The sequence below is a fragment of the Rattus norvegicus genome, chromosome 1, assembly GCF_036323735.1.
Source record: "Rattus norvegicus strain BN/NHsdMcwi chromosome 1, GRCr8, whole genome shotgun sequence".
NCBI classification, from domain to species: Eukaryota; Metazoa; Chordata; class Mammalia; order Rodentia; family Muridae; genus Rattus; species Rattus norvegicus.
This window is the reverse complement of record NC_086019.1, coordinates 68,761,587-68,833,675: the sequence shown is the minus strand read 5'-3', so window position 1 is coordinate 68,833,675 and position 72,089 is coordinate 68,761,587. Positions and strand designations below refer to the sequence as shown.

At 39.2% G+C, this 72,089-nt stretch overlaps 1 protein-coding gene and 2 pseudogenes across 1 annotated transcript; 2 read left to right on the top strand and 1 right to left on the bottom strand.

Annotated features, from left to right (window-relative positions):
• Vom1r-ps11 (vomeronasal 1 receptor pseudogene 11) lies at nt 1,755–2,678 on the bottom strand (annotated as a pseudogene).
• On the top strand, nt 43,513–44,554 carry Vom1r11 (vomeronasal 1 receptor 11). Its single transcript, XM_017590547.2, has one exon. It carries the CDS (start codon nt 43,540–43,542, stop codon nt 44,458–44,460), a length of 921 nt encoding a protein of 306 aa, XP_017446036.1. The 5' UTR covers nt 43,513–43,539; the 3' UTR covers nt 44,461–44,554.
• On the top strand, nt 55,960–56,677 carry Vom1r-ps10 (vomeronasal 1 receptor pseudogene 10; annotated as a pseudogene).

Sequence of the window (72,089 nt, the reverse complement as noted above, 5' to 3'; positions counted from 1 at the left end):
TTGGATAATTTAAATTAACTTCCTAGAATCTTCTTACCACAATGAAATTTTAAGAACTCATGAGTAGGAATACTAAAATTCAGTTAATATTATAAATGTATCCAAACTCCATTCTGATGCAGAATGTTGAATAGCTGAAGGCAAAAGTCTTTCAATGTAAAATGATGGAATGATACTAGGAATTGAGAAAGTGATTCAAGATGAAGAAGAAATCATGAACATTTTTTCTCTTCTTCACAAAAAGCTCACTTTATTGCACTGGATAAGGATTGAGATCATTATGCTCAATATTTTTGTAAGCTAGTAAGTTTATTGAACTGACTTACAAGATTATGAGTAAGTAGATTCTTACAGGAGCATGAGTATATCAATTGTGCTCCCTTTGCGACGATGAAACATCATGAACAAAATCAACTTATAGAAGGAAGAGTTTATTTGGTTTAAAGGTTCCAGGACGATGTGATCAGTAGGTCAAGAAGATAGGATTATAAGTAATAGGAAATATAGAATTCTTGGAACACACATCCTTAAATTCATCATCTGACAGAGAGGACAAACTAAAAAATACATAACATTTTAACTTCAAACTCAACCTTTTGTGATGTACTTCCTCCCACAATACCATGTAAACCTCATATAATAACCTTAAGTACAGACCAAGTGCTACAAGACATTTTGGATGTGCTGGGGGACATTTCTCATCCCTACTACTACAATTAATAACTCTTAGAGAAGCTACACAATTCTGAAACCCCAAACTACAGTCTGTGAAAATCTCTTATGGATAATTCACCATAGACCCAAGCCTTCATGGAATCATCGACTACTCACATATTGTAGCACCTCTCATGAGCAGTGTATAGATGGGAGGCAAAGATTGGTGATGATGAAATGTCATCATATTCAATCACCTCCAATTCTTTCAGAACTCCCCTATCTCGAACTTTCAAATGTATTTTTAATCTCGTTAAGTTAAATTTGTGTTGCCCAAGTACCCTTGGGGATATTGCTGACCATGAATGTGTTCAGCCTATCTGTGCCTACACTGGTAAAGCAAACTAACTCTCTCTCTCTTTCTCTCTCTCTCTCTCTCTCTCTCTCTCTCTCTCTCTCTCTCTCTCTCTCAGCTGCTATCTAATGCCAACAATATTTCATTTAGAGCTGGGACTTCATGTCTTTCTCCTCCTTATTTCCTATGCTAGAATATTTGATTTCAGCTTGCACAATTTATTGTACATTGAGTCAAATATAACTGTGAGAATGTATATGTAACTGCAAAACCACTGAGTCATAAAATATGAAGAAATCAAACAGGTACTGAATTATAAGTTATACCCATAGTGGTTGTCTTTCTTTGTGCTGGAAGGTAACATGCTCTCTATTGAAGAAAAAGTGAATAGATATCATCCAGCAATAAACTCTATGAACTGAAAGCTCATTGGCCTGACAAGACATTCCCATTTATGCAACAGTGACACAAATATGTCAAAAGTAACAAACCTCATTATGATATGCTTAAACAAAGACACAATGAAATGGAATCTATAAATAGCAGAGTGAGTGTGGCTGAGAACCTGTGACTAAATAGACCATAGTCTATAAAGAAGGATATACTATTATTAAGTTATGAAATGATCATAGTATTAAAATAATCTGCCTTTAATTATTACACTGATATTTTGAAGAAATGTTTTGACTAAATTCTTAGACACTCTGAATTATTAAAAAATGTCATTTATATTCTTATTAAAAGATTATAGTAATTTTATATTCCTCATCCAGGATGAAGATAATCTGGAAATAGTGACATCATGGCTCATGATAAAGGGGCCAAAAGAAGGAAAACACATAGAAATGATAGCTGTGATATTAACTAGCCACCAACTAGAATCATGAGAAAAGGCAATGCAGCCTTGTAAGATGGAAGAGAGGGTATAAAAAGTGAGAAATGTGCACACAAGTGCTAGAATATTCTGGGTGGCTCTGGACTCAGGAGAGTTTCTGGGGGGAGCATGACAACTGTGGATATGTTGAACCCGCTTCTTGTGTCCATACAGTATGAAAATCATGGAGCTGCTGGAAATGACCAAGACAACCGAAAGCAAGACTTCTGGAAACACCCAAAATGCTATGTATAGGGATTCTACTATGTTTTAATTTCCTGTAAAAGAGGAACACAGTTCAACATTTCTTTTATGTGTAATGTTTTTGGTCTTCTTCCTGATGGATGGATACATAAGGAAAATCATATTCATCATCATGTGTACAACCCAGCAGAGTGAAATGAAGAAGCCCATGAGCTGTTGAATTTTGACTATGTGATTCTTCCAACAGGAATTCCAGGGACTGATGGTGATAGCTTGGAAGACACTCATGAGACAGGTGGTATTGGTGGACATACTTGTGCCAAGTCTAAGAATATATAAAATAAGTTTGCATCCAATATCACTAAAGAACTTATTCCATTCAAAAGCTCTAGTTATCTATAACATTCCTTTGGAGAAAATGATCAAAGAGTTAGTTGTGAACACATGTGTAAGAATTAAGTCTACAGTCTTTAATGTGCCTTCATTGTAGTAAAGGAGTATATAGTGGAAAAGAAGATAAAAGTTTCCCACAATTCCAAGTGCACTTTGAAGTGAGAGCACTACTCCTATTGCCAAGTTCCTGGACTCCATTTTTTATGCCTCACATTTCTGTTAAAATCATTAAAGAAGCAAACAAACAACAAAACCAAAAAAAAAAATGTTTCAGTTAAATCTTTCACTAAACATTTCTAATTTTGAATATGTGTCTGTGTGTGTGAGAATCACTTGAATTCAAGATTGCAAAGATATAGTCTGCAGCCTAGCAAGGTGGTTTCAGAACAAGTAATTTTATTGTTAATAATTTTCAGTGAGTTCTTTATATATTTTGGATATTAACTGTCTGTCAGATGTAGTATGATTGAAGATATTTTCCCAGTCTGTAGACAGTTTTTCATTTTGTCTAGCAGAAGCTTTTCAGTTTCCAAACAAAAAAAAAATAAAAATGGGACACAAAAATAAACAGAGAATTCTCAACAGAGGAATCTTGAGTGATCAAGAAGCACTTAAAGGAATGTTCAACATCCTTAGTCATCAGGGAAGTGCAAATCAAAATGACCCAGAGATTCTGCCTAATATCAATCAGAATGGTGAAGGTCAGTAACACAAGGGACAACACATGGTGGTGAGAATGTGGAGAAAGTGGAAAAAGTCTTCAGTTCTGGTGGGATTACAATATGCACAACCACTGTGCAAATCAATATTCTGTTTCCATTGAAAATTGGAAATACTCCAACCAGAAGACATAGCTCTTCTACTCCTGGGATATACCCAATAGATGCTCCACCATACCACAAGTGCACATGATCTTCTATGTTCATAGAGGCTTTTTTGTAATAGCCAGAAACTAGAAATAACCTAAATGTCTTTCAACCAAAGAATGGATGCAGAAAACGTGGTTTGTCTACAGAATGAAATACTATTTAGCTATTTAAATCAAAGACATTATGAGTTTTGCAGGCAAATGGATGAAACTAGAAAATATCATCCTGAGTGAGGTAACACAGTCACCTCACAAAAGTCACAGTCACAAAAGAACATGAATAGTATGTACTCACTGATAAGTAGTTATTATCCATAAAGTACAGGATAACCATGATACACTCCAGAAACCCAAAGAGGTGGAAACAGAAGGAGGGCCCAAGAGAGGATGCTTAAATTTCATTTAGAAGAGGGAATAAAATAGTCATAGGAGGCAGAAGGGATTTGGCTAACAAAGAGGATGAGGAGGGGATTGTAGGGATCAAGAACAAGTATGAGGTGGAGACAGGAGAGAGGGCCAGAGAGAATGGGAGAATGAATTGAAATTTGCAAGTGCCTGGAGTAGGGAGTTTGAGAAAATCTCTAGAAAGCCCCAGAAACCTGGGATGGGGCAGGATACCAGGAGTCAATGCAAGTGACTTTAGCTCAGATGCCTAACAGTAGGAAAATGAATCCAGAATAGTCCACCACCTTGGTTGGTGATCCAGGCTCTGTGAGCTCCAAAGGTCCAGGGTAGTTGACTCTGTTAGTTTGTGGAGTTCCTATCCACTTCAGGGGCATGCATTCCTTCTCCCTACTCTACCATAAGAACCCCACAAGATCTATCCACTCTTTGGCTGTGGGTGTCTGCATTTTCTAAGTCACCAGCTGGGTATAGCCTCTCAGAAAACAGTTGTGCTACTCTTCTGTCTGAAAGTATATCAAAGTGTCATGAATAGTGTGCTTGATCATGGTCTCAAGTTGGTCCTACTATTGTTTGGCCATTTTCTTTAGTCTCTGCCTCATCTTCTCCCCTGCATTTCTTATAGACAGGATAAATTTTGGGTTGAATATTTTTGTGGGTTGTTTTATGTCCCTTTCTTTCCTCGGGTTATAGCCTGGCTACAAAAGGTGGCCTCCTCAGGTTCCATATTCCCAAAACTTTTGGTTTCCATAAGTGTCATCACCATTTATTCTTGGGTGCTTCCCTTTTCACTGGAGACACTTATATGCTGGAGATGCAATATCTCCTGTCCTTCCCTACACCTTATCCTGAACCCATCAGCAATTCCCTCCCCATGCCCTCTCCAATCAAGTCCCCTACTTCTATCTGCCCTTTTATGACTATTTTATTCCTTTTTCTAAGTGAAATCCAAATATCCTTGCTGTGCCTTCCTGTTTATTTAGTTTCTTTAGACAACTGGAGGTTGGCATGGTTATATGTTATGTGATGGCTAATATCCATTTATAAGCATGTCCTTTTGGAACTGGGTCACAACACTCAGGATGATTTTTTTAGGGCTTCTCTCCTGCCCCCAGTATTTGATCATTTCCTCTTTTTCCTTCCCCTTCCATCTCCCATTCAAGTCCCTTCCTTCCTTTGCCCCCTGTGATTGCTTTCTTCTCCCTCCGAATTTGGATTGAAACATCCTGACTTAGGCCCTTAGGATTGCTAACCTTCCTGTGTTCTGTGGATTATATCCTAGATATTGTCTAATTTTTTACTCATATCCACTTATTAGTGAGTACATAGCATGCATATCTTTTTGGGTTTGAGTTACCTCATTCAGGATGATATTTTCTAGTTCCATCCATTTGGCTGCAAAGTTCATGATGATATTCTCAAGTTACCTGAAATTCATGATGTTTTTGTTTTTAATTGCTAAATAATATTCATTGTGTATTTGGACCATATTATCTTTATCCATTCTTCAGTGAAGGAACATCTAGGTTATTTGCAGTTTCTGGCTATTATGGATAAAGCTGCTATGGATATAGTAGAGAAAGTGTTACATGTAGAATTTTCAAAAAAAAAAAAAAAGACCTCCATACATGTGTATTGGAAGTGTAGTACCCCAGGTAATACAAAACAATGACTTTAAATCAATGTAAGTTAAAGAGTAAAGTAGTCAGAAAAATCAAAAGCATCAGAAAAACCACTCAGAAACATATGAGTACTTATATTAGAATTGCATTTATGCAAAGTACAACATATGAAGGCATTGATCAAATTTCTTAAAGGTCAACAGGCATGAAACTATATCTCCATCTTCAAACCTCTACTGATAATACCACAAAGCTAAATTATTTACTTAATATTATAAAATTATAACAAATGTAATTGTCAATGTTTTATTTCTATTTTGTGACGAAGAGGGTCAGATGGGATCTCACTTTAAAATAAGCTGGAGTTAGACTGCACTTTCTACAATCCTACAATCTCAGCCTATGTATATTTAGAATTGTCACCCACAAGAAATCTTCAAGTTTATAATACATGTACAGTATGCAAAGAGTTTCATTTATGAATTCTAGTAATCTATGGTATAATCTATCAAAAAGGCCCCAAAACAAAAACAACCAGAACCGAGTTTCTGGAAGTATTGCTTACAAATCATGGTAAGTATGGTTTCTCTATAGGATGAACAGTAAGAGCTATAGAGCCAGATCACAAACTTTCAAAAGTTTCATAAATATTAATGATATGTATATTTGATCAGGGTTGTGAATCTTTGTTACACTTTATGATATTGAGTCTTTCTTCAGATAATTAAATCATACAAAAAGGACATTTTCAGGATATACAGCATCTTACAGAAAGAAACTTAAAGTTTATGAGTGAGAACTTCTTAAAATTTACCTACCTGTAATTCCTGGCTTGTTGAGTTTGTTGAACACAAGATCAGGAGCATGCTGCAGAATAATCTGCCATGGGATATCTGTGGTAATAGAAATACCAATTATAGTCACTAAAAAACACTCTGACCTAAGAACTTCCAAGCATTGGAGATAGTTTGAAATTAGGAAGTAGAATACAACCAATGCTTAAGAATTGAGCACAAGACATTTAACTTTCTTTCAATGAACAGAAGGACAAAATGATGGAGAGAAGAATATTTTACACTTCTTATATAACCCAGTATCTATTTCACTCTGTCAGTCTCCAGTGATTGCCATTTGTTTTCAGAGCAACACAAATTTTAACTGAAACACACAGTGTGGCCATATTATAACAATCAAGTATTTTCAAAAACAAGTATTTGTTTAAGGATTCATTATGTGAAGAGGGTACCTAAAGTTTAATTGAAAACTATAAAGAGAAGTGTCCATTATTACTGTATAGCCAAGCTCATTTGCTATCTTCTATGTTTTCTGTAAATGTTTGGTGTAAACAATGATGTTCCTTTTGCAACCAGAACAAGGATGGAGAGAAGAGTTTGTAAATGTTTGCCTTAATTTAAAAGGTATTGTTGGGTCCAAAGTTCTGTGGGTAAGTTGGATTCTTTATCTGTCCACTGGGAGTCCTGCTCGACTTCAGGAGATATCCTCAAGATGTTCCATAGCCACACTGTTATGCACCTTATCCAATGTCACCTGAATTGACTCCTAGAAATTTTCCCCCAATCCAGGTATCTGAGAATTCATAAAGCCCCTATTCTGTCTGAAAGCAAAGCATGGCCTAAGGGAATGAAAGGAATGGCCATCCAATAATCAGTCAAAGATAAGAGCCATCCTATGGGAAAGCAACAATCCCTGACACTATTAATGATACTCTTTCGTAGTTATGGGTTAGAGGTCTACCATTCCTGTTCTCTGAGAGAATCTACCCAGGAGCTGGCTGAAACAGATATGGAAACTCTCACACAAACATTGAAAAGTGGTTGAGGATACTTATGGAAGAATTGGGGTAAGGATTGAAGGCTCTGAAAGGGATAATAACTCCATAGGAAGATCAATAGTGTCAACTAACTTGGACCGTTGGGAGCTCTCAGAGACCCAGCCACCAATCAAAGGGGATACACAGGCTGAATCAAGGCCCCCAGAACATATAAAGCAGATGTGAAGCTTGGTCATGTGGGTCACAGACAACTAGAGCTATAGCTGTTCCTAAATCTGTTGCCTGCCTGTGGAATCTACTTGACAAAAGGACTGCCTTGTCTTGCCTCAGTTAGAAAGTATGCTCCTAACTTGGAAGACTTTTTATGGACCATAGTGGTGGGATGATACAGGGGTGAGCCCTTCCACTTAGAGGAGAAGAGGGGGAGAAATGTAGGAAGGGACTGTATGAAGGGGAATCAGGATGGTAGGGGCAACAATTGGGATGAGAAAACAAAGAAAGAGGAAAGAAAAAGGAAGACCTGCACTGATCATGTGACTAAACATGGCACTGGCCCCTTCTTACAAAATAAAACTTGGCCTGCACCTGGACCTGAAATGAACCAGTCACACAGCTCCCTGCACACAAATCCAGTGAGGGAGAGAGCTGGCCCTCAGAAGTGTGGACCCTCCTGAGAACTCAGAGGAGACTACTCTCTGCCAACATTACTGATTCAAGAGGAAATCACCTAATGCCACCTGTGACCCCTCTTAGAAAGGTAACACAAAAATCCATTAAAAATTATAGGAAAACACAACCAAGTACATGAAGAAATTGAACAAATCCATCAAGGATTTAGAAATAGAAATAGATACAATAAAAAATCCCAAGGGGAGACATCCCTGGAGAAAAAAAAAACCAGGAAAGAAATCTGGAGTCATTGATGTGAATATCATCAACAGAATACAAGAGATAAAAGAAAGAATCTCAGGGACAGAAGATACCATAGAAAACATTGACACAACTATCCAAGGTAATGTAAAATGCATAAAAACTCCTGATCTATAACATGCAGGGAATCCAGGACAGAATGAAAAGTTAAAATCAAGGATAGTAGGTATGTTCAACAAAATTATAGAAGAAAATTTCCCCAACCTAAAGTAGAGATGCCCATAAACATACAAGCCGAGTAGACACCTCCAAATACAGTGGACAAGAAAAGAAATTCCTCCTGTCACATAATAGTCAAAACACCAAATGCACAAAACAAAGGAAGAATATTAAAAGCAGAAATGGGAAAATGTCAAATAACATATAAAGGCAGATCTATCAGAATTATACCAGACTTCTCACCAGAGACTATGAAAGCCAGAAGATCCTAGGTAGATGTCATACAGACCCTAAGATAGCACAAATGCAAGCCCAGGATACTGTATCAAGCAAAGCTCTCAATTAAACTAGATGAATGAACCAAGATATTTCATGAAAAACCAAATGTACGAAAAAGCTTTTTACAAATCCAACCCCACAAAGGATAAGAGATAGAAGTCTCCAACACAAGTAGGGTAACTACAACCTAGAAAAAGGAAGAAAGTAATCTCCTTAAAAACAACAACAACAACAACAACAACAACAAAAACAAAAAAACAAGAGAGACACAAACATATTTCCACTTCTAATCACAAAAATAAAAGAAAACAACAATCACTATTCTTTAATATCTCTCAGTATCAATTGACTCAATTCCCCAATAAAAAGAAAGCCTAGCAGACTGGAAATGTAAAGAGGACAAAGCATTTTGCTGCATGTAGGAAACACACCTCACAAACACTTCATCAGGGTAAAAGTCTAGAAAACAACTTTCCAAGTGAAAGACCCACCCCATGAGTCTTAACTCAGAGCTGCAACAGGCTTGAATGAGCCCAGGCATGCCCAGATACCTAGGGCCAAGTCACCATTAAAACCAACAGACCATAAAAGGAAAGGAATACAGAACAGACTAGGAGTACCTGATCTGACTCACAGGCCACCTGGCAGGAAGGGATAAGCCCCTAGCCCCCGACATTCAGGACGTCCCAGCCCGCACATACTCTCTTACCACGTTACAACCTCATTCGAATATAATTCAAACCTGCCAATGTGTGTAGCTATACCTTATTACCTCATCATGTGAGATAACCAATCATATGTGAACATGTCTATATGCCTCGTTTAAACCCACCAATCCCCATAACTATGCATCTGCTTCTGTATGCCCGCTTCTGCTTCCCCAAACCCTATAAAAGCCCCATGCTGGAGCTGCTGGGAGAGCAAGTCCTCCGAAGAGACTGTGTGCCTGCAGGTACCTGTGTTTTCCAATAAACCCTCTTGCTGATTGCATCCGAGTGGCCTCGGCTCGGTCATTGGGCGCTTGGGTCTCCTCCTGAGGGAAAGGTCCTCTCCGGAGGTCTTTCATTTTGGGGGCTCGTCCGGGATCTGGAGATCTTCCGCCCAGAGATCACCGACCACCCACCGGGAGGTAAGCTGGCCAGCATCTGTCTTGTCTTGCCCTGTCTTGTCTTGTCTTGTCCTGTGTGCGTGTTCAGTTCATCTCAGTTTTGGACTCAGATCTGGGTTTTGGTCGGAGGAGAAGGCCCAGTGCCTTCAGTGTCTCAGGGTTCAGGACCCTCAGCGCCTCCGTTTGGGCGGGCCAGAGAAGGAGCTGACGAGCTCAGACTTCTCCCCCCGCAAACCTGGAAGACGTTCCAAGGGTGTCTGGAGCCTGGTTCTTTGAGGCTCAGCCCGTATCGGAGGGATACGTGGTTTTGGTTGGAGGAGAGGGTCCAGGACCCTCGGCACCTCCATCTGACTCTTTGTTTTGGGTTTTACGTCGAAGCCGCGTGGCACGTCTGTTGTTTGTCTGATCGTTGGATTTGTCTGTCTAATTTGTGCCCTAATTTTCCTTGAAGGTACCATGGGACAATCGCTAACAACCCCCTTGAGTCTCACTCTAGACCATTGGAAGGACGTCCGTAACCGAGCACGTGATCAGTCGGTCGAGATCAAGAAATGAAAATGGCAGACCCTCTGCACATCTGAGTGGCCCACTTACGATGTGGGATGGCTGGTGAATGGCACTTTTAACAAGGCCACTATTTTGCAGGTTAAGGACCTGATTTTCCACCAGAAGCCGTACAGACACCCTAACCATTTGCCCTACATTGTCACCTGGGAGAGCTTGGCATTTAGCCCTCCTCCTTGAACAGAACCCTTTGTGGACCCGAATTGGCCTCCTGTTGCCCCTAAACCTGCTTCCCCGAGTCCACTTGACCCTTTGGTTGCTTCTTCCTCTCTCTATCCTGCTCTAACTAAGGAAGAACCTCCCAAAGTCCCTCCCCCGAAATCTGTCCTCCCAGTGGACCCAAATTCCCCCCTTATAGGTCTCCTGTCGGAAGAACCTCCTCCGTACCCTGTACCTATAGCCCCACCCAAAGAAGAGGAAGTGGAGCCGCCTGCTAGACCGTGACACAAGGCGGCCCCTTCCCCTGAGGCTGGAAGACTGCAGGGACGACGCGAGGTGGCACCAGACTCCACCTCCCAGGCCTTTCCTCTTAGACAAGGGGCCGGCGGCCAGACGCAATACTGGCCATTCTCAGCGGCTGACATATATAACTGGAAACAACACAACCCCCCCTTTTCTAAGGATCCGGTGGCTTTCACTGACATGATAGAATCTGTCTTGATCACCCATCAGCCCACTTGGGATGATATCCAGCAACGTTTACAGGCCCTCCTGACCTCTGAGGAGAAGCAGAGAGTGCTCTTAGAGGCCAGGAAACATGTTTTGGGGGACAATGGACACCCCACCTTGCTCCCGGAAGAGATCGATGACGCATTCCCACTTAGTGGACCTGATTGGGATTTCACCACGGCTGAAGGTAGGAGACACCTACGCCTTTATCGCCAGTTGCTCCTAGCGGGTCTCCGAGGGGCGGCATGACGCCCCACCAATTTGGCTCAGGTGAAACAAATGGTACAAGAGCTTGTGGAGACTCCCTCAGCCTTCCTAGAGAGACTTAAGGAAGCTTATCGCATGTATACCCCTTATGATCCAGATGATCCAGGACAAATGACAAGTGTCTCCATGTCCTTCATCTGGCAGGCAGCACCAGATATCAGGGCCAAGCTACAGAGACTAGAGAATTTTCAAGGGTATACATTACAGGATTTACTTAAGGAGGCAGAAAGAATTTATAACAAGAGAGAGACACAAGAAGAAAAGGAAGATAGAGTACGTAGAGAAAGAGACCAAAAAAGAAGCAGAGAGTTGAGTCGAATCTTGGCCGCCGTAGTTCAGGGTCAAGAGAAAAGGGGAGAGAGGGCGGGAGTTCGAAAGGGGCCAAAGCTAGATAAGGATCAATGTGCTTATTGCAAAGAAAGAGGACACTGGGCCAGAGATTGCCCTAAGAATCCCAGCGGGCTCCAAAGACCCTGCCCACAGACCTCCCTCTTGGCCCTAGATGAAGATTAGGGAGGTCAGGGCCAGGAGCCCCCCCCCGAGTCCAGGATAACTCTTGAAGTTGGGGGGCAGCCAGTCACCTTTCTGGTGGACACAGGAGCCCAGCACTCAGTCCTCACCCAGGCCCCTGGACAACTCAGCGACCGGACGGCCTGGGTACAAGGAGCCACTGGCAGCAAGAGATATTGTTGGACTAGAGATCGCCGGGTTCAGTTGGCTACTGGTAAGGTGACTCATTCCTTCTCACATGTTCCAGATTGCCCATACCCTCTGCTGGGCCATGACTTGCTTACCAAATTAAAAGCTCAGATCCATTTTGAAGAAGGAGGGACCCGAGTAACCGGCCCCCGCGGTACTCCTCTTCAGATTTTAACCTTTCAGTTAGAAGATGAATATAGATTATATGAACCAGAACAGGACAAGACAAAATCTCTAGAAATAGACTCTTGGGTCACGAAATTCCCACTGGTCTGGGCGGAGACTGGCGGGATGGGGTTGGCGCTCCAACAGCCTCCCCTAATTATCCAGTTAAAGGTCACTGTGACTCCTGTCTCCATTAAACAGTACCCCATGTCACGGGAAGCCTATCAGTGCATAAAGCCACATATCAGGAGGCTCTTAGACCAAGGCATCCTAGTGCCTTGCTGGTCACCCTGGAATACACCTCTGCTACCTGTTAAGAAGTCCGGCACTGGAGACTATAGGCCGGTACAAGATTTGAGAGAGGTCAACAAAAGAGTAGAAGATATTCATCCAACCGTCCCAAACCCTTATAACCTACTCAGCACCCTGCCTCCCACCCATACTTGGTATACGGTCTTAGATCTAAAGGATGCTTTCTTCTGCCTCCGGCTGATCCCGGAAAGCCAGCCCTTATTTGCTTTTGAGTGGAAAGACTCTGAAATGGGGCTTTCGGGACAGTTGACTTGGACAAGGTTACCACAGGGTTTCAAAAACAGCCCAACACTCTTTGATGAGGCCTTATACCGGGACTTGGCTGACTTTCAAGTCCAGCACCCCACTCTCATACTACTTCAGTTTGTTGATGACCTTATTCTAGGGGCCACTTCTGAGACAGCATGCCACCAGGGAAGAGAATCCCTCTTGCAGACTTTGGGGCGATTGGGCTATCGAGCTTCTGCCAGAAAGGCTCAAATTTGCCAGACCCCGGTTACTTATTTAAGCCATCAACTAAGGCATGGACAGCGATGGCTGACTCCGGCTAGGAAACAGACCGTGGCCAACATCCCAGCTCCAAGAAATGGCCGACAGCTGCGGGAATTCCTCAGAACGGTGGGATTCTGCCGCCTCTGGATTCCTGGGTTTGCCGAGATGGCAGCCCCCTTGTACCCTCTCACTAAACAGGGGGTGCTATTCCAGTGGGGGGCAGAACAACAGGAGGCATTTGATAACATTAAATGGGCCTTGCTGTCCTCCCCTGCCTTGGGTCTCCCAGACATCACCAAGCCCTTTGAACTATTTGTGGATGAGAAGCAAGGGTATGCTAAGGGGGTCCTAACACAAAGACTGGGACCCTGGAAGCGCCCGGTAGCCTACCTGTCTAAGAAATTAGACCCTGTGGCCTCTGGTTGGCCAGCATGCCTGAGAATGGTGGCAGCCATTGCCGTCCTCACCAAAGACGCTGGGAAGTTGACCTTGGGGCAGCCACTCACCATCCTGGCACTCCATGCAGTGGAGGCTTTGATAAAACAGCCCCCTGACCGCTGGCTCTCTAATTCCCACATGAACCACTACCAAGCCTTGCTACTGGATGTGGAACGGGTCCAGTTTGGGCCCGTGGTTGCTCTCAACCCAGCCACTCTGCTTCCTTTGCCAGAGGAGGCAGAACAGCACGACTGTCTGCAGATCCTTGCAGAAGTACATGGAACCAGACCAGACCTATCGGACCGACCTCTCCAGGATGCTGACCATACGTGGTACACCGATGGTAGCAGCTACTTGGTGAACGGGGAACAGAAAGCTGGAGCCGTGGTCACTACAGACGACAAAGTGATCTGGGCAAGTGCCTTGCCTGCTGGTACCTCCGCACAGCGGGCTGAACTCATTGCCTTAACCCAGGCGCTCAAAATGGCAGAAGGTAAGAGGCTGAATGTATATACAGACAGCTGCTACGCCTTTGCTATGGCACACATCCATGGAGAGATCTACTGGAGAAGAGGGCTGCTCACATCTGAGGGTAAGGACATTAAGAACAAGACTGAAATTCTGGCCCTCCTGGCAGCTCTGTTCCTACCAAAAAGACTGAGCATTATACATTATCCAGGGCATCAGAAGGGACACAGCCCCGAGGCACGGGGAAATCGACTAGCTGACATCTCAGCACGTGAGGCCACCATGGGCACCCAAGTTCTGTCCTTAAAAGACCAAGATCAACCCACGTCTCCATAGCCGGAACAGACTGGTTGGCTCTACACCACAGAGGACATGAAACTCCTACAGAAAATGGGGGCCATTTGGTACCCACAACTAAAACAGTGGGTCTACACAGGGAAAACAGTTATGCCTACGAAGATGACCTTTGAATTAATCTCCTACCTACATAAATTAACACACCTGGGACTCAAGAAGATGAAGACCCTCTTAAGACAAGAAGAGATTGACACCTACCTCCTCGGACGAGATCAGGCCTTGCGGGAGGTGACTGAAAGCTGCAGGGCCTGCGCTCAGGTAAACCCAGGAAAAGCTAAAATTGGACAAGGAGTCCATCCCCGAGGACATCGGCCTGGTACCCACTGGGAAATTGACTTCACTGAAATCAAGCCTGGTATGTACGGACACAAATACCTCTTAGTGTTCATAGATACCTTCTCCAGATGGGTAGAGGCTTTCCCCACGAAACATGAAACGGCCAAGGTGGTAACCAAGAAGTTCCTCGAAGAAATCTTCCCCAGGTATGAAATGCCCCAAGTATTGGGGTCAGATAACGGGCCTGCTTTCGTCTCCCAGGTAAGTCAGTTGGTGGCCAAGTTATTGGGGATTGATTGGAAGTTACATTGTGCTTATAGACGCCAAAGTTCAGGACAGGTAGAGCGCATGAATAGAACAATTAATGAGACTTTATCTAAATTAACGCTTGCAATTGGCTCAAAGGATTGGGTGTCCCTACTACCCCTAGTCCTATACCGGGCCCAGAATACACTGGGCTCCCATGGCCTGATTCCCTTTGAAATAGTATACGGGACCCCACCCCCATTTATCAATTTCTTTGATTCAAATATCGCTGAATTCGCTAATAGCCCTTCCTTGGCAGCACATCTTCAGGCCCTACAAATCGTGCAGAGAGACATCTGGAAACCTCTAGCCACGGCCTACCAAGATAGGCTTGAACAACCGACGGTGCCACACCCGTTCGAGATCGGAGACACTGTGTGGGTCCGCAGACATCAGACCAAGAATCTCGAGCCTCTGTGGAAAGGACCCTATACAGTTCTCCTGACTACCCTGACAGCCTTGAAGGTAGACGGAATTGTGGCTTGGATCCACGTGTCTCACGCCAAGGCAGCCCGACCTGAGGAAATGGCAGATCACAACATCACGCCCCAGACATGGAAGGCTCAATGCACTCAAAACACCCTAAAGCTAAGATTTTCACGTTGTTGCTCTTAACTGTCTTATGGACTAGGGGTGGGGCGAGTCTGGGGACTAGCCCCCACCATGTATACAATATGTCCTGGATAATAACTAATTTAGAGACGGGCTGGTCTCAAGTCCTAGCTAATGGTAAACATGCTGAAGGAACCTGGTGGCCCCCTTTGACTTTCGACCTTTATCAACTGGCTAAGGACTCCTGGGAGCATACTGAGCGGACTCCTCACAACTCATACCCACCCTGCAGACACTCTGACTGGTATACTTGTCCCAGAGGTAAGAGGACACGGGAGTGCGGAGGTCCTGAGACCTTCTGCTGTGCTAAGTGGGGGTGTGAGACTTACACTCGAGGATGGTGGGGGACCAAGAAGGGGGACTTAGTGGCCTTCTCCCCTGAGACTCCAGGCGAATCTCGAATTACAATAGAATTCACGGATCAAGGTAAAAACACAGACTGGAAGGTGGGGCGTAGGTGGGGGATACAGTTGTATACCCCTGGCCAAACTAACCCAGGACTCCTGTTCTCCCTCCAACTGGTGAGAGAACGGGTCAGACAAGAGATTGGTCCAAACCCAGTCCTCATGGATCAAAAGCCCCCTTCCCGACCAGCACCGGCACTGCCCCCGGTCGAACCCCCACTATGGCTAAACACCACTCAGATCTCCGGGGATATCTTGACAACTCCCTCCCCGACTAGGGACCCTTCCACACCGGCCCCTCCGCTGCTAGGAATGGGAGACCGGCTAATCAACTTAGTGACCAGGGCATATTTGGCACTCAATTATTCAGAACCTGACAAGACCCAAGAATGCTGGCTGTGCCTGGTCTCTAGCCCACCCTATTATGAGGGTGTGGCAGTCATGGGGAATTATACTAATCAGACCACGGCCCCAACCAGCTGCACAACCCTCCCTAGCCATAGGCTGACGTTGCCGGAAGTCTCAGGACAGGGACTCTGTATAGGGACCATACCCCCCACTCACCAGGTCCTCTGCGCTATCACCAAGAGGATCTCTACTGGAAGCTACTACCTAGCAGCTCCTACAGGCACCTATTGGGCCTGTAACACTGGATTGACACCTTGTATCTCCATCACAATCCTCCGCAGATCCTCCGACTACTGTGTACTGGTAGAAATCTAGCATAAGGTCACCTACCATGGGCCCGAGTACATATACTCACATTTTGAGGGGCTGACTCGATTCAGGCGAGAACCCATCACCATGACCCTAGCTCTACTCTTAGGAGGAATCACCTTAGGAGGAATGGCTGCAGGTATAGGGAAGGGGACCACCACCCTCATCGAGACGGGTTACTTTCGTCAGCTACAAGCGGCCATGAATGCAGACCTAAAAGCTATCGAGGAATCCGTGAGTGCATTAGAAAAGTCCTTAACATCTTTGTCTGAAGTAGTCTTACAAAATAGGAGAGGGCTAGACATGCTCTTCCTTCGCGAAGGAGGGCTATGTGCTGCTCTAAAAGAAGAATGTTGTTTCTATGCAAACCATACAGGATTAGTGAGAGATAACATGGCTAGGCTCCGAGAACACTTGGCCCAGAGACAGAAGCTGTTTGATTCCCAACAAGTCTGGTTTGAAGGGTGGTTTTACTGATCCCCTTGGTTTGCTACCCGGGTGTCCACCTTGATGGGACCCTTAATCATCCTCCTCCTAATCCTCCTTTTTGGCCCCTGCATTCTAAACAGATTGATGCAGTCCATAAAGAACAGACTCTCAGCCATGCAGACGCTTGTTCTCACCCAACAATACCAGAGGGTAAAACAACAGGAAGAGATACCTTAGAATTCGATTTGAGTAAAGGATTTTACTCAAGTCTAAAAGAAAATGGGGGAAAATGAAAGACCCACCCCATGAGTCTTATCATGTGAGATAACCAATCATATGTGAACATGTCTATATGCCTCGTTTAAACCCACCAATCCCCGTAACTATGCATCTGCTTCTGTATGCCCGCTTCTGCTTCCCCAAACCCTATAAAAGCCCCATGCTGGAGCTGCTGGGCATGCAAGTTCTCCGAAGAGACTGTGTGCCTGCGGATACCTGTGTTTTCCAATAAACCCTCTTGCTGATTGCATCCGAGTGGCCTCGGCTCGGTTATTGGGTGCTTGGGTCTCCTCCTGAGGGAAAGGTCCTCTCTGGAGGTCTTTCACAAGCAAATGGTCTAAAGGAACAAACTTGAGTAGCTATTCTAATATTGAATAAAATTGACTTTAAACCAAAAGGCATCAAAAGAGATAAGGACACTTGATATTTATCAAAGGAAAATCCACCAAAATGAACTCTCAATCCTAAATATCTATGCTACAAATGCAAGGGAACCTACATTCATAAAAGAAACCTTACTGAAGCTCAAATCACACATTGCACCTACACAGTAATAGTAGGATATTTCAACACCCTACTCTCATCAATGGACAGATCATGGAAACAGAAATTAAACAGAGACATAGAGAAACTGACAGAAGTTTTGAACCAAATGGTCTTAAGAGATATCTGTAGACATTTCATCCTAAAGTAAAAGGTTATACCTACTTCTCAGCATCTCATGGTACCTTCTCCAAAATTGACCATGTAACTGGTCACAAAACAGGCCTCAACAGATACAGAAAGATAGAAGTAAGTCAATGCATCCTATCAGATCATCACAGATTAAGGCTGGTTTTCAATAATACAAATAAGAAGAGATAGGCCACATATACATGAAATGTGAACAGTGCCCTACTCAATGATTACTTGGTCAAGGAAGAAATAAAAAAGAAATTGAAACTTCTTCAAATTTAGTGAAAATGAAGGCAAAAAATTATTAAAAATCTCCGAACCAAAAAAGCCCGTGACCAGATGGATTTAGTGCAGATTTCTATCAGACCTTCTGAGAAGACCTAATACAAATATTTTCCAAACTATTACACAAAATAGAAATGGAAGGAACACTACCCAATTCCTTCTATAAAGCCAAAATTATGCAAGACCCAACAAAGAAACAAATCTTCAGACCAATTTCCCTTATGAATACTCAAAAATACTCAATAAAATTCTTGCAAACCGAATCCAAGATCAAACCACAACAGTCATCCATCATGGTCAAGGCTTAATCCCAGGGATAAAGTTATGGTTTAACATATGGAAACCCAACAACATAATCCAGTATGTAAAGAAACTCAAAGAAAATACAACATGATCATCTCATTAGTTGCTGAGAAAGCATTTGACAAAATATAGCACCCCTTCATGTTAAAAGTCTTGGAAAGAACACAAATTCAAGGCCTGTAGCTAAACACAGTAAATGCTATGTACAGCAAACCAGTAGCCAAGCTCAAACTAAATGGAGAGAAACCTGAAGCAATTCCACTAAAATCATTGACTAGATAAGGCTGCCCACTCTCTTCCTTCTTATTCAATATAGTACTTGACTTCTGAGCCAGAGAAATAGACAAGGATAGTAGTCAAATGGATACAAATTGGAAAGTAGAAGCCAAAATATCACTATTTTCAGATGATATGACAATATACTCAAGTGACCCCTCAAGTTCCACCAGAGAACTATTAAGCCTGATAAACAACTTCAGCAAAGTGGTTGCTTATAAAATTAACTCAAACAAAGCAGTAGCCTTCCTCTACTCAAAGGATCAATAGGCTGTGAAATAAATTATGGAAATGACACCCTTTACAATAGTCACAAATAATATAAAATATTTGGTGTGACTTTAACTAACCAAGGGAAAGATCTATATGACAAGAACTTCATATCTCTGAAGAAAGAAATTGAAGAAAATCTCAGAAGTTGGAAAGACCTCCTGTACTCATGGATTGGAAGGATTAATATAGTATAAACAGGCATTTTGTCAAGTTCAATCTACAGATTACATGCAATCCCCATCAAAATTCCAATTCAAAACTTTATAGAATTAGAGAGAGTCATTTGCAAATTCATTTGGAATAACAAAAAACCCAAGATAGAGAAAAGCGTACTCTAAAATAAAAGTATTATTGGGGAACCACTATCTCTGATCTCAAGCTGTATTACAGAGCAATAGTATTGGTGCGGAGATAGGTAGGTAGATCAGTGGAATAGAATTTCAGACTCAGAACTGAACCCACACAACTATGGTCACTTGATATTTGAAAAAGGAGCTAAAACCATCCAAAGAAAATGATAGCTTTTTTGACAAATGGTGGTGGTTCAACTGGAGATCATCATGTAGACAAATGTAAATCAATCCATTCTTATCACCCTGTACAAAGCATAAGTAGAAGTGGATCAAGGACCTCGACATCCAAACAGATACACTCAAACTAATAAAAAAAATTGGGGAAGAGTCTTGATCACATGGGGATTGGGGAAAATTTCCTTAGCAAAACACCAATGGCTTATGTTTTAAGATCAAGAATTGACAAATGGGACCTCATAAAGCTGCAAAACTTCTGGAAGGCAAAGGACACTGCCATTAGGACAAAATGGCAACCAACAGATTGGGAAAAGATCTTTACCAATCCTACCTCTGAGAGAAGGCTAATATCCAAAATATAAGAACTTAAGAAGTTAGACTGCACAGAGTCAAATAAGAGCATTAAAAATGGGATAGAGAGCTAAACAAAGAATTCTCAGCTGAGGAATATCGAATGGCTGAGAAATATCTAAAGAAATGTTCAACATCCTTAGTCATCAGGGAAATGAAAATCAAAAGAAACTTGAGTTCCACCTAACATCAGTCAGAATGGCTAATATTAAAAACTCAGGTGACAACAGATACTGAACAGGATATGGTGAAAAGGAACATTCCCCCATTGTTGGTGGGATTACAAACTGGTACAAACACAGCGGAAATCAGTCTGGAGTTTCCTCAGAAAATTGGATATTGCATTACATGAGGATCCAGCTATATTTCTGGCTCTAACAAACAGCAAAGTCACGTGTACCACTATGTTCATGGCAGCCTTATTTATGTTAGCCAGAAGATGGAAAAAACCTAGATACCCCTCACCAGAGGGATGGATACAGAAAATATGGTTCATGGACACAATAGAGTACTACTCAGTTATCAAAAAAATCCATTGACAAATGGATTGACCTAGAAAATATCATCCCGCGCGTGGTAACCCAATCACAGAAAAACACACATGTTATGCAGTCACTTATAAGCAGATATTAGCTCAAAGGTTGATTAACCCAAGGTGGAAACCACAGATCAAATAAAGATTAAAAAGTAGGATGACAAAAATGGGGATGCTTCCCTTCTTAAGAGAGGAATAAAGGTATTCATAGGAGGGAATATGGAGGCAAAGTTTTAAACAGAGACTGAAGGAATAGCCATTCACAGCCTGTTCCACACACACACACACACGCACACACACACACGCACACGTACATGCACACGCACACGCACATACACACATGCACAAGCACACACAAACATACACATATACACATATATGTATGTATGTAACATACATGTATATTTTATATATGTATATATAATGTATATGCATATACACATGCATATGTGTGTTTGTGTTTATTTTTTAATACATAATATAATATACACAATCTGTAAAATGACACCAGTATATATGATTTTTGGTTTATCCATTTGGTACATAATACCAATACAAATACAAATTGTGATGTAAATTTGTGGAGTGCAGGTCTGACTGGAACACATAAAATTAAATGTTTGCACATAAGATTCACAGGTCATTTCTGAAAATGTGGAAGAAAAAGTTTAAGAGCTAGAAGATATGGGGAGTTATGAAAACCCTGTGTCTTCTACGAATTGTGAAAGTTATATTCATAAACTCTCTCCAACTGTTGAAATATGAGCTGAATAAGATTAATATAAAATAACAGGAAATATCATATGCTTCTTATCTAACCACTGGAGAGGCAGGGGTTGTTAAGGGGTGTGGATGGGGAGGGGAAGACTCTATAGAACAGGAGGGCAAGGGGATAGGGGTATTAAAGACAGAAAACTGGGAAAGGGAATAACATTTGAAACGTAATTAAGAAATATCCAACTAAAAAAAGAAAGTAAATTATATACTCTTACAATAAAAAAGAAAGTTATTTTGCAATCACGGATTACTATACATTGGATTCCAGTCCAGTGAAAAACATTGTTCCTAAAAGAAACAAGATCAGACTTGTATAAGGAAGGAAAACTGAGTTTGTCTTCTGAATCCACAAACACAATTGAATGAGATCACACCTAACACAAATGCACATACACAAACACATACAAAAGAAATTAGATTATTAGAAACTTGGAATTAAAGGCTTGTATTTATGCTTGTAACTTATCCATTGTATAAATTTAATCAAAATATATGCTTAGAACATAGTTTAATGGTGACATTATTGCCTGGCATTGCCAGAGTTATAGGTGTCAACATTAGTTCTAAAACTTCCTAAGCCCATTATACATTTTAAGTGACATCTACATATTACCAACCCAAAGGAAATGACAGGTAGTACATTCGTCTTAGATGAACATTGTACAAAACTCACCATAACATTTTCACCTTCCCTTCATCATGTATGTTTCTGAGTTTGTGATGGAGAGCAGCCTCTACAATCATCTCACTACTGATTTTTCAGAGCAGTACAAGTTTTGTCCTGGTATATTCAATTCTGCACAAAATTTGTTTTCTTATAAATGCAGGTTCAGATTATAGTTTTTATCCTATATTAGATGAACATTATTTCTTTGTAATCTTCATTAATCAGGTAAAACTTACACCCCAGCACCCAATTGTCATATTGAAAAAGTAGTGTAGGATTCACATAAATTATGGAGACATGGAAATGTGAATGAAATAATTACTTTGTCCCAAAGCATTTTTGATGTCAAGTTCAATATATACCTGGGATAATTTATCAAAGCATCAGAAAAGATTTTACCATACCATGTTGGGGATATCATCGATTAGCACCAGATTAGAGACAAGTACTTTTAGCAAATCTGCTGAAAGCCCAGACACTTATCTATTATGGCAACTGAAAATTGCATGTCTTTCCACCCCAAAATTCATTCTCCAGACTTGAACACTTGCCAGACTTCCTCTTTTCTTTGCCTTTTCACAGACTCAGTACAAGCTGCATACCTCACTCCTTTCTTCAAAAGAACCTTCAGCTCCTGTGTGTACAGATCCTTGCATAAAAGCCATCACTATGGGAGAGAGAGGGAGATCAGTCTTGAGATAAAGTTTCATAGCTTTGTGACTTCATATCTCTCCAAACTGTAATCTTTATCTCACCTGCAATAACAATGACAACACTTGGCATTGAGATTCAAGAACTTTTCTGAGATGTTTTAATCCTGATAATCACCAAAGCTCATTTTATGTTTCTTATGAGTGTCTCAAAAGGCAAAGTGTATAGAGAATCTCCAAGGATTTCATGATCACAGAAGGCTGGCATGGACAGAAGATACCAGGACCATCAGGATTTGATGTGTGAGAGTACACACAAAGAAGCCTTTTTGTCTAATTGAACTCCAGTGTCCTCTGTGTTCTACTGTATAAAACAAACTATTAACATTCAGACTCCATAGTTGTCCCATTTATAGCATTTATCAAAGCAAAGTCAGTCAGGAACCCAGGGATAGCAAATAATGTTTCAATAAAAGGAAAATAAAAAATCAAAATCTGTACCAGCAACTCTTGCTTTCTTTGTACAGGTAGATAAAAACAACTTAAATTAAGGCATTTAACCGTAGCAGAAAATGAAAATAATGAATCCAACAATGCCAAGAAGCCTGAATACAATCCTAATCTTAAAAAAAAAAATTGTTCATATGTTACTATGCCACATGATATGTTACCAATATTCATAAAATATCACACAACTTAGCTATTCTTACATTTCCTTTTCCTTTTTTTGGTTTATTTGTTTTGTTCAACACAATTCATAATGGTTACTATTTTTATGTGTACAAGTAAAGGATTCAGTGTCATACTTGGATTTATGTATACATGTAATGAGAAAACCAGTGTATTAGCTAGTACTTTCCAATTATTTTTCTTTTTCGTTAATTTATTTCTTTATTTACTTTCCATCCCAACTGCAGCTTCCTCCATCCCCTCCTCTCATTCTCTTCCTCTCCAATTCACTTTCAAAATGCCCACTTCCCTTCCTCTACAAAGAAGAGTAGACTTCCCAAGGATATCAACCTACCTTGGAATAACACATTACAGTACAACTAGATAAGTCTTCTCCTCTTGATATTTGACAAGGCAGTTCAGTTAGAGGAAAGGGATTAAAATGCAGGAAACTGAATCAGGCACAGCTCCTGTTCCAATTCTTAGAGGAACCATTTGAAGACCAAGCTGTATATCTGTTACATATATTTAGGGACCCTAGATCTATCCTGTGCATGCCCTTTGCTTGGCGGTTTAACAGTGAGATTCTATGGGTCTAGGTTAGGTGAGTTTGTAAGTTTCCTTGTCGTATTCTTGGCCTCTTTGGCTCCTTCAATTCTTCCTCCCTTATTTCACAAAATTTCCCAAGCTTGATCTTATGTATGGTGGTGGGTCTCTGCATCTGTGTCCATGAGCTGCTATGTGAATCCTGTAAGAGGATAAATGTGTTAGGCTCCTGTTTGTAAGTTTCACAGAATATTATTATTATTTTGAGGGGTTGACTTCATTCCATAGGATGGTTTTCCATTTGGGACATTAATTTTTTTGTAAATTTGCTCAATTTTTGCTCCATCTTTATTTTGGCATCTTTATTCAGGCAAATGTTGGGTTCAAAAGTTTTGCGGTTGTTACTATTTCCACCCCTCTATTGGAAGTCTTTCCAGGTTACAGGAATTGACCATTTCAGGTTCCATATCCACCATTGCTAGGAGTTTCGTAGAAGTTCAACCTTAGAGATACTTGGAAGATTCATTTGTCCTAATTTTCTGGCTTTTCTCGGAGATGCCCCCCTCAACCCCCAGTTTAACATCTCTCCCTGTTTTCTTTCCTTCTATCTTTCCCACAATTGATCTCTCCTGTTCTCCCCATCACCAGTACTTTATGGCTAATTTCTACTTAAAAGTGATTTCCTCCCATGCATGCCTTTCTGGGTCTCACCTCACATAGGATGATATTTTCTAGTTCCATCCATTTGCTTATAAATTTCATGATGTTCTTGTTTTTAATAGCTCAGTGACATTCCATTGTGAAAATGTGACACATTTTCTTTATCCTTTCTTTGGTTGAAGTAAGTCTATGTGATTTTCAGTTTATGGCTATTATGAATAAAGCTGCTCTGAACATGGTTGAACACGTGTCCATGTAGTATGGTGCAATGTCTTTGGTTATATGCTGAAAAGTAGCATAGCTGAGTCTTGATGAAATATTATACCCAATTCTCAGAGAAACCACTTAACTCATTTTCAATGTGGTTCTAAATTTTCCCCACCACTACCAGAAATGATGTGGTATTTCCCTTAATCCACATCTGTACCAGTATGTGTTGTATTTTACATTTTTGATTTTAGCTATTCTGAAGAGCATAAGATGGAATCTCTGAGTTGTTTTGATTTGCATTTCTGGTTAAGGACTTTGAACATTTTTAAGTGCTTCTCAGCTATTAAAGATTCTCATGCTGAGAATCCTCTGCTTAGCACTGTACTTTACTTTTTTTTTAGATCCAATTGATAAGATACAATTGCCCACCTAAACATACAAAGTCCAGTAAAATCCATCCCTCAAGAACATTAATAACAACCTGTAAATACACAGAGCAGAATCTTAACATCACCTGCCAAGGCTTCTCTCTGTGTCCCTCCTCCTTTCCATTCCACTCTTCTCCTCTTTCCTCCAACTTCTCTCCTGCCCAACCTTCATTCTCAACCAATGACAGGCCTCCTTCTATCCTGTACCTGCCCCTCACCTGAATTTTACAAATTCAGTGGGGAGAAGATTCTGGTGAAATCACCTGAGTCCTGAGTATTTGACTAGGCAGCTGTCCTTGTGGCAGTGGAATTAGTATCAAAATACAGATAACTCCTGGACAAACCACATTTCGCCCTTTTTGTCCAGTTAAAAGGCCTTTTCACTTATCTATAAATTTAGTACAATTATTACCACTCTACAATTTATAAAACATATGATACACTCAACACCCAGTCAACCAAATATGTCCATTAGCAAAAGCATCTTATTACCTATCTGCCATCTGAAAAACCAACCTTTCAAATTTATTATCTCTCTCAATGCTAAACAGCTAGGGTTGTCTACAAGATTACCAGTCTTCACCCATGTAAGAAAACTGAGAATGACCAAATATCTAAACACATAGGAAGCCTAGCAAAGCTTCCAGAACTGAGAGGTTGTAGAGACAAATTTCCACTAGCACAGTCCTCTGTTAGCAATAAGTGAGCACAAGTCTTCAGCCTTCTGGCCCAAAATCAACTGACAGACTCTTGAAATGCACATTTTGAAGGGCTGATCACCCTGTCTTGGCAGGGTTTATTAGTCAACTATTCTGCATAATTTGTCCTTTTATGGACAGTAGTAGTCTACAGATGAAACAGGCAGTTTTGTCCAGTGGCCGCCTAGCCACAAAGTATTGCCTCACCTGGAGATAGAGATGTTCAAATTCTTCATTAAATCCACCAAAGGTTTACTGTTAGGAGCAGATATGTCTCAACAAAAGACAAATAACTTTAAATCTCAAATTTTGTGGATTTCTGACATTTTTGAAAACCATCTATCTATATAAGACAATCTGGACTGTTGTCTTTATATCTTAATATTATCTTGGAAGTATTCTCACAAAGTCAGAGCCATGAATTTGCTATTTGGCCCTTAACTCTCATGTGTAATCAACTCAGAAGTTTGTAATGACATCATTAGAAGGACTGTAATGAAAAAAAACCTTGTACTTTTAATCTTTTTTGACAAATAAATACTATACCAAAGCAAAGATATGATTTTAGCATAGTTACCAAATGAGATTATGACTTTACAACTCAATCTAGCTAAATCCTTACTGTTAAATTACATCCAATTTTAAATTCTTCATAAAAATAACTTTACAGTAACTATTTTTAGCCCTTAAAAAGTCCAGGGAATTGGGGCTATGACTCCTCCATAACTTCTTCAAGCTGTACATGGGCATGGAGATATCCTTGGGTGTAGGAGGTAAGAAGAATGAAGCAAATGCTGTAGCAGGATATGTCCTGACTGGACCCACCTGAAAGTCCTTGAGACCAGGAATCTAAGTAGTCACATTTTATAAATACACAGAGCAGAATCTTTTTTTTTTTTGTTCTTTTTTTCGGAGCTGGGGACCAAACCCAGGACCTTGCGCTTCCTAGGTAAGCGCTCTACCACTGAGCTAAATCCCCAGCCCCACAGAGCAGAATCTTAACATCACCTGCCATAGTTTCTCTCTTTGTCCCTCCTCCTTTCCTGTACTTCACTTTTAATTAGGTTATTTGGTTTGTGCCTATATAACTTCCTGCGTCCTTTATATATTTAGGCTGCCAGCCCCCAATTGGATGTATGGTTGGTTAACGGCATTTTCTGTTGTATAGGGTACCTTTTTGTCCATTTGACCATGTCCTTTACTTGCCAGACTACTCAGTTTCATGAGGTCCCATTAATATTTGTTTTAATTTTTTTTTAAATTATTTCTTGCTAGTCTCCATATACAACCAGGAATACCCTGTGTAATAATTCTCCAGACCCGAATCTTACTGGGAGAGATCTGGTCTCCCAGTAGCACTGTCACAACTAATTTCACAGGTGAGAAAAACACTTTTTCGCCAATAACTAGGCAAAGAGGGACCTGCCAGGAGACCACAGATATAAGGAATTGTGAAGAAAATGGGGACAGCATCATTCTGGTCTCTATCTGCACATCATAGTTAACCCTGTGGCAAAGCTCTCCAATCCCAAATCCTGTTCCAAGAGAGCTGGTCTCTCAGGAGCTCTGTCACTCCAAAGTTCACAGGCTAGAAGGAGGGATAGTATCTTGTCAGAGACAATAAGACCATAAAACGTCAGAGATAACAAGATGGTGAGAGGCAAGCACAAGAAACGAAGCAACAGAAACCAAGACTACATGACATTATCACAACCCAGTTCTTACACCACAGAAAGTACAGGATATCCTAACACAATGGAAAAGAGAGATTTTGATTTAAAAATCACAACTCATTATGATGATAGAGGACTTAAAGAAGGACATAAATAACTTCCTTAAGGAAATACAGGAGAACACAGGTAAACAAATAGAAGCTCTTAAAGGGCAAACACAAAATTCATTAATGAAACAGAAAACACCACTAAACTGGTAAAGGAATTGAACAAAACTACCCAGAATCTAAACAATAGAATTAGAAACAATAAAGGAATCACAAAGGGAGACCACTGTGGAGATACAAAACCTACGAAAGAGATCAGTAAACATAGATGCATGCATCACCAACAGAATACAAGAGATAGAAAATTTTAAGGAGCAAAAGATACTGTAGAAACATTGACAAAATAGTCAAAGTAAATGCAAAGTGCAAAAATGTCCTAACCCCAAATATCCAGGAATTCTAGGATAATGTCAAGTAGTCTTGGTTTCTGTTGCTTCGGTCTTGTGCTTGCCTCTCACCATCTTGTTATCTCTGAGGTTATTTGGTCTTATTGTCTCTGATTAGATACTTTCCCTCCTGTTAGCCTATGAACTTTAGAGTGACAAAGCTCCTGAGAGACCAGCTCTCTTGGAACAGGATTTGGGTTTGGAAAGCTTTGCCACAGGGTTAACTATGGTGTGCAGATAGAGACCAGAATGATACTGTCCCCAGTTTCTTTACCATTCTTTATACACATGAAGCTCAAGGAGGAATAACAAAGTGTAGAAGCTTCAATCCTTCTTAGAAGGGGGAACAAAATGCTTATGTTAAGATGTACATACAAAAACTGTGGAGCAGAGACTAAAGAAAAGGCCATCCAGAGCCTGCACCACCTGTTGATCTATCTCATATACAGATGTCAAACCTAGACACTATGGAAGATGGTGAGAAGTCATTGCTCACAGGAGCCTGATATAGCTGTCTCCTGAGATGCTTTGCCAGAGCCTAACAAATACAGAGGCAGATGTTCGCAGCCAACTATTGGACTAATGGAGAAGTTAGAGAAATGACTGAAGGAGGTGAAGGTGTTTGCAACCCATAGGAATAACAGCAATATCAACCTACTGGATCTCCCAGAGCTCCCAGAAACTACATCATCAACCAAAGAGTATGCTTAGAGGGACGTACAACTATAGCTTCATGTGTAGCAGGAATGGTCTTGTTGGACATCAATGGGAGGAGATTCCCTTGGTCCTAGAAGGCTCAAAGCCCCAATTTTTCAAAGGCTTTTTCAGTAACTGTTGAGATAATCATGTGACTTTCTTTTTTCTCTTTGTTTTTATGGTGGATTATATTGATGAATTTTTGAATATTGCACCATCTCTGCATCCCTGGGATGAAGTCTACTTGATCATGCTGGATTATATTTTTGATGTGTTCTTGGATTCAGTTTGCATTTAATGAGTATTTTATTGAGTATTTTTGCATTAATGTTTATAAGGAAAATTGCCTAAAATTTTCTTTCTTTATTGATTCTTTGCATTATTTAGGTGTTACAGCAACTGTGGCCATATAGAATGTTCCTTCTGTTTCTATTTTGGAGAAAGATTATTGGGGCTTCAAGATAAATGAGTGTTCTCTGAGACTTTGTCTCTTTTCATCTTTCAATTTAATGTTGTTAGACTCTGAGCTTGTGTCCTACAGCCGTGAGACTGGACAAACATAAGAAACTTTTCCAATAGTAGGGGTTATCATCATTGTTTCCAGGGTGCCATAAACATTATATAGGCACAGTAAGAAAATCAACTCTGCTTCTAATGACTTTGCAAATGTGCCTTCTACTGAAGTTAAAGAATCCCTTTCTTGATTCCTTTTCCTATTCTATCACTTTGATCCTATCCTGCAAAAGCATTGGAAAATTTACTTCATTTGTAACTTCTTATGACACTGCTTTCAGCTGCTCCATCACATTTCAAGAGCTACTTTTAGCTTTTCTGTGTTATACATGTCCTTTACATTGTCTGTGTGAAATGAGATTAGTGATTGTCTCTGAAGTTTAGATCAACAGAAAACAAGTTGTGATTGGTTCTCAAACAAAACTGATGATTGACTCATGTATAAAGTTATTACATGTTTATTTTATACAGGTATGTGACTGATAGAATTATGATTTGCATATACCAGGATATCTCTGTTAAAGGTAGATGAATAGGTGGTTCCCCGTGGGCTTTTTTTTCATTTTTGTTTTTAGATTTATCTGAATGCCTGCACGTTGAATGAAGCTGCATCACTTATGTTTTACAATTATTGCCAATAAAAGTCTTTATGAAACATTATTTTTGCTCATACCTTTTTTTTCATTCGGTAGGTAAGCAAAATGAGGTGCCAGGAAACATAAACATCTAGATCATCCATCCAAATTAGCAACAGCAATAATGGAAGAGTTACTGTGTGCATCTACACAGCTAAGAGGCAAAGGAAGAGAAAGGCAAAAAGCAAAGGTTACAGTAATAGGACACTGAAACTCCTCAAAGATTTGTCAGGGATTAATGCCTAGATCCTACCTAACAATACCCTGCCCTGACTCATTATCAGCTACATCATTGTCTCACTTCTGAAGTTACTGAAAATTCCAAAAACGATGTTTTAAACTTACTTCCATAAGTCTAACACAAGAGTCTAAGGAGTGGATATTATACCCACAAACTGTATCCATAAAGAAATAAGGATTGTTGAGAGATGCCACTATTTTAGAAAGATAAAAAGAAAAATGGGAAAATAAAGGTAGGTTTTAAAGATAGTGAGTATGAATTAGTTTTAAGAGGCCAAGGTATATTTCAAGGGCAATTGATCCATGCACCAGATATCAGTACTCAGAGTTCAGAAACAGTTATTAATGTCATGAAAAATTTCATATGCCTAATCATTGTGTACTATAGAATTATATGCTTTTGTGTCAAGCATACAATTGGAAAGGACTGAGGTATGTCAACTGAGGGAGATACAAGACAAACAGAAAGCAAATATCATAGTAATGGGTTTGGCTATGTGGGGTGGATGCAAAAAAGATATACCACAGGAAGATGACAGGTCAGAATACAGAACATAGTCTAGGACAATGATTATTTCATGTATGATAGATATGTCTGAATTTCTAAAGATGACATGTGTTGGGAAATGGAGGACTGGACAGATTGCTTTGCTCACAGAACCTGACTTAAGATCATGAATCATTTGCCAGATCTGGTGCCTATGTGTACTAGATAGAGGCATCATGGCTAGTAATATTAGATCCAGGACAAGCTCCAGAGCCTCTAGCTTACTCTCCAAAGACAGAGTGCTAAATGTTGAGATCTCAAGGGTTTTATCAGATGCCCAGTTGTTTAAGTTATACTGCGAACAACTCAGCTTGCTGTTGAAAAAAACAAATGGATATAAAGAATTACAGTTAAATATGTCAGACTGAGGCTGTGCTTACAGAATCTGAGTTTACAGATTCTTCATCACCTCTTGCTCAATTATGCTTTTACATTCAAGAACGTAGGATTGTCTAGGTGAATTAGGCCACATAAACACAGCATTAATTCAATTGTGCCTGAGCATTTGAAGAACATGATATTTGCAGATGAACAAGACTATGCATACAGGATTCTTACAAACCCATAGTTTCCTCCTGGGTCTATTTTTATTTGTGTCTTTTAAAATTTTCATTTGAAAGCCATAGATAACTAATTGTAATAATGGACCACTGAAAGATTATGCCCTACATATGGTGCTATTCTGTGTCTTTAACCTCAGAGGATAAAAGTGACTCAGTGGCCACAAGGATGTTGACATTTTATGATGACAGCTCATCTTTCTGGACACAGCATTTCTGCCATGTGTGCCCATGGTATCCTTAGGTAAAGACTCAGTAGCAAATTTTTAAGACACTCATGCTTGTTTTTTCGCTACTTCTTTCAGGAAGCACCCTTAAAATTGCATAAGCCCATTCTCCATTCACTGATTTTCATGCCACAGACCACTGTTCAACTGTCAGATTCGAAGTGGTTTAAAATTCATCTTCAAGAAGTCTTTGTAATAAAATATGTACAGATATGTTTTTATTCCGAGATATATTTTTCATATTTCCCTCATCTCTGAATTGTCTTTTTTCCTTCTTATAACTTTGTACTGTACAGTATATATTGGTGAATCTTAAGTATAAATTATTGGTGTTTTTCTCTTAGGTTGGATGAAATAACACAATTGTAAATTCTTCAGTGAATGAAAATTTGTGGAAGTGGCAAATGTAAGCATTCTGATGGAAATATTTTGTACCATATGAATGTGGAGTTTCCCATGACTGAGACTTAAACCTGCGGCCCTTTGCACATACCAACTCTCCTTATCAAATTATATTATAACCTGTCTGATTGTCCTCCAGTGCCCTCTCTTCTTAGAATTCTGAAAGTCTCCAAGGTTTCCTTGTCAAGTTAGCTATGGACATTGCTCGGGAAATGGTAACAGTAACTCCAACTTTTCCATAAGTGCATTGGTGAACTTCTCTCATTATTGTAAAATGGTTCTTTACTTGAGATTTTTTTATCACAGTACTTCTAGGGAGATGGGAGTACATGTTTAGTGTGCCTTGATTCGAAACAAATGACAGATCAAAGCAAGGGTGCCACTCAAAGAATACTTGATAAACCAAACAATTTTATTGGGATTCCTTAAAGAAATATTGATGAGAATTTCCTCATAGGGTAAAAATGATTCAAAGACATAGGCATAACAAGATCTTATCCCATTCTGTGACTAGATTCCGCACCATAAAGATAAAACTAATGTTAACATTTTGACAGTTAGAAATAATATTACTACAATGACTACTATTGACTTATTACTAAAACCATATTTTATAATATATCATAATTCTCTTTTGATGAGTTTCATTAAGTAGATGGTAACTAACACAGGGATCCTCACAAATTGATGAATGATGAGAGAAAAGAAAGTACCCTAGAGGGTTGAGATGTAAATGAGACACATATATTAAATACAGTATTTGAGGCTTATTGAACTTCAGTGAAGTATGACTGGAATGATATTAAGAGGCAGAGATTGTTGATGAAATCAAAGAAACAAAGTTTTCTACAAATAACTGGCCATATGTATGTCCAAATGTGATAGCATAATAAAGAGTTATTCAAGTCCAAGATTGAAACAATCCCAAAATAGTTGGGAAAAAAGGGGGGAAAATCAGAAATCTAGCAAAGGAGCTATTAGCATTTGATAGCTGTTGGGGAATACAAATTTGTTACTCCAGTGATATGTGCTCACAAGAACAGGCCCCACTACATGTTTTCTGCTGTTCTGGTAATTATTCATGCAGAAAAAAATTGTTTAATTCTATCAACCTATTTCTGCGTTGTTTGTTTCCATGCAAGTTGTTTTCCATCAGTTATCTCATTGGTAGATCATGCCTATTAGGAAAAGAAATTTTATCTCATAAAATATAAGTAAATTTGTAAATATTGCTTTATCATTTTTGGCTTATTTTAATCAAGATATCTTTCCTTTGATAACATTGAATGATAAGGGCAATTTTCTGTTTCCATATTGCTCTAGTGAATTATGGAATCTTTGGTCAATCTGGGAGCTGAGGGCAGAAAGGATGGCAAGTGAGCCTTCTTCAGAATCTAGTTCACCAATTCTCAATTAGCTTAACCTGTCATCATTGTAAGGCTTAGGGGATAGAGGGTGCATCCTAGTCTTTTAGATTTTAAGTCTATTCACTAATTTTAGAATAATGAAACCTCACTATTTTCCTAATAAGAAACAACTGTAGTTTTCTCAGGAATTTATTCCATAATTTTAGTTTACGAAAGAAACAATGGATTATGTGACATTTAATGAATACTGGTGACTTATTTTGTGTGGTGTAGATATATATGTAAAATATTATGGTAATGGCATTGTGTTCAGGCTTCTTGACAACTGGAATGACATGTGTAAATTTTCCTAGCGTATTTAAAATACCTCCTGTTCTCCTTTAGTTAATTTGCGACGTGTTGGACAAAGAGGGCAATAGTTTCCGGTGCAGACTATGATGTCATGATTTTGTCTTACTGATATTTCATTGTCTATTTGATTTTTTTTGTTTGTTAGCTTTTCTTTATTAACTTGAGTATTTTTATTTACATTTCGATTGTTATTCCCCTACCCGGTTTCCAGGCCAACATGCCCCTAAACCCTCCCCCTCCTCTTCTATATGAGCTTCCCCTCCCCATCCTCCCTCCATTACCACCCTCCCCCCAACAATCACGTTCACTGGGGGTTCAGTCTTGGCAGGACCAAGGGCTTCCCCTTCCACTTCTCCTCTTACTAGGCTATTCAGTGCTACCTATGAGGTTGGAGCCCACAGTCAGTCCATGTATATAGTCTTTGGGGAGTGACTTAGTCCCTGGAAGCTCTGGTTGGTTGGCATTGTGGTTCATATGAGGTCTCGAGCCTCTTCAAGCTATTCCAGTCCTTCCTCTGATTCCTTTAACAGGGGTACCATTCTCAGTTCAGTGGATCGCTGCTCGCATGGCCTATGTATTTGCTGTATTCTGGATCTGTCTTTCTGGAGAGATCTATTTCTGGCTCCTGTCAGCCTGCACTTCTTTGCTTCATCCATCTTATCTAGTTTGGTGGCTGTATATGTATGGGCCACATGTGGGGCAGTCTCTGAATGGGTGTTCCTTCTGCCACTGTTCTAAACTTTGCCTTCCTATTCCCTGCTAAGGGTATTCTTGTTCCCCTTTTAAAGAAGGAGTGAAGCATTCACATTTTGATCATCCCTCTTGAGTTTCATGTGTTCTGTGCATCTAGGGCAACTCAAGCATTTGGACTTATAACAACTTATCAATGAGTGCATACCATGTGTGTTTTTCTGTGATTGGGTTAGCTCACTCAGGATGATATTTTCCAGTTCCATCCATTTGCCAATGAATTTCATAAGGTCATTGTTCTTGACAGCTGAGTAATATTACATTGTGTAGATGTACCACATTTTCTGAATACATTCCTCTGTTGAAGGGCATCTAGGTTCATTCCACCTTCTGGCTATTATAAATAATTTTAAAAATTATTATAAATAAATATGAACATAGTGGAGCACGTGTCTTTGTTATATGTTGGGACATCTTTTGGGTATATGCCCAAGACAGGTATAGCTGGGTCCTCAGGTAATTCAATATCCAATTTTCTGAGGAACCTCCAGACTGATTTCTAAAATGGTTGTACCATTCTGCAATCCCACCAACAATAGAGGAGTGTTCCCTTTTCTCCACATCCTCCTCAGAATTTGCTGTCACCTGAGTTTTTGATCTTAGCCATTCTCACTGGTGTGAGGTGAAATCTCAGGGTTGTTTTGATTTGCATTTCCCTTATGACTAACGATGTTGAACATTTCTTTAGGTGTTTCTCAGCCATTCAGCATTCCTCGGCTGTGAATTCTTTGGTTAGCTCTGAAACCCATTTTTTTAAAGGGTTATTTGTCTCCCTGCGGTCTAACTTCTTGAGTTCTTTCTATATTTTGGATATAAGCCCTCCATCTGTTGTAGGATTGGTAAAGATATTTTCCCAATCTGTTGGTTGTCGTTTTATCCTAACAACAGTGTCCTTTACCTTACAGAAGCTTTGCAGTTTTATGAGATCCCATTTGTCAATTCTTGATCTTAGAGAATAAGCCATTGGTGTTCTGTTCAGGAAATTTTCTCCAGTGCCCATGTGTTCAAGAATCTTCCCCACTTTTTCTTCTATTAGTTTGAGTGTAACTGGTTTGATGTGGAGGTCCTTGATCCACTTGGCCTTAAGCTTTGTACAGGGTGATAAGCATGGATCGATCTGCATTCTTCTACAAGTTGTCCTCCAGTTGAACCAGCACCATTTGCTGAAAATGCTATCTTTTTTCCGTTGGATGGTTTTGGGTCCTTTGTCAAAAATCAAGTCACCATAGGTGTGTGGGTTCATTTCTGGGTCTTCACTTCTATTCCATGGGTCTATCTGTCTGTCTCTGTACCAATACCATGCAGTTTTTGTCACTATGCCTCTGTAATACTGCTTGAGTTCAGAGAGAGTGATTCCCCATGAAATCCTTTTATTGTTGAGGATAATTTTACCTATCCTGTGTTTTTTGATATTCCAGATGAATTTGCAAATTTTTCTGTCTAACTCTCTGAAGTATTGGATTGTATTTTGATGGGGATTGCACTGAATCTGTAGATTGCTTTTGGTAAAATGGCCATTTTTACTATGTTAATCCTGCCAATCCTTGAGCATGGGAGATCTTTCCATCTTCTGATGTCTTCTTCAATTTCTTTCTTCAGAGGCTTGAAGTTCTTATCATACAGATCTTTTACTTGCTTGGTTAAAGTCACACCGAGGTATTTTATATTATTTGGGAATATTATGAAGGGTGTTGTTTCCCTAATTTCTTTCTCGGCTTGTTTCTCTTTTGTGTAGAGGAAGGCTACTGATTTATTTGAGTTAACTTTATACCCAAGGTTTAGTCATTCTCTGGTGGAACTTTTGGGATCACTTAAATATACTATCTTATCATCTGCAAATAGTGATATTTTGACTTCTTCTTTTCCAATCTGTATCCCCTTGATCTCCTTTTGTTGTCTGATTGGTCTGATTAGAACTTCAAAAACTATATTCAATAAGGAGCGAGAGAGTGGTCAGCCTTGTCTTGTCCCTGATTTGGGTGGGATTGCTTCAAGTTTCTCTCCATTTAGTTTAATGTTAGCTACTGGTTTGCTGTATACAGCTTTTTCAATGTTTAGGTATTGGTCTTGAATTCCTATTCTTTCCAGGACTTTTATCATGAAGGGGTGTTGAATTATCTCAAATGCTTTCTCAGCATCTAAAGAAATGATCATGTGGTTTTGTTCTTTCAATTTGTTTACATGATGGATCACGTTGATGGTTTTTCATATATAAAACCATCCCAGAATTCCTGGGATGAAGCCTACTTGATCATGGTGGAAGATTGTTTTGATGTGGTCTTGGATTCAGATTGCCTGAATTTTATTGAGTATTTTAGCATCGTTATTCATAAGGGAGATTGGTCTGAAGTTCTCTTTCTTTGTTGGGTCTTGTCTGGTTTAGGTATAAGAGTAATTGTGGCTTCATAGAAGGAATCAGTAGCGCTTCATCTGTTTCAGTTTTGTGAAATAGTTTGGATAATATTGGTATGAGGTCTTCTATGAAGGTCTGATAGAATTCTGCACTGAATCCATCTGGACCTGTGCTCTTTTTGGTTGAGAGACCTTTAATGACTGCTTCTATTTCGTTAGGAGTTATGGGGTTGTTTAAATGGTTTATCTGTTCCTGATTTAACTTCGGTACCTGGTATCTGTCTAGGAAATTGTCTATTTCCTGCAGATTTTCAAGTTTTGTTGAATATAGACTTTTGTAGTAGGATCTGATGATTTTTTGAAAATCCTGATTCTGTAGTTATGTTTCCCCTTTCAGTTCTGTTTTTGTTAATTTGAACACACTCTCTGTGTCCTATCTTTAATCTGGCTAAGGGTTTATCTTACTGACTTTCTCAAAGAACGAAGTTTTGGTTCCTTTGATTCTTTCTATGGTCCTTTTGTTTCTACTTGGTTGATATCTGCTCAGAGTTTGATTATTTAATGCCTTCTACTCCTCCTAGGTGTATTTGCTTCTTTTTTTTTTTATTAACTTGAGTATTTCTTATATACATTTCAAGTGTTATTCCCTTTCCCGGTTTCCGGACAAACATCCCCCTCCCCCCTCCCCTTCCTTATGGGTGTTCCCCTCCCAACCCTCCCCCCATTGCCGCCCTCTCCCCATAGTCTAGTTCACTGGGGGTTCAGTCTTAGCAGGACCCAGGGCTTCCCCTTCCACTGGTGCTCTTACTAGGATATTCATTGCTACCTATGAGGTCAGAGTCCAGGGTCAGGCCATGTATAGTCTTTAGGTAGTGGCTTAGTCCCTGGAAGCTCTGGTTGCTTGGCATTGTTGTATATATGGGGTCTCGAGCCTCTTCAAGCTCTTCCAGTTCTTTCTCTGATTCCTTCAACGGGGGACCTATTCTCAGTTCAGTGGTTTGCTGCTGGCATTTGCCTCTGTATTTGCTGTATTCTGGCTGTGTCTCTCAGGAGCGATCTACATCCGGCTCCTGTCGGTGTATTTGCTTCTTTTTGTTCTAGAGCGTTTAGGTGTGCTGTCAAGCTGCTGATATATGCTCTCTCCTGTTTCTTTCTGCAGGCACTCTATTTGTAAATTCCTGCCTGACTCTTCTTTGTTCTATCCTAATAGTTCAAAGGGAGACCCTCATAATTTTTGAAAAATAATGATTACATTGTACAGATGAACTCTGCCACACTAGTTTCTTTGGAAGACTCTCACCCAGTGATGTTCCCAGCACTGTCTCTTTATGCAAGCCTTCAGATATAATGAGATCCCAAGAGGTTCTCCAAACACTTTGTCTCTTTAGAGACTTTACAGGCGAGATAGATTCCTATTCTGAGGGAGATGAAGTCATAAAGCTATATATCTTTATCAGGGTTTCTTTCTCTGTCTTTCTTACAGTGCTGCTAGTCATAACTGGAGCTGAATACTGAGCTGAAGGTTCTGGTATGTGATTATTACTGAGTCTCTCTTTTTTAATAAATTGTTTTATTCATTTATATTTCAAATGACATATCCATTTTCTGTTTCCCCTCCCCAAGCCCCCATCCCATCCCCTTCTTCTTTACCTCTATGTGGCTGCTTCTTTATCCACTCACCCACTCCTATCTCATTGATCTGGCATCCGCATATGCTGTGGCATCAAGCGTCCAGAGGACCAAGTCCTGAGTCTCTTAAATGGAGAAAATACACAAGGTCTGCAAAGTACTCATGTCTGGAGAAGGGAATCTGGAAGGGAAACACAAGGAGACAAATTTCCAATACAGATGAAGAAAACGTTTGGGGTTATAAGCAGATTTGCTAAAAAATAGAATGTCCTTGACCTGGTGCTAATCCATGATATTCCAAATTTTGTGAAATAAAATCTTGTCTGATGCTGGCTATTGATCAATTTTCAAATATCTTGAATCTGATGTGAAAGCAGTTTAGGGATCATAGTAAGTATATCATTTCATTTTCCATTTTCCATATTTTATATAAATCATATCAAAAATTTAAATATGATAGTAATACATATTGGGAAAAATGCTTCACCTGCTGGACAAATATTGAGATGAAATTATCATCGTCTAATTCTGCAAAAGAAGCCTAGAATATAAAAGCAGCTTTTGTAGTAAAAACATGTTTATATAGAGACTTACATGTATGTCTGGGGCAGGACTTAAAAGTCAGTCTATTCTGACTGTAGAGGCTGCTTTTTACTTTGAAATTGAGAATATAAACTGAAGGGCAGATGACATTGTCATGAGAACTTTTGTGAAATGTTCATACAGGATAAACCTTATATGATTCCCCTTGTTTAGTGATTTTCAGCAGTCTAAAATCTTAATATTTGGCATCCTAGCTTTCATGTTTAGTAAATTTGGGCATGGCAGGCAAAGATTTAATCATAAGACTATTCCATATCACTTATTTTCTTCTTTGTTTAAATTTATGTAATGGCAACTTTTCATATTTTCAGAGTTTATGTAAGTCTTGTAGTTAAATGATCTCATAAGCTCTATTACTAAAACGTTTTAGTAAATCGGGAGATTCATAAATAAAAGCATATAATTTTAAATTGCTAATATCTTAATTTCTTTAGTTTGTATATGCATATTTTTGTGTAGGCACCCTGTGAGTTTAGATGTATTTTTTATTGATTGTGCTGATTTATACAGAGGAAAATCTCAATTGGTTTTCCGTAGATCAAATTTACATTATTTCTTTTGGAACATGTTCTCTCACTTGCCTGTAACTTGAATTACTCTAGATGGACTGTTCAGTGATCCCAAATAACTTCTCATGGTTGACTCCAGTGCTTTGACAAAAGTGGATGATAGTCAGATGTCTATGGTCATTCCTATTTGTTGACATTTGTGCAGTCCTAATGGCAAGGCTTTATGTGTATAGCATCTGACATTTCTAGGAGACACAACCTCAAAGACAACCTTGTCTCTGGCTCTTACAATCTTACCTATTTGTTTACTTAATGGTTTGAGATCCTTATGTTCAAGCACTAGATTGTAAACATTTTGGTAAAAATTGAGCTCCAAAATCTGCATTTGATTTTGATGTCATTTTCTGTACCAAATGATCGATTCTGATAACACAGTACAGATAATACTACGTGGATTGTGTTTATACATTAAAAATATAAACAAACATATGTTTAAATATATATGGGTGTATGCATACAAATATATATACATATATGTATACAGACATATATTTACATATACATGTGCATTTATTTATATATATGTAACAACTATTATTCAGAAAAATGAAGTATAAAACTGAGCAAGAAAGGTAATTGTGGAGGGACAAAGTATAAGGATAAAAGGATATAATTATGTTATAATAAAGAGAATAAAAAAGTTTTAAAAGATTACATTACAACACATTAGTTATGTATTAAAGGTGAGTCCCAGAGACTGAATATGTATCCTCCAACTGTAAATGGAAACATTTTAACAAATACTCTTTCTGTTCACCTCAGTAATAATCTGTGCCATAATGCTATTTCACATATTACTTTTCATGTTTCATAGCTGATTATGACTTCTGAACTTATGAAAAACAGTACTATGTTATTCTTCACTTGAGGCATGCCCCTGTGTTTTCATCATGAAATCATAAAAGTATTTCAATACAAAATATTGGCCATATCTCAGCTTGTCTTATTCAACATGGATAGGCATTTTCTCTTGATTTAGACTGTACAAAAACTGTATTTTTATATGATGTGAATTTTGGACACAGTGAGAAAAAAGTGAGTATCAGTTGAATACTTCAAAATGTAGCTGACATTGCAGCATGGAGCATAAAATTATGTGATTGTCTCTGCAAGGAGCCTGTTCATGTTCTCATGTTTCAAGTTACCAAACTGCTTCAAATTATGTATTTGAAATTTGGCCATCATTTACAAAGCTTTCTCTCAGACTGTATATAGATTGTGTGAAATGACCTTAGCTACACAGCCATACTAATGTATTATTACATCTCATTGTAGTTTTCAGTTAAATTTAGGAAGCTTTTTAAACAAATTACAAACTTCAGTAAGTACTCTTCATTAAGACCTCTTGATTGAAGTTGATGTACTTACGACCATATTGTGAGTTCCTGAAAAAATATCCTATGGTTCTGAAAAAATGGCAAGTATTGGAAAGTGACAGAATGACTTACATATTTGGAAATGGAATTTGTATAAATGATTCAGAGTAAAATTTTAATCATAGGTATTTTCTCCTCATATCAATTCATGCTGCTCTGCAGTGAATGATGGTTAAGGTCCTGATTAATTTTTTCATTAATTAATGTATTTGTTGACATTACATGCCAATAGTTACCTCCCCCAGTCCGCCCAGCCCCTAGCCCAAATCCTTCCTTTTTCCTCTCCTCAGTATCCACCTACTCTGTCATAATCAAGTCACTATAGGTCTAGATGCATCCTCTCCTACAGAGGCCAGACAAGGTGGCCCAGTTAGCAAAATGAAATCCACAAGCAGGCAACAGATTCAGGGACAGCGGCTCTCAGTTGTTGGGGAACACATAGGAAGACAAGGCTGCCCATCTGCTACTTCTCTGCGGGAGGCCTAGGTCCAGCACATGTTTTCTCCTTAGCTGGTAGCTCAGTCTCTAGGAGCCCCCAAGGGTCCAGGTTCTTTGACTCTGTTGGTTTTCTTAGAGAGTCCCATCTTCATTGAGTCCTCAATTTTTCTACCAACTCTTCCTTCTAATGTTTGGCTCTGGGTGTCTGCACCTGTTTCCATTGGTATCAGAGAGTCACAGAGGAGAGTTATGCTCCTCTCCTTGCCTCTCCCTCCCATTTCTGTCCCTCCCTCCACTTCTGATAAGTTTTATATTTCCATCTGAGGGTCAGTAAAAGATCTTTCCTTGGACCCTACTTGTTATTTGACATCTTTGGATCTGTGGTTTGTAGCATGGTTATCCTGCACTTTATGGCTAATACCCACTTGAAAGTGAGTACACTTCATGCATGTCCTTCTGGGTCTGCGTTACTTCACTCATGATCTACTTCCATACATTTGCCTGCAAATGTCACGATGTCTTTATTTTAATAGCCAAGTAGTATTCCACTTTTATGCTCCATTCTTAAACATTCTTTCCATTCTACTTCCAAATCACTGATTTTTATGATGTCTCCAATCTCATGGCAGATCTTAGGTTGGAGTGTCTTTTGGTAACTATGATTATTATTTCTGCCTTTATAGACTCTTGGAAGATTCTTCTGAAGCAGCTTCCTGAGCATTTTTACAGTGACCTCAGTATGCCAAGTAGTTCAGGTAGGTGAAATTTAAGAAGGTTTAATTCATGCAGTCTTTCTAAATTCTTTCTAAAAAAAACAGTATGAATGAACAAACTAACATTGTAAATTATCAAAAAGATTCAGGACACAGTTCAAAAGAATGTCATAATAAGTTCAGAATAAACATGCCATGAATATTCACATATCTTATTTTTTCCAATGTCTAGTCATTTCTCTATGTTGTTCATTCCACAACGTCCCCCTCTTTCGTATGAATCACCTTTAAGCAACCCTTCTAAAAATTTTTATTCTGTTTTATTGTAATAGAAGATAAGAAAATTCTAGTGGAATTCACAAGTGAAACTCATCTTTGTTTACAACAGTGTCTTAGGGTTTTATTGCTGTGAACCGACACTGTGACCAATGTAAGTTTTATAAAGGACAACATTTAATTGGGACTGGCTTACAGGTTCAGGGTTTCAGTACATCATCATCAAGGTGGGAGCATGGCAGCAACATGCTGCAGGAAGAGCTGAGTTCTACATCTTCACACTAAAGAATCCAGGAACAGACTCATCATCCTAGGAGGAGATAGAAGGAGGGTCTACAAGCCCACCCCACAGTGACATACATCCTCTAACAAGGCCACACTTTCTAAATGTGCCACTCCCTAGGCCAAGCATATGCAAACCATCATAAAGACTTACATCATGAAATAAGTGATTATTTTTGAATTGCAATTCATAGGCTGTGGTAGTGTAATTTTAGAATGGTTTATGCCACATTCAGATAATATTTAGCATGAAATACTACCTGAACTACTCTACATTAAAACCTCGAAAAACTTGACAACTATGTTTGGTACCATTCTTTGTCATCAAATCACTGCTTTGCTCTGTGTAGTTATAAGTTGGTATGTGATTGTGAGAATATAGTTCTATATCTATTCTTCATTCTTTTATGCAGTTTAATCAACGTAGGCCTATGCTGTTCTATATAAATGCAATAATCATGTACATACTCGTATTTTCCTAGGTAGTTTTTGATGCAATTTGTTTTTATGAATGCATTGTTCTTTCATTTGCACTGTTTCAGAGAACCTTGGAGTGTATCAGCTCACCACTAATGATACAATCACACTAATGGTACAATTCACTGCTAATGGCCATGTGAGGACATCTCCGGTTAGAAACTATTGTTTCTTTGCAAGTTGTTATTTTTAATCACCTATTTTCATTCTATTGTCATTTGGTAAGATTCAACACACAGGATACAAGTCCATTGCTCTTTCCCACAATATGATTTTAAATAAGCAACCACGGATTTGTCATATATGAATGAATTTTTGGGACATTTAATGAGATCTATTTCTTAGTAAAACATGATCCAATTTTTCATATGAACATAGTCTTCTCCATGTTATAATGAATTTTTTTGTTTACAGTTCATAATAAACTATTATATATCATGAGCAGTTTTATGACTTTCATGTCACATGAGTATCATATGAATTTCATGTTGAACTGGTGGCAAAAGTGTATGTTCTTCCAGTATGATTTGTAAACTGCAGTTCATTCTGAAATGTAGACATGAACATTCATTCCATTTCACCTCACTAGCCATTGTGTTTAAAAGGATGGAACACCATTATTCTTAATGCTAACATTTCAATCCAATGCAATAGAACTCCTGTCCTTAAATACCTGAATTTATATATTTTTAACATGATTTTATGGATGTCATAATTTAAAGGGAAAATTGCTGCATGACCTAATGGAGTACAGGAACATGGCAATAGGAATAGGACTCTCATTTCAGAGTATATTTGGTATTCTGGGAAATTTCTCTCTTCTTTTCTACTATCTAACTCTTTACTACAATGAACACACAATAAAGATCATAGACATGATTCTTATACATGTGTTCACATCTAACTCTTTGATCATTATCTCCAAAGGACTCCCCCAGATAATGGGGGCTTTTGGGTGGAACCAGTTATTCAATGATGTTGGGTGCAAACTTATTTTATATGTTCAAAGACTTGGCAGGAACATGTCTATCATCACCACTTGTCTCTTGAGTGTCTTCCAGGCAATCACCGTCAGCCCCACGAATTCCCACTGGAAGAAATTTAAAGTCAAATCAACGAAGTTTATAGGCTTGTCCATTTCTCTTTTCTGGATCTTGTTTATGCTAGTAAATATGCTTTTCCCTGTGTATACATCTACCAAGATGAATAGTAAAAACAAGACCCAAAAGAGAGATTCTGAATTCTGCCATTCTCTAGGCCGTGACAGAATAGTAGACTTACTGTATACCGCATTTTGTGTGTTTCCTGAACTTGTGTTTTCTCTGCTCATTGTATGTTCTAGCACCTTCATGATTATAATACTTTATGTACACAAAAAGAGGGTGCAACACATTCTCTATGCTCACCCTTCTCCAAGAAGCTCCCCTGAAAACAGAGCCACACAGACCATCTTGATTCTTGTTTGCACCTTTCTAGCATTTTATACACTTTCTTCAATTTTACAAGGCTATATTGTTCTTTCACATGATCCCAGTTGGTGGGTAATGAATACCACAGCCATCATTTCTATGTGTTTCCCTACTTTAGGCCCATTTGTGATGAGTCGCGATTTCACTGTTTCCAAATTCTGCTGTACTTGGATAAGAAATATAGAAAAATCATGATCTTGTAATAAAACCATAATTTGTAGTTTTTTTAAGATGAAGATCTAATTGTGGGTTATATGTGTCAATTAAAATATCTGTAATAATGAAATAATATATGGTGAGATTATATTCATTTAATTATCATTTTTCAGCAGAAGAGTACTATATTTTCTTGTACAGTTTATAACCCAAGTGGGTCTATGATCTTCTTAAACTGTGATTGGTTATTTGTATTATATTTTACCTACTATATTGATTTATTGTTCCCACTATTTTTGCTGTTTTTGTTCGATTGGATTTTTAATTCCAGTACCTGGTATAACAACTACCAGCAATATCAAAGCTAAGAAATTCAGATAAATGTAACTGCTTTATTTCTTCATACTTTATGAGTCTCATATTTTGAATATATAGTATGTGCATATATACATATATATGTATATATATATACATATATATGCCCACACAGTTGTTCAGTTGTTGTATGATAGTATGCATATGGCCTTTGCAAGCAGATATCAGATACCATCCCAGCACAGAGGAAAGAGGAAGATATGTATGAATTTTCAACATTACCTGAAATTCTAGTAGCATTGGATAGCTGCAGGTAAAAAGAGAGATTCATTTCACTGTAATGGTGGGAAGATGTGGTAAACTTAGAACACTCCATGGCAGACAGTACACCCAATATAAAGTAGACTATAGTGGGGCTGGGGATTTAGCTCAGTGGTAGACCGCTTACCTAGGAAGCACAAGGCCCTGGGTTCGGTCCCCAGCTCTGAAAAAAAGAACCAAAAAAATATATTAAAGTAGACTATATGGTATTTCAAAGTACTTGAACGGCAGGGCAAATCTGAAAGAATTTTGGAGAATTGTTTACTATGATCAAGATACAGCACATAAAGGTTTCAATGAATTTATAAAAAAAAAAGTAAGGGTGGAAATGACTTGTGTTAAAATTAAACTCTACTAAGTGAGTTTTGTCTGGTGCTTTTAGGAGCAAAGCAGAGGTAAAAGAAATAAGTTCTACTGTGCATATTCAAACAATGTCTCATTGGCAGACATCTTGGGTAACTTTTCTTGAGGATATAAACAGGTTAGGTCACAGCTTCTTAAACTGACAATAGAACAATGTGTTCAAGAGCAGAAGCTGACTGAGACAGATGCAAATACAGTCAACCACTGGACTGATATCAAGATCCCTTCACAAGCTTTAGGGGAATGATCAAAGAGCTGAAGGAAGTGATAACCCCATAGGAAGACCAACAGTATTAAGTAACCAGGACCCCTGTGCTGGGCTCCTAGAGGTTAAGCCACCAATCTCTGAGAGCCTCCTCACACCCCCTCCCCTGCTGAGCACATACTTGTAGCAAAGGACTGCCCTGCTACTGTGGGAGAGGATGGATACACCTAATCCAGTAGAAACATGATACCCCAGGGAAGGGGAATGGTGGGGTGGGAGAGGGGAGGTGTGAGTAGGTGGGTGGGCAAGGGGTGTGGGTAGGTGGGGTGCATCCTCTTAGATGCCAAGGAGAAGGGAAATGAGGGGGGATTTTTGGAACCAGGAAAAGGCCAACATTTAGAATGCAAATAGACAAAACAAAAGAAAAACAAAACAAACAGAAACAAAAAGAATGAAAGGAAATTACTGCAATCTGTAAATTTAGTAAATGGAGAAAGCACAGTCAGAAAGGAAATGAAGTCCCCACATGTACCATGAGCAGAATAAATACAGAGAAAAAAGTAGAAACTGATTTCAGAGAATAATATCTTTCTAGAAATGTTTATTTATTTATTTACATTCCAGCCCTTGACACCCTCTTTCTCCCCCACCCAGTTTTTCATCCCATATCCCCTTCTGCTTGCCAGGAAATGGTGCTACTCTCCTATCCCCAAAATTCCCCTTCCATGGAGCTTAAAATTGCCCCATATTAGGCACATTTTCTCCCACTGACACCAAATCAAGCAGTCCTGTGTTATACATATGCTGCCAGGGACCAGCTTGTGTATGCTGCCAGGTTAGTGACTCAGTCTCTAAGATCTCCCAGAATCTTGGTTTAGTTGAGACTGCTGGTTTTCCTATGGGGTCACTCTCCCCTTCAGCTCTTTCAATCCCTCCCCTAATCTCCTCCTTCTCCATATTGCCTATGAGTATGGGATTACCCAACTTCAGTCCTATGGTTGGGTGTAAGTATCTGCATCTGTCTCAGTTAGCTGCTGGTAGGGCCTCTTAGAGGATAGCCATGCTCCTGTCTGTAAACACATTACAGCACCAGTAATAATGCCAGTCATTGGTGTCCCCCAATGAGATGTATCACAGTTTGGGTCGGTCAATGGACTGACATCCTTCCTTTCAGTCTCTTCTCCATTTTTGTCCCTGCAGTTGTTTTAAACGGGAACGATTCAGAGTCACAGGTTTTGACAGTGGGTTGGTAACCTGTCCTTTTATTTGGGGTCCTGTCTATCTACTAGAGGTGGACTCTTTGAGTGCCCTCTCTCTGTTGTTGGGCATTTTTTTAAGGTCGCTCCAATTGAGTCCTGAGTGTCTCTCACCTCCCAGGTTTCTGGGAATTTCTAGAGGGTCCCCGTGCCTTCCCCCTTACCCCAGAAGCTGTATATATCCATTCATTGTCTTGGTTCTCAGGGTTTATCTTCAGTCTCCCCCCAATACCTGATCCTGTTCCCCTTTTTCTTCTCTCTTCTCCCACCTAGATGCCTCCCTCCCTCTGCTCATGATTATTTTGTTTCCCCTTCTAAGTGGGATAGAAAAATTCTCACTTGGCCCTTCATGCTTGTTAAATTTCTTATATTCTATGGGTTGTATCTTGGTATCCCAGGTATTGTGTACTTTTTGTTATTATCCACTTATCAGGGAATATATATATATATATATATATATATATATATATATATATATATATATCATGCATATCCTTTAGGATCTGGGTTACCTCATTCAGGATGATATTTTCTATTCCCATCCACTTTCCTCTAAATTTATGATGTCCTCATTTTTAGTAGCCGAATGTCATTCCACTGTGTAAATGAACCATATTTCCTGCATCCATTCTTGGGTTGAGGGACATCTGAATTGTATCCATATTCTGTCTCTTGCAAATGAGGCTGCTAGGATCATAGTGGAGCCATTGTGCTTGTGTTATGGTGGAGGATCTTTTTGGCATATGCCCAGTAGTGGTATAACTGGGTCTTCTGGTAGAGCTCTTTCCAATTTTTTGAGGAACTGCCAGATTGATTTCCAGAGTGCTTGCATCTGTTTGCATTCCCACCAGCAAAGAGGAAGAGTGTTCCCCTTGTTCCACATCATCACCAGCATGTGTTGTCTGTTGAGGTTTTGATCTTAGCCATTCTGGTAGGTATAAGATCATGTCTCAGGCTTGTTTTGATTTGCATTTCTCTGATTATCAAGGATGTTGAATATTTCTTTAAGTGCTTTTAAGGCCATTTTAGATTTCTCTGTTGGGAATTCTGTTTAGCTCTGTACCCTGATTTGAATTCAGTCATTTTTCTGCAGTCTAACTACTTGAGTTCTTTGTATATTTTGGATATTAGCCATATATCAGATGTAGAGTTATTGGAGATTTTTACCAAATCTGAAGCTTGCCAATTTGTCCTGACAACCGTGTCCTTTGCCTTACAGAAACTTTTCAGTTTCATGAGGTCTCATTTGTGAATTGTTCTTAGTGCCTGAGCCAATGGTGTTCTGTTCAGGAAATTTCTCCCTGTGCCGATTTGTTCAAGGCTCATTCCTACTTTCTCTTCTATTAGATTCAGTGTATCTGGTTTTATGTTGATGTCCTTGATCCACTTGGACTTGAGCTTTGTATAAAATGATAAATATGCATCTATTTTCATTCTTGTACATGTTGTCTGCTAGTTAGACCAGCACCACTTATTGAAGAATGCTTTGTTTTTTCCACTGTATGTTTTTTGCTTACTTGTCAAAAATTAAATGTTCCTAGGTGTGTGGGTTTAGAGAAATGGCATAAGGTGACTGCCTCCAGTGTGTTAGATTCGAGTTGACATGGGATTTCTGTAAATATCAACATATTGAGACAGAGTAAATGCATACTTTATCAGAAGAAAATCCTGATATTCTGCTAAGTAAGCTGCATGCCTCCTCAGGCATGAATGAACATATTCTCATGAGAGAGTAACTTTGTTTATACTTTAATTAGACAACACATAAGAATTGAATCTCAGACAAATTTCACAGTCTGAAAGAGGGTTTGGGTGACCTTGAACCTAGATAAACCACTTTTTTTTAATGTTTCAGTGACACTTTTCCTTCCTTTAATTAACTTGTTCCCTTTTTCTGCTTATGAAATGAGTTTTTGATTACAAAATATCAAACTACACCAAAAAGTGGATGTAGAAAAGGCAGCCATCAGCACAGGATGTCGAAGCTCACAATTAAGGACAGAGAGCAACAGCAGGTGCCAGAGATGGGGAATGGTGAAAGGAGAAGTCAAGGGAAGCTAACCTACCAAGGAAGTGAGTGCTAATATCAGCACAAGATGACTGGCCACTACTGGGTTGTGTACAGCAGAGCTTGGTTTCAGGCTCTACATTACATTGCAGTGTCTTCCATTTAAGAGTTTTTGGCTTGCACTGATTATAGGCTGAATGGACCCATTTATTAGATTTTCCAAATGCTGTTATAGACCTGATAGATGTACTGAGAGACTTCATGGGCTCTACACTTCAGCAACAGCTTATAATTGGGGATTCTTGGCTGGATCCCCAATTCTGCCGAAATGCAAATGCTACTAGTGAGCTTCAGGTACTGGTGTAGCATGTCCTGCCCTTCCACATTCCTATTGATGATAGTGTAAACATTGTTCTTTGCAACTTCCTGGGACCACTTCTTGAGAAACAAAATTGTTGAGAATTAGAATCTGTGAGAAATCTTTTTTCTTCTTGTCTATAAAAGATGCTGGAACATTCAGTCAGCTATGCATTGACATTTTATTGCTGTGCATCCTTTCTGTTCTGATTAATGCTACCCTCACTTGGGACTGCAATGCACTAGACTCGACATGTGGGTTTATATTTGGGTCTTCATTTCTATTTCATTGATCAACCTGTTTGCCTCGGCACCAATACCATGAGGTCTTTATTATTATTGCTATGAATAAAGCTTGAGTGTAGACATCATGATTCCCCAGATTTTTTTTTTACATTTGAAATCAAGAGTTGTTCTTTTCATGTCTATGAATAATTGTGTTGAAATTTTGATGGAGATTGCATTCAATCTGTAGATTGCTTTTGGTAAGATGACTATATTCACTATATTAATCTTACCAATCCATGATCATGGAGCATATTTCCATATTCTGAGGTCTTTTTCAATTTCCTTTAGGGATTTTCAGTTCTTGTACATATTTTTCACTTCCTTCATAAGAGTTACACCAAGATATTTTATACTGTTGTGGCTATTTTGAATGGTGTTGTTTCCCTAACTTCTTCCTCAGCCTGATTATCATTTGTATAAAAAAGTCTACTGATTTGTTTGAGGTAAATTTTTATCCTGCCACTTTGCCATACTTGTTTACTAACTACAGGATATCTCTGGTTGAATTTTGGAGGTCACTTATGTATAGTATTATATCATCTGCAAATAGTGATACATTGAGTTCTCTGCACCCAAATCCCGTGGGAGGGAGAGCTAAACCTTCAGAGAGGCACACATGCCTGGGAAGCCAGAAGAGACAACATTCTGCCACATTTCTGACTCCAGAGGAAAACACCTAATGCCATCTGGGACCCTGGTGTACCGGGGCTCCCAGAAAAGACAGAGCAGGCCCTCCTGGTTGCGGCCCTCACAGAGAGCTCATAAGCAACACCCCACGAGCAAACTTGAGCCTCGGGAAACAGGTAAGACCAACTTTTCTGCTCCATGCTACCTGCCTGGTGAACTCAGGACACAGGCCCACAGGAACAGCTGAAGACCTGTAGACAGGAAAAACTACACGCTCGAAAGCAGAACACTCTACCAATGATAACGTGGTCAAGGAACAAATAAAGAAAGAAATTAAAGCCTTCTTAGAATTTAATAAAAATGAAGGTACAACATACCCAAATTATGGGACACAATGTAAGGTGTGCTAAGAAGAAAACTCATAGCTCTGAGTGCCTGCAGAAAGAAACAGGAGAGGGCATATGTCAGCAGCTTGACAGCACACCTAAAAGCTCTAGAGCAAAAAGAAGCAAATACACATAGGAGGAGTAAAGGCAGGATATAATCAAACACAGCGCTGAAATCAACCAAGTAGAAACAAAAAGGACTGTAGAAAGAATCAACAGAACCAAAAGTTGGTTCTTTGAGAAAATCAACAAGATTGATAAACCCTTAGCCAGACTAATGAGAGGATGCAGAGAGTATGTCCAAATTAACAAAATCAGAAATGAAAAGGGAGACATAACTACAGAATCAGAGGAAATTCAAAAAATCATCAGATCCTACTACAAAAGCCTATATTCAACAAAACTTGAAAATCTGCAGGAAAAGGACAATTTCCTAGACAGATACCAGGTACCGAAGTTTAATCTGGAACAGATAAACCATTTAAACAACCCCATAACTTCTAAGGAAATAGAAGCAGTCATTAAAGGTCTCCCAACCAAAAAGAGCCCAGGTCAATGGGTTTAGTGCAGAATTCTATCAGACCTTCGTAGAAGACCTCATACCAATAATATCCAAACTATTCCACAAAATTGAAACAGATGGAGCACTACCAAATTCCTTCTATGAAGCCACAGTTACTCTTATACCTCAACCACACAAAGACGCAACAAAGAAAGAGATCCTCAGACCAATTTCCTTTATGTATATTGATGCAAATATACTCAAAAAAATTCTGGAATCTAAGAGCACATCAAAACAATCATACACCATGATCAAGTAGGCTTCATCCCTGGCATGCAGATATTGTTTATTATATGGCAAACCATCAACATGATCCATTATGTAAACAAACTGAAAGAACAAAACCACATGATCATTACATTAGATGCTGAGAAAGCATTTGACAACATTCAACACCCCTTCATGATAAAAGGCATGGAAAGAATAGGAATTCAAGGCCCATACCTAAATATAGTAAAAGACATATACAGCAAAACAGTTGCTAAATTAAACTAAATGGAGAGAAACTTGAAGCAATCCCACTGAAATCAGGGGCTAGACAAGGCTGCCCACTCTCTACCTACTTATTCAATATAGTTCTTGAAGTTCTAGCCAGAGCAATAAGACAACAAAAGGAGATCAATGGGATACAGATTGGAAAAGAAGAAGTCAAAATATCACTATTTGCAGATGATATGGTAGTATATTTAAGTGATTCCAAAAGTTCCACTAGAGAACTACTAAAGCTGATAAACAAGTTCACCATAGTGGCTGGGTATAAAATTAACTCAAATAAATCAGTAGCCTTCCTCTACACAAAAGTGGAACAAGCCGAGAAAGAAATTCGGGAAATGACACCCTTCATAATAGTCCCAAATAATATAAAGTACCTCTGTTTGACTTTAACCAAGCAAGTAAAAGATCTGTACAATAAGAACTTCAAGACTCTGAAGAAAGAAATTGAAGACGACCTCCGAAGATGGAAAGATCTCCCATGCTCATGGATTGGCAGGATTAATATAGTAAAAATGGCCATTTAACCAAAAGCGATCTACAGATTCAATGCAATCCCCATCAAAATACTAATCCAATTCTTCAAAGAGTTAGACAGAACAAATTGCAAATTCATCTGGAAAAACAAAAAAAACCAGGATAGCTAAAACTGTCCTCAACAATAAAAGGACTTCAGGGGGATTCAGTATCCCTGAACTCAAGCAGTATTACAGAGCAATAATCATAAAAACTGCATGGTATTGGTACAGAGACAGACAGATAGATCAATGGAACAGAATTGAAGACCCAGAAATGAACCCACACACCTATGGGCACTTGAATTTTGACCAAGGAGCCAAAACCATCCAATGGAAAAAAGATAGCATTTTCAGCAAATGGTGCTGGTTCAACTGGAGGGCAACATGTAGAAGAATGCAGATCGATCCATGCTTATCACCCTGTACAAAGCTTAAGTCCAATGGATCAAGGACCTCCACATCAAACCAGATACACTCAAACTAATAGAAGAAAATGTGGGGAAGCATCTCAAACACATGGGAACTGGAGAAAATTTCCGAGAAGAAAACACTAATGACTTATGCTCTAAAATCAAGAAATGATAAATGGGATTTCATAAAACTGCAAAGCTTCGGGCTGGAGAGATGGCTCAGTGGTTAAGAGCACTGACTGCTCTTCCAGAGGTCCTGATTTCAATTCCCAGCAACCACATGGTGGCTCACAACCATCTGTAAAGAGATCTGATGCCCTCGTCTGGTGTATCTGAAGACAGTTACAATGGACTTATATATAATAAATGAATTAAAAAAAAGATCTTATTAAAAAAAACTGCAAAGCTTCTGTAAGGCAAAGGACACTGTGGTTAGGCCAAAACGGCAACAAAAGATTGGGAAAAGATCTTTACCATTCCTACTACAGATAGAGGTCTTATAGCCAAAATATACAAAGAACTCAAGAAGTTAGACCACAGGGAGACAAATAACCCTATTAAAAAATGGGTTTCAGAAGTAACCAAAGAATTCACAGCTGAGTAATGCTGAATGGCTGAGAAACACCTAAAGAAATGCTCAACATCTTTAGTCATAAGGGAAATGCAAATCAAAACAACCCTGAGATTTCACCTCACACCAGTGAGAATTGCTAAGGTCAAAAACTCAGGTGACAGCAAATGCTGGCGAGGATGCGGAGAAAGAGGAACAATCTTCTATTGTTGGTGGGATTGCAGACTGTTACAACCATTCTGGATATCAGTCTGGAGGTTCCTCAGAAAATTGGACATTGAACTACATGAGGTCATAGCTATACCTCTCTTGGGCATATATCCAAAAGATGCCCCAACATATATCAAAGATATGTGCTCCACTATGTTCATAGCAGCCTTATTTGTAATGGCCAGAAGCTGGAATAAACCCAGATGCCCTTCGACAGAGGAATGGATACAGAAAATGTTGTACATCTAAACAATGGAATATTGCTCAGCTATCAAGAACAATGACTTTATGATATTCATAGCCAAATGGGGGGAACTGGAAAATACCATCCTGTGTGAGGTAAACCAATCACAGAAAAACAAACATGGTATGAACTCATTGATAAGTGGATATTAGCTCAAATGCTTGAATTACCCTAGATGCACAGAACACATGAAACTCAAGACGGATGATCAAAATGCGAATGTTTCACTCCTTCTTTAAAAGGGGAACAAGAATACCCTTGGCAGGGAATAGGGAGGCAAAGATTAAAACAGAGGCAGAGGGAACACCCTTTCAGATCCTGCCCCACATGTGGCCCATACATACACACCCACCCAATTAGACAATATTTATGAAGCAAAGAAGTGGAGTCTGACAGGAAACAGATGTAGATCTCTCCTGAGAGATACATCCAGAATACAGCAAATACGTAGGCAAATGCCAGCAGCAAACCACTGAACTAAGAATGGGACTCCCGTTGAAGTAATCATAGAAAGGACTGGAAGAGCTTGAAGGGGCTCGAGACCGCATATGAACAAAAATAACAACGAACCAGAGCTTCCAGGGACTAAGCCACTACCCAAAGACTGTGCATGGACTAAACCTGGGCTCCAACCTCATAGGTAGCAATGAATAGCCTAGTAAGAACATCAGTGGAAGGGGAAGCCCTTGGTCCTGCTAAGATTGAACCCCCAGTGAACATGATTGTTGGAGGAGGGCGGTAATGGGGGTAGAATGGGGAGGGGGACACCCATATAGAAGGGGAGGGGCGGGGTTAGGGGGATGTTGTCCCGGAAACCGGGAAAGGGAATAACAATTGAAATGTTAGTAAGAAATACTCAAGTTAATAAAAAAAATAGTGATACATTTTCCTTTCCCATTTGTATCTTCTTGATCAGTTTTGTTTTCTGATTGCTCTAGCTAGAACTTCAAGTAATATATTGACTAGATAGGTAAAGAGTGGGTAGCATTGTCTTGTTCCTTGTTGCTTCTAGTTTCTCTCCATTTAAATTGATATTGGCTCTTGGTTTGTAACATATTGCTTTTATTATGTTTAGGTATGTCCCGTGAATTCCTGATTTCTCCAAGTCTTTTAACATGAAGTAGTGTTGTATTTTGTTGAAGCCTTTTTCTCAGCATCTAATGAGATTATCATGTGACCTTTTTTTCTTGAGTTTGTTTATATATTGTATTGTTTTTATAGATTTTAGTATATTCAACCATCCCTCTATCCCTGGGATGAAGCCTACTTGATTGTGGTGAATGATGGTTTTTATCTGTTCTTGGATTTAGTTTGTGAGAAATTAGGGCAGACCTCCTTTGTTCCTGGTTAGGTAGAAACTTCCTGGGAGGCAGACAGGCTATCGGTTCCAGGGGCAAGACCTATTCCAGTTTCAGGTGGAGATGCAAAACAGATGGACTATGTTCCCAGCTGTGGCAGGCCTCCTGGGAGAGAGGCATACTCATATGTATGGGAGAGTATCTGGCCTTTTGATCTAGTCCAGGTGGAGAAGCAAACCATCTCTCTAGAAATTTGATGAATTTATGAGCAATGTTAGATATTGTTTTAAAAGTTAATGTTTTGAGAGATCCTCAAGGTAAGAGGTCTTCAGATTTAAGATTTATTTTAAGGTTATTCACCGTCAATCTATGATTAATATCTGTCTGATCACAGCCTTGTACTGCATGGCCTGAAGACCCATGCAGTAGTGTGCTAATACAAGGAAGAGACTGTCATCAGGTTATTTCACTGGCACTTCATGAATGTTAACTTTCATTTTCAAAGCATTCTACTATCAAGGATGTTATTGAAGCCACACTCTTTCATTTCACTGAACTTTGTATAACAAAAGTTGCTGTAACCTACAGACAATAGGTCTCAGTTACCCTGGTGCAAATCCACAAACTAACTATCTGTTCCTTATATTGGCATCATTAAAGCTAATTTCTACATGTTGTGAGAAGTGGTGTAGCACATTCCTTGACACTCCATCCAGAACCTTTGATGAAAGAAATGAGGCTTTATTAATTGAAAGTTTTTGCTTGTTCTGATATAAAGATCATGAAAAACTTTGGGAGCTTTGCACTTGTCTGGAAATGATTAAATTAAAATTTGTATATTCCATGCAATATTTATGGTAATATAAACATTCCCATTACTTTTCTCTTTAGTTAATATGAAAGGTTATTCTTCTAGGTCTACTCTCCTTACTCATGCTTAGAGTTACTCTCAGTTAAGGCTTACCACCAATTGTGTCTTCCTACTTGTGCTGTTTTTCATGACTGTGACAGAGTAAGCTGCCTGTACAGAACATAATACTGAGGAATTTTCAACAACAGGACTAGCTACCTCTTTGTTCTTTTTCTTTAAAGGAGAGTGCTATGATAATGGGAGCTTTGTGGTGGAAATTTTTTTCCTGTGGCTTTGATTACAAAGTTATTTTAAATATTCTCAGAGTTGTAAGATGCATGTCTATTGGAATGCTTTCTCTCAAGTCTCTTCCAGGGCATCACTAAAAATTCAGGAACTCCTGCTGGATAGATGTTAAATTCAAGGCTTCAAAATTCATTGGCCAATCTAGATACCTCTACTGGGACCTACAAATGGTGGTAAATAAAGTTTTGCCTGAATCCACATATGTTGATTGGAGCAATAAAATATATCATGTAAGAGAGATTAAAAATTCTGTTGTTCCATACATTTTGAAAAAAAATCTTAGAATCAGTGTAAACATCTTAACTGTACCAAGAATTATTGTTTATTGTGCTCATTAGCTATACAAGTAGGTACATGATTGTTATTCTGTACCAACCCAAACAAAATATTTACCACATTCACAGTACTTATGGTCTCACCAGACTTACCAATGAAGGGAAAGACACACAGACAATTCTGATTTTTGTATTAATATTTACAACTCTTTATTTCCCCTCTTTTATTTTACAAGGCTTCATTTTTCTTTTCCATAATTACAGTTGGTGGCTAATAAAATTCAAAGCCATCAATTTTATTTGTTTTTCTATTTTATTTCTTTTTGCCATGACCTGTGACTCTACAGTTTCTATATACTGCTTTTGCTCAATAAGGTATGTAAAAATACCATAAGTTTATCTTAGAGATACACATTAGAACTTTCATACTGATATTTTAAAACTTAAATTATTCATATCTTTCAAATAATCAGTACTATAATGTATGGAGGAACGTTTTCATATCAGGAACTTTCCAAGGACTGAGAAGCGTTTCTGGGCTTTGTTGGTTAGAGCGTACAAGTGACTATACTACAAGTGACTCTATATTATTCCTGAAATGTCTAACATGTATAGTGACATATTTTGGCCATATGAACAGCGATAGTTTTGGACTCCATCTCAATGAGCATGCATTACATCTCATTATACTGTGGTTGCTTATTTTTTAATCCTATTTATGCTACAGTTGCAAAAATGGCCAAGTAAATTTTATAGTTCACAGGATTCATAGGTGAATATTGTTAATCATATGTTCGTCCAGCAGAGTGCAGAACACTTCGAATACTAGCCAGTGGGGATATCTTTCAGGTCAATACCTGCTGTATCTCTCCCAGTTTTATGAGTTAAAAATTGTCAGTTCTATCTATACACTACAATTTCTGTGTAATAACCCATGCACGTGCAAGTCACACAATATCCCACCTGTGGAAGAAGGGGTAACACACTACATAAAGCGACTCTGTCATGTGATAGCTGTAGACAGAAGAAGACTTTCATTTTGCTTTAACTTTGTGAGCACCATGTATTTGGAACACATTCAAGGCCAGTCTTTCTCTTAAGAGTAAAAGAGCAAAGCAAATTAGAGAAATTAGTAGGGACTTGGCGGTGAAACTGAAAATACAAAGATGAGGAACAGTGAGTATGATCTATCATCTATCTATCTATCTATCTATCTATCTATCTATCTATCTATCTATATCTATCAATCTATCAATCTATGAAAAACTTAAAGAATTAATGAAGACAATATTAACACATGATGAAAGCCACTTGTCTTAGTAATGTGAAAAGCAATAGGTGTTTTCATATTTATTTTACTAATATTGATTTGTAGAGGCCCAAAGCAGAAATGAATGCAGCATGATTTTTAACCTCATGTAACCAACACTTTGTTGAAAAAATTTAAGTAGCTTTTTTGAGGGTAATTGAATACTTTAGGTCTTAGTGCCTGAAAGAGACAAACTGAGAAAGATAAGGTAGAGGGTTCTCAGAACTATGACCATAATAAATTAATGGAAAACACCTACAAGGTGAAGATAATCATGAGGAAAAAAAGCATGTAGGAAGAGTAGAGAGAATTCCTGGAATTAAGTGAGCAATTTCACCCTTTTATTGTAGCTGTCAGACTATTACCTTTCAATCCACAGTACTGAAGAGATGTTGAACAAATATCGCTAGTCTATAGCAGAAACTATCATCAGGATATACAATATCATCAGTGTTTACAACATTTCACAGGTATCCCATGACACTTCAGACCAAATAAAATTATTCTTTAGGAGGTCTTGATCCTTTCACCACTGTTCTAGCCTGTAACAATGATAGATTTTTCTTTTCAGTGACCTCTCATTGACTGTGCCTGAGGCTGTACCATTACATTAAGTGTTAGCAGCATGGATTTCACATCTGTCCTCTACTGGTGACATGGTCAGAGTGACAAAAGAGGGCCTCCATTTCCATCCTTCCACCAACTCTTGAAAGATCAATAAAAGGCTACAACATTGTAGGATTGTTATTGGTTGCTATGTTGACTTTTCATTAAGATCAAGGACTAAGGATTTTACTTGGCAGAGCTGGGAATCATGCATGTTTCAGGTGTGATGAGTAGAATTACATTTTATATTAAAGATAATCTCTTATTTCAAGGTATGCTGGATGTTAATTATGTTTTTGAAGTTTTTTGTTATTGTTATATTTTTAACCTATTCATTTTACATCCCACATATTGGCCCCTCCCTTTCACCACTTACTTTCTCCTCTGAGAGTGAGCACCTCTCTCTGTGTCCCCTACCCAGTCACAATGAGTTTCTGTGAGGCTAGGTGCATCCTTTCTCACTGAGGCCAGACAAGGAAGCCAGCTAGAAGAACATAACCCCTATATAGTCAACAGATTTGGGGTAGCTCTGGTTCTAGTTGTTAGGGACCCATGTGAAAACCAAGAAATACAACTGCTACATGTATTCAGGGAAGCCTAGGTACAGCCTGTACAGTGTATGTTCTTTTGTGGTTCAGTCTTGGAGAGCCACACAGGTCCTGATTAGTTGATTCTGTTTGCCTTTCTGTAGAGTTTCTACTGTTTTCTGGGCCCATAATCTTTCCTTCTACTATCCTTTAATAGTATCCAAGCTTGATTCAATATTTGGGTGTGGGTTTCTACATGTCTGAGTCAGTTGGTGGGTGGGACATCTCAGAGGTTAGCCATGCTAGGCTCCGCACTGGAAGCATAACAGAGTAGCATTAATAGTGTCAAGAGTTTGTACTTCCCTATGGTGGGTCTTAAGTTGGGTGGTTATCGGTTGACCATTGCCTCTGTTCCATCATCAATCCCTACAGTCCTTTTAGACAGGACAAGTTTTGGGTTAAAAATTTTGTGGGTGGGTTGGTGTCCCTATTTTTCCACTGCGGTTCTTGCCTGGTCACAGGAGGTAACCTCTCTAGACTTCATTTCTGCAATGCAATTAGTCACAGCTTAGGACACACCCAATGATTCCCTATTTCTTCCTGGAGATTTGTCTTACCTTCCACCACCCACTAGTTGAAATTTCCCCTCGAAACTACCTACATGTTCCTTAACCAAAGAATGGATAAAGATAATGTACTATATCTACAGGCTACAATACTTTTCAACTATTAAAACCAGAGACAATATGAATTTTGCTGACCAGTGGAAGGATCTTGAGAATAGCATGTTGAGTGATTGAGCTTAGTGACATGTTTTGTATATAGTCACTGATAAGTGGATATTTGCCATAAAATACAGGATGCCTATGCTACATTCCACAATCCCAAGAAGACTAGATAGGAAGCAAGGAACAGGATATTAGAATCTCACTTGGAATAAAGCATGGAATGGCTGTGGAAGGTAGATAAATGAAGGGAACTTGATTAGAGAAGGGATTGGTAGTGGCAATAAGGGGGTTCATGTTTGAGTATTGGAAGGAGCAAGGTGGATGACTCGATGGACATGAGGATGTTTTACTGTTTGTCTTCTTAAGCTGAAAGGTACTATCCTATGTTCATCTATCCTATGTTGTGATATCAGCCCCACTAAAAATTTATAGTCAGTGGTCTATTCTTACTTTGTGTTGTTTATTATGACAGGGAATGGATTGGAACTGGTTGAGTGTAGAGGAAACACAAATATCTTTTAACCACTGCACTAACTATAATGTTGGAAGAACTAATGTAACATTGTCATATACCTGAGTCTGTGAGGAAGAGTATCAATCTGAAAACCATGTCATCCTGTACCTCAAAATATGGAAAGAGTTCAAGACATATACCAGAGGTTTAGAGACAAGTGTCTTCATTTCAGGAGCTGCCTTTTTGTGATGAACTTTCTCCATTTAGATCTTACTTCCTAAACTTTCCAAAATTTCTCTAAATGGTATATCATCTAAAACCATTTATTCTAATCCTTACTATAGGCAAAATTTCATTCCAACTATTTCTGCTATAAAAATGAATCTTTAATTAACATGATTTAAAGAGTAATCAAAGACAAATGAGCATAGGAAAATCCAGAAATTGTTGTTGAATAGCTAATATGCATGATTGTCTTAGTTTTCTACTCATCTGACACCACATGACCAAGGCAAATCATAGAAAAAAGCATTTAATAACTTATACCCTGCCTAATTTATTGTCAACTTGACACAAACGAGACTCATCTAAAGGGAACCTCAATTGAGAAAATGCCTCCATAAGATCCAGCTGTAACACATTCTGCTAATTAGTGATTAGTGATGGATAAATTGTGATTTGGGGAGAGTACAGTTCATAATAGATTGTGCTAAAATTGAGTGTTGGTGCTGGGCTGAAGAAGAAAGATTTGGTAAAGCCACGGAAGCAAGCCAGTAAGACATTGTCATCAGCTCCCACCACCAGATTCCTACTATGAAAGAGTTCCTATTCTGACTTCTATGATGATAAACAGTGCTCTCAGTGACCAAGCTGAATAAATCCTTTCCAAACCAACTTGCTTTTGTTCATGATATTTCATCACAGCAATAGTAACCCTAAGGAAGATAAAGGGTTGACTACATAACTATAATGGCAAGGAAAATTCCAGTAGTAAGAGATCCATAACATTGTGGCAGTAGATGATAAAGTACAGATAATTGACAAACATGCAGCATGTGGCATGTAGCATCTGGAAAAAAAATAGAACATAATAGCTAATTCGGAATTTTGTGGGCATTGGAACCTCAAAGTTAAACCTAGTGACACATCTTCTCTATCAGGGCTGCTGCAGATTCTAATTCTTCCCAAAATGTATGGACTGACCCATGGCTCCAGCTGCATATGTAGCAGAGGATGGCCTTGTTGAGCACCGATGGAAGGAGAAGCCCTTGGTCTTGCCAAAGCTGGATCCCCCCTCCCAGTGTAGGGGAATATAACGGGGGTAAAAAGGGGTGGTAGTTGGGGAGGGAACACATTTATAGAAGAAAGGTGGGGGATGGGATGGGAGTTTATGTTGGGAAACCAGAAAAAGAAATAATATTTGAACTGTAAATAAAAAAATATATAGAGAGAAGAAAAGGGCGAGAAGCCAGGGCACGTGACATTAAGATTCTGCTCTGTGTATTTATAGGTTGTTATTAATTTTCTTAAGGGATGGATGGTACTGGGCTCTGTATGTTTAGGTGGGCAATTATAGCTTACCAATTGAGTCAAAGATTATTTTGTTGTGTGTTCTTCTATGTGACAGTTTACGTGTAGGAAAGTGTGCAGTGGCTGGAAACACTGGGCTGCCATGAAGGAGTTGGTATGTGTTTCTGCCAAGATATCTAACAGATATCTTGGAGCACTGTGGTGTAAACCAAGCAAGGTGAAAGACAGGCTTACTTTTTTTTATTTTTTTATGTTTTTACAACAACAGATGGTGAGCCAAATTACTGGGCAAGAATCCACTAGTAATCCTAAGAGTTGAGAGAAACTTTTTATTTTCTAAGTAAGAGGAGGTTGGCAGCAAGTTAAGTCTTGTGATCTCTCTAGGTTGGGATTTTAAATAAAGAAACAGGGAAGTATCCTGGGCTGACAGGCTGAAGGTCCCCTGCTGTGTGATAAGTAATGGCAGATCAGAGAGTTAGAGATTAAAAGCTGCTTTTTAAAGAAATTGTTTAGAAAGTATTTCGGGATACTCATATATTCCCCTAATGTGGGCTCCACAGGAATTTTGGGTTGAAATACTAGTTAGACAAGCTATTTCTTAATGACAGGTATTATCAAAAGGTGATTAAGTTTGTTTTTAGAAAGAAGAGAGTAAAGAGATTACCTGAATCAGGAGGGGATTTTCACTCATGGTTCAGAATCTAGATGGGGAAAAATTAGTCACTAACTCCAAGTAGAGAGTTGTGATAAATGTCTGTAGCAGCAGGCAGAGTGAATGCAGACATATATTATAGAAGTTATTAAGGTTAAATAAAGATCTGTGGCTCTGGGTAGAGAGCATAACAGATGGATATATTTTGGGCTAAAGTCCCGAGTTTTAAGTTGCTTATTGGTTTTAGAATTGATAGAGGTGTTTAAGTTTGTTTTAAGGAGAGTACAGAGATTACCTGAATCACGTGGGGATTTTCATCCATTGTTCAGAACTTAGATAGGGAAAAACTAGTCACTAACTCCAAGTAGAGAGTTGTGATTTGCACATTGTGTAACACCAAGTGGAACGAATGCAGACATATATTATAGAAGTAATTAAGGTTAAATAAAATTCTATGGCTCTGTGTAGAGAGCTTATCAGATGGATGTATTTGGACTAAGGTCCTGGTTTGATAAGTTGTTTATTGGTATTAGGATTGATAGAAGGTATTTGGTTTGTTTTATGAATTACCCCACTAAAGATGATATGGCTCGTTGATGATGGCTAGCGAGGGTTTGTAGTTACTTTTGATATTTACCACAACAGGAAGCTCGGATTCCCTTAATGTGGGCTCCACAGGAATTTTGGATTCATTTTCTGATATCATAGAGTATAAAATCCTATCAGGCTCATTGTTTAGCTTACTTCCTTTTTTCAAAATTGTTTAATCTTCATAATGGGTGTGACTTTGAGTTTTATGGTTATATTATTACTCTGGGAGACAGTGCAAGATACAAGCTCTTCTGGTTACACACTAAGGAATACAGTATTTGGGGAGAAAAATTTTGTCTTTGTGTGTTTTTAAAAAGTGTGATTAGGCTCTGGAAACCTCACAGAGTCATACTGATCAGATTTCATAGAGGAAGACCGCCTGAAAAAATTGATTCAGGAGAATCAAACAAAAAGATATCTCGATTCTAAACTTTTGTTTTGTTTTGTTTTACAGTGTGCCTACTTGGATTCCTGGTCTCAAGAACCCCCAGCTGGGTCCAGTCAGGACACATTGTCTACAGCTTTTGCTTCATTCTTCCTACAGCCTATCCCCAAGGACACCTCAACGCCCATGTACAGCCTGAAGAAGTTATGGAGGAGTCATCACCCCAATTCCCTGGACTTTTGGGGTGCTAAAAGTGGTTATTCTAAAGTTGTTTTTGTGTGGAATTTAAAATTGGTTGTAATTTAACGGGGAGGAATTAACTAGATTGACTTGTATAGTCATAATCTCATTTGGTAACTAAGCTAAAATTGTATCTTTGTTTTGGTATAGAATTTATTTGCCAAAAAAGTTTAAAAGTACAAGGTTTAGAGCCAGTCCTTCTAATGATGTCATTACAAACTTCTGAGTTGATTACACAGGTAAGTTAAGGGCCAAATAGCAAATTCATGGCTCTGACTATGTGAGAATATTTTCAAGATAATATTAAGATATAAAGACCACAGTCCAGATTGTCTTATATAGATAGATGGTTTTCAAACATGTCAGAAATCCACAAAATTTGAGATTTAAAGTTATTTATCTTTTGTTGAGACATATCTGCTCCTAACAGTACCACTTTGGTAGATTTAATGAAGAATTTGGACGTCTCTACCTCCAGGTAAGGCAATACTTTGTGGCTAGGCAGCCACTGGACAAAACTTCCTGTTTCATCTGTAGACTAATACTGTCCAGAAAAGGGCAAATTACAAATTATGCAGAATAGTTGACTGATAAGCTCTGCCAAGACAGGGTGAACAGCCCTTCAAAATCTGCATTTCAAGAGTATGTCAGTCGATTTTGTACCTGAAGGCTGAAGACTTGCACTCACATGTTTCTAACAGGGGACTGTGCTAATGGAAATTTGTCTCTACATCTTCTCAGTTCTGGAAGCTGTGTTAGTCTTCCTATGTGTATAGATATTTGGTCATTCTTAGATTTCTGATGGGTTGAAGACTGATCATAGTTTGATAGCTGACCAGGCTGTTTAACTTAGGAAACACATATTTTATTGGATAATTATCACATAGTATACATGCTAGCCAAGATAGAATGTAGGTTTTAATCCTTTCTTAAGCTGGAAGGGATAACAAAATGTTCTTTTTAACTGATACAATGATGGACTGGGTATTGAGTATATCATGTTTTATAAATTATAGAATGGTAATAATTATACTCAATTTAAATATAACTGAAAAGGCCCTTTAACTGGACAAAAAGGGGGAAATGTTGTGGTTTGCCCTGGTGTTATCTGTATTTTGAGGCTAAATCCACTGCCCTAAGGACAGCTGCCTAGTGAAGTACTCAAGACTCAGGTGACTTCACCAGAACCTTCTCCCCATTAAATTTGTTAAATACAGGTGAGGGGCAAGTACAGGATAGAAGGAGGCCTGTCAATGGAGGAGAAGGAAGGATGTGCAGGAGAGACATTTGAAGGAAGAGGAGGAGACTGGAAGGAAAAAGATGAAGAGAGAGAAGGAAATGGTGAAAAGCTGTCATAGGTGACATTAAGATTCTGCTCAGCATATTGACAGGTTGTTATTAATGTTCTTAAGGGATGGATAGTACTGGGCTCTGTATGTTTAGGTGGGCAATTATATCTTACCAAATGGGTCAAAGATTATTGTTTTGTGTGTTCCTTTTTGTGATGGTTTAGTGTAGGAAAGTGTGCAGCAGCTGGAGACACTGGGCCGCCATGGTATAGTTGGTATTTGTTTCTGCCAAGATATCTACCAGATATCTTGGGGCACTGTGGTGTGGACCAAGCAAGGTAAAAGACAGCCTTACTTTTTTTATTTGTTATATTTTTATAACAAATATCTAGAATTTGAATGCAGGACTGATTATTCAAAAATTGTGTGTATGTAATATTGATAAATCTTGCCAAGTTATGAACCACAGATGTTGCATTATAAATCTCATAAGCAATGGGTAAGCATGGCTTTTCCCTTAGTTCTCACTACACAATGGGGTCCAATACTTAGGCCTTTACAAATTCATAAATGGGAATGATTATTGACATTTAAAATCATATGTTTGATTATATCTGTGAAGCTGAATATCTTTTTATGTTACTAGATACATATTTTAAAAAGAACTGTGGGTGAACTATGATAATACCTTATTAGTTGTTCCTATGTAAGTCACATATAACGGGCAATCTTCCACACTGTACAGTATCTTCCTACATCAGGAACGTTATATGGCTTCATTCTATCCCATCTGTATCAAGAATTATTTAATGAATTCTTTATTAAATATTTACATTGTTTCCAATATGTTTTCTTCTAAAAGAATGCCAAGGTAACTATAGAGATAAATCTTTGTGTGCAACTAAGATAGAAACTTTTTTATAGGTATATCTTTGAAGCCAAATTAGTAATTTAAAAGAATCACATTACTACTTTGTCTTTTAACCTCCCTGTGCCCTGAAAAATTGTGTTTGCCTTTGATGCCAAGTAATCCATTTCTCAGGGTTTAGGGTTAGATTCTGATTGTTTTTTCTGTTCTAATACCAAGATTTTCTTTGATGAAATTAATTTATCTTTGAATCAACAGAATCATAAACTTTACCCTCTAGCATGCATGAGTGACATGACTCTGCCATGGCACTGAAGTTCGGAGTACTTGGAAACTTGTGTCTCTCATTTTAAAACTTATAGATGTAGTAGGATTATAGATAATAATAAAATATGTACTCAAAAAACACTTTCAATGCATTAGCTCATTTAATCTTTTCAACAGAACAGGAGTAGTAAGGAGGTGGGACTAGGGATGCTGTATTAGACAGCTATTGCTGTAGAACTACTATGTAACAAACAAACCAAATGGCAGGGTCTCTGGACAAGAAACAGTCAGTGTTGTTTTACTTGTGACTTTACATTGTGAGCTCTGGGAATGTTTGGCTAGGTCTATGAGAGCCTGAATTAGAACCATGTGCTCGGTCCAGATTTAGTCTATATTTAACACCACATGCTGGACCACTTGCTACCCGTGAATGATTCTCTATCAAGATGAGCAGCACACAGGAAGCAAGTGCCTCTAAGGCAGCTATTCATGTTTTTTGTCTCAAATGTGTTTTAGAGAGGTATGTTTCACTTACAGTGGGAGAAAATTTCAAATTCTTTATATGATTCTATCACAAGAGATTGGAGAATAGGAACTAAGAAAAGATTTATTTGAGACACTGGATATGGCACTGAAATTTTTTCATATACAGTTCAGAGGTTTTATTTTGTCATTAACAATGAGGTTCTGTTCTATTAAAAAGTTCCATTAAAGACCATTTCAAAAGATTTTTTAATTTTGAGATGATTAATTAGAACCTCAAGAGGAGTGAAACATTTGAATGAGCAGGCCTCCTCTTACTCTGATTCCAAATGAGACATTTGGACAAAAAAAAATCTCATAGTTGGCTAGCTCTAAGATGATAAAGTTTTAAGATCAGATGCAGGTGATTACATAGAGGGGTTTACCATGCAATAATTAGATTTTCTTGCTTTTGGGGGGAGTGGATATCAACAAGAATTCTATTCAGTCAGCAATTCCTGCTGATGAGCCTTGAATGTTCAAACATAGTTGATCAGAGGGTTACACAGGTAATTTGAAACCAAAGTAAAAAAAAGAAATTTTACAATCACTAAATTAGGAAAAAATATATTTTTTAGAGATATTACAGATACTATTTTGAAAATTTTAGCCCGCAGCAGCTCTCTGCTCCCAGACCCGGTGAGAGAGAGACCCAACCGCCTGGTCAGGTGGGCACTCCTGAGGCTGCAGAGCGGAAGAGACCACCAACACTGCTCACCCCTGCCCACATCCCTGGCCCAAGAGGAAACTGTATAAGGCCTCTGGGCTCCCGTGGGGGAGGGCCCAGGAGCGGCAGGACCCCTGCCACAGACACCGCCGGACCCTGAAGGAAACAGACCGGATAAACAGTTCTCTGCACCCAAATCCCGTGGGAGGGAGAGCTAAACCTTCAGAGAGGCAGACAGGCCTGGGAAACCAGAAGAGACTGCTCCCTGCACACACATCTCGGACGCCAGAGGAAAAAGCCAAAGACCATCTGGAACCCTGGTGCACTGAAGCTCCCGGAAGGGGCGGCACAGGTCTTCCTGGTTGCTGCCGCTGCAGAGAGCCCCTGGGCAGCACCCCACGAGCGAACTTGAGCCTCGGGACCACAGGTAAGACCAAATTTTCTGCTGCAAGAAAGCTGCCTGGTGAGCTTGGGACACACGGAAGCAGAATTTCTCTAGAACCGGGCACGTTCTGTGTTTACCGGAAGTCCCACACCCGCGGATCCCGGCCCGCAGCAGCTCTCTGCTCCCAGACCCGGTGAGAGAGAGACCCAACCGCCTGGTCAGGTGGGCACTCCTGAGGCTGCAGAGCGGAAGAGACCACCAACACTGCTCACCCCTGCCCACATCCCTGGCCCAAGAGGAAACTGTATAAGGCCTCTGGGCTCCCATGGGGGAGGGCCCAGGAGCGGCAGGACCCCTGCCGGAGACACCGCCGGACCCTGAAGGAAACAGACCGGATAAACAGTTCTCTGCACCCAAATCCCGTGGGAGGGAGAGCTAAACCTTCAGAGAGGCAGACAGGCCTGGGAAACCAGAAGAGACTGCTCCCTGCACACACATCTCGGACGCCAGAGGAAAAAGCCAAAGACCATCTGGAACCCTGGTGCACTGAAGCTCCCGGAAGGGGCGGCACAGGTCTTCCTGGTTGCTGCCGCTGCAGAGAGCCCCTGGACAGCACCCCACGAGCAAACCTGAGCCTCGGGACCACAGGTAAGACCAAATTTTCTGCTGCAAGAAAGCTGCCTGGTGAACTCAAGACACAGGCCCACAGGAACAGCTGAAGACCTGTAGAGAGGAAAAACTACACGCCCGAAAGCAGAACACTCTGTCCCCATAACTGACTGAAAGAGAGGAAAACAGGTCTACAGCACTCCTGACACACAGGCTTATAGGACAGTCTAGCCACTGTCAGAAATAGCAGAACAAAGTAACACTAGAGATAATCTGATGGCGAGAGGCAAGCGCAGGAACCCAAGCAACAGAAACCAAGACTACATGCCATCATCGGAGCCCAATTCTCCCACCAAAACAAACATGGAATATCCAAACACACCAGAAAAGCAAGATCTAGTTTCAAAATCATATTTGATCATGATGCTGGAGGACTTCAGGAAAGACCTGAACACACTTAGGGAAGCACAGGAAAACATTAATAAACAAGTAAAAGCCTACAGAGAGGAATCGCAAAAATCCCTGAAAGAATTCCAGGAAAACACAATCAAACAGTTGAAGGAATTAAAAATGGAAATAGAAGCAATCAAGAAAGAACACATGGAAACAACCCTGGATATAGAAAACCAAAAGAAGAGACAAGGAGCTGTAGATACAAGCTTCACCAACAGAATACAAGAGATGGAAGAGAGAATATCAGGAGCAGAAGATTCCATAGAAATCATTGACTCAACTGTCAAAGATAATGTAAAGCGGAAAAAGCTACTGGTCCAAAACATACAGGAAATCCAGGACTCAATGAGAAGATCAAACCTAAGGATAATAGGTATAGAAGAGAGTGAAGACTCCCAGCTCAAAGGACCAGTAAATATCTTCAACAAAATCATAGAAGAAAACTTCCCTAACCTAAAAAAAGAGATACCCATAGACATACAGGAAGCCTACAGAACTCCAAATAGATTGGACCAGAAAAGAAACACCTCCCGTCACATAATTGTCAAAACACCAAACGCACAAAATAAAGAAAGAATATTAAATGCAGTAAGGGAAAAAGGTCAAGTAACATATAAAGGGAGACCTATCAGAATCACACCAGACTTCTCGCCAGAAACTATGAAGGCCAGAAGATCCTGGACTGATGTTATACAGACCCTAAGAGAACACAAATGCCAGCCCAGATTACTGTATCCAGCAAAACTCTCAATTAACATTGATGGAGAAACCAAGATATTCCATGACAAAACCAAATTTACACAATATCTTTCTACAAATCCAGCACTACAAAGGATAATAAATGGTAAAGCCCAACATAAGGAGGCAAGCTATACCCTAGAAGAAGCAAGAAACTAATCGTCTTGGCAACAAAACAAAGAGAATGAAAGCACACAAACATAACCTCACATCAAATATGAATATAACGGGAAGCAATAAGCACTATTCCTTAATATCTCTCAATATCAATGGCCTCAACTCCCCAATAAAAAGACATAGATTAACAAACTGGATACGCAACGAGGACCCTGCATTCTGCTGCCTACAGGAAACACACCTCAGAGACAAAGACAGACACTACCTCAGAGTGAAAGGCTGGAAAACAACTTTCCAAGCAAATGGTCAGAAGAAGCAAGCTGGAGTAGCCATTCTAATATCAAATAAAATCAATTTCCAACTAAAAGTCATCAAAAAAGATAAGGAAGGACACTTCATATTCATCAAAGGAAAAATCAACCAAGATGAACTCTCAATCCTAAATATCTATGCCCCAAATACAAGGGCAACTACATATGTAAAAGGAACCTTACTTAAGCTCAAAACACACATTGCACCTCACACAATAATAGTGGGAGATTTCAACACCCCACTCTCATCAATGGACAGATCATGGAAACAGAAATTAAACAGTGATGTAGATAGACTAAGAGAAGTCATGAGCCAAATGGACTTAACGGATATTTATAGAACATTCTATCCTACAGCAAAAGGATATACCTTCTTCTCAGCTCCTCATGGTACTTTCTCCAAAATTGACCATATAATTGGTCAAAAAACGGGCCTCAACAGGTACAGAAAGATAGAAATAATCCCATGCGTGCTATCGGACCACCACGGCCTAAAACTGGTCTTCAATAACAATAAGGGAAGAATGCCCACATATACGTGGAAATTGAACAATGCTCTACTCAATGATAACCTGGTCAAGGAAGAAATAAAGAAAGAAATTAAAAACTTTTTAGAATTTAATGAAAATGAAGATACAACATACTCAAACTTATGGGACACAATGAAAGCTGTGCTAAGAGGAAAACTCATAGCGCTGAGTGCCTGCAGAAAGAAACAGGAAAGAGCATATGTCAGCAGCTTGACAGCACACCTAAAAGCTCTAGAACAAAAAGAAGCAAATACACCCAGGAGGAGTAGAAGGCAGGAAATAATCAAACTCAGAGCTGAAATCAACCAAGTAGAAACAAAAAGGACCATAGAAAGAATCAACAGAACCAAAAGTTGGTTCTTTGAGAAAATCAACAAGATAGATAAACCCTTAGCCAGACTAACGAGAGGACACAGAGAGTGTGTCCAAATTAACAAAATCAGAAATGAAAAGGGAGACATAACTACAGATTCGGAGGAAATTCAAAAAATCATCAGATCTTACTATAAAAACCTATATTCAACAAAATTTGAAAATCTTCAGGAAATGGACAATTTCCTAGACAGATACCAGGTATCGAAGTTAAATCAGGAACAGATAAACCAGTTAAACAACCCCATAACTCCTAAGGAAATAGAAGCAGTCATTAAAGGTCTCCCAACCAAAAAGAGCCCAGGTCCAGACGGGTTTAGTGCAGAATTCTATCAAACCTTCATAGAAGACCTCATACCAATATTATCCAAACTATTCCACAAAATTGAAACAGATGGAGCCCTACCGAATTCCTTCTATGAAGCCACAATTACTCTTATACCTAAACCACACAAAGACACAACAAAGAAAGAGAACTTCAGACCAATTTCCCTTATGAATATCGACGCAAAAATACTCAATAAAATTCTGGCAAACCGAATTCAAGAGCACATCAAAACAATCATCCACCATGATCAAGTAGGCTTCATCCCAGGCATGCAGGGATGGTTTAATATACGGAAAACCATCAACGTGATCCATTATATAAACAAACTGAAAGAACAGAACCACATGATCATTTCATTAGATGCTGAGAAAGCATTTGACAAAATTCAACACCCCTTCATGATAAAAGTCCTGGAAAGAATAGGAATTCAAGGCCCATACCTAAACATAGTAAAAGCCATATACAGCAAACCAGTTGCTAACATTAAACTAAATGGAGAGAAACTTGAAGCAATCCCACTAAAATCAGGGACTAGACAAGGCTGCCCACTCTCTCCCTACTTATTCAATATAGTTCTTGAAGTTCTAGCCAGAGCAATCAGACAACAAAAGGAGATCAAAGGGATACAGATCGGAAAAGAAGAGGTCAAAATATCACTATTTGCAGATGACATGATAGTATATTTAAGTGATCCCAAAAGTTCCACCAGAGAACTACTAAAGCTTATAAACAACTTCAGCAAAGTGGCTGGGTATAAAATTAACTCAAATAAATCAGTTGCCTTCCTCTATACAAAAGAGAAACAAGCCGAGAAAGAAATTAGGGAAACGACACCCTTCATAATAGACCCAAACAATATAAAGTACCTCGGTGTGACTTTAACCAAGCAAGTAAAAGATCTGTACAATAAGAACTTCAAGACACTGAGGAAAGAAATTGAAGAAGACCTCAGAAGATGGAAAGATCTCCCATGCTCATGGATTGGCAGGATTAATATGGTAAAAATGGCCATTTTACCAAAAGCAATCTACAGATTCAATGCAATCCCCATCAAAATACCAATCCAATTCTTCAAAGAGTTAGACAGAACAATTTGCAAATTCATCTGGAATAACAAAAAACCCAGGATAGCTAAAGCTATCCTCAACAATAAAAGGACTTCAAGGGGAATCACTATCCCTGAACTCAAGCAGTATTACAGAGCAATAGTGATAAAAACTGCATGGTATTGGTACAGAGACAGACAGATAGACCAATGGAATAGAATTGAAGACCCAGAAATGAACCCACACACCTATGGTCACTTGATTTTTGACAAAGGAGCCAAA

What these genes read in the sequence shown, in the direction of transcription:
- Vom1r11 (XM_017590547.2), top strand. Translation starts at nt 43,540, where the DNA reads ATGGAGTACAGGAACATGGCAATAGGAATAGGACTCTCATTTCAGAGT.